General features: G+C 47.5%; 2 protein-coding genes across 3 annotated transcripts; one reads left to right on the forward strand and one right to left on the reverse strand.

Moving 5' to 3' along the window:
• Nucleotides 1–526: 526 nt before the first annotated feature.
• NEFH (neurofilament heavy chain) lies at nt 527–19,096 on the forward strand. The gene is made up of 4 exons (XM_056859864.1): nt 527–1,373; nt 12,794–12,993; nt 15,241–15,365; nt 17,491–19,096. Exons 1-4 carry the CDS (start codon nt 527–529, stop codon nt 19,094–19,096), a joined length of 2,778 nt encoding a protein of 925 aa, XP_056715842.1.
• Nucleotides 19,097–25,035: 5,939 nt separating this feature from the next.
• Nucleotides 25,036–55,053, reverse strand: THOC5 (THO complex subunit 5). Of its 2 annotated transcripts, none has more exons than XM_056859867.1 (19): nt 54,944–55,053; nt 53,282–53,425; nt 53,019–53,132; nt 52,676–52,773; nt 50,068–50,214; nt 48,275–48,389; nt 47,845–47,977; nt 41,261–41,338; nt 39,320–39,360; nt 38,201–38,300; nt 37,021–37,129; nt 30,753–30,854; nt 30,571–30,667; nt 29,619–29,730; nt 28,154–28,257; nt 27,567–27,654; nt 26,728–26,843; nt 25,812–26,002; nt 25,036–25,171 (listed from the first exon to the last, which is right to left on the reverse strand). In XM_056859867.1, exons 1-19 carry the CDS (start codon nt 55,037–55,039, stop codon nt 25,108–25,110), a joined length of 2,049 nt encoding a protein of 682 aa, XP_056715845.1. In that variant the 5' UTR covers nt 55,040–55,053; the 3' UTR covers nt 25,036–25,107. The 2 variants fall into 2 exon arrangements, with proteins under 2 accessions (XP_056715845.1, XP_056715844.1); XM_056859866.1 differs by having other exon boundaries at nt 29,619–29,733.
• Nucleotides 55,054–70,895: the final 15,842 nt, after the last annotated feature.

The raw sequence follows: 70,895 nt of genomic DNA on the forward strand, positions 1-70,895 counted from the left end.
GGAGGGGCTGTGGCTCAGTGGCAGAGCCTCTGCTCGGCATGCAGAAGGTCCCAGGTTCAATCCCCGGCCTCTCCCGTTAAAGGGACCAGGCAAGGAGGTGATGTGAAAGACCCCTGCCTGAGACCCTGGAGAGCCGCTGCCGGTCTGAGCAGGCAATACTGCCTTTGATGGACCGAGGGTCCGATCCAGTAGAAGCCAGCTTCATGTGTCCAACTCGGTTGAGGGTCGCGCTGCTGGCCTGGGACTGGCGAAGCCCTTGGCCCGGGGCAGCCTACATCAACGCCTTGCGACCCCCTTCGACCCGAGCCTCTTTCCTCCAGGCGTCCGCTCTGCCCCTTCGCCGGCTGCCGCGGGTGGGGGGGGGGCAGGCGCCGGGGGCTGGGGGGACGGGACCATCCGGAGCTCCTCCTCCCGCCCCTTTCCTGGCAGAAGGGGCGGCCCCGGCCGGCCAGCCGTCGGGCGGGCGGGCGTATAAGAGCCTCCCCCCGGCTCGCCTGCCGCAGTGCCCGCTCGCTCCGACGGCACCATGCTGAGCTACAGCGCGGACTCGTTCTTCGCCGGCTTCTCCCGCAAGGAGCCGGGCGGGCGCTCGGGGGGCTCGCTGGGCTCCAGCGGCTTCCACTCGCAGTCGTGGTCGCGCAGCTCGACGGCGGCGGCGGCGGCGGCGGGCTCCCGGCGCCTGGGGGCCGGGGCGGCGTCGGGGCCGCGGAGCCAGCTGGGCTCGTCGACGGAGAGCCTGGAGTCGTCGGCGAACGGCGAGCCGCGCCGCCGCAGCGAGAAGGAGGTGCTGCAGGCGCTCAACGACCGCTTCGCCGGCTACATCGACAGGGTGCGGCAGCTGGAGGCGCACAACGGGCAGCTGGCGGCCGAGGCGGCGGCGCTGCGCCAGCAGCAGGCGGGCCGCTCGGCCATGGGCGAGCTGTACGAGCGCGAGATCGGCGACATGCGCGGCGCGCTGGTGCGGCTGGGCGCCGAGAAGGGGCAGCTGCGGCTGGAGCGCGAGCGGCTGGACGACGCCGCCGCCCAGCTGCGCCAGCGCCTCGACGCCGAGGCCCGCGGCCGCCACGAGGCCGAGGCGGCCGCCCGCGCCCTCGACGCCTTCGCCCAGCAGGCGCGCCTGGCCCAGGGCGAGCTGGACAAGCGGCTGCAGGCGCTGCGCGACGAGGGGCTCTTCCTGCGCCGCGCCCACCACCACGACGTGGCCGAGCTGCTGCAGCAGGGCGCGGCCGGCGGCGGCGGCCAAGTCCAGGCGGCCTTCGAGGCCCGCGAGGCCGCCCACAAGGCCGACGTCACCTCGGCGCTCAAGGAGATCCGCGCCCAGCTGGAGGGGCACGCCGTCAAGAGCACCCTGCAGTCCGAGGAGTGGTTCCGAGGTGAGCCGGGGGGGGGGGCGTGCTGCCCGCCGGCCTCGGAAGCCGCCGGGGAGGGGCTGTGGCTCAGTGGGAGAGCATCTGCTTGGCGTGCAGGTTCGATCCCCGGCCTCTCCAGTTCAAGGGACCAGGCGAGTAGGGGATGTGAGAGACCCCCCGCATGAGACCCTGGAGAGCCGCTGCCGGTCTGAGTAGACAATACTGACTTGGATGGACCGAGGGTCTGATTCAGTAGAAGGCAGCTTCACAGGGTTCTTTTTGGGGGAGGGGCTGTGGCTCAGTGGCAGAGCCTCTGCTTGGCATGCAGAAGGTCCCAGGGTCAATCCCCGGCACCTCCAGTTAAAGGGACTAGGCAAGGAGGTGATGTGAAAGACCTCAGCCTGAGACCCTGGAGAGCCGCTGCCAGTCTGAGTAGATAAGACAGTGGCTCAGTGGGTAGAGCCTCTGCTTGGCGTGCCGAAGGTCCCAGGTTCAATCCCCGGCACCTCCAGTTAAAGGGACTAGGCAAGGAGGTGATGTGAAAGACCTCAGCCTGAGACCCTGGAGAGCTGCTGCCGGTCTGAGTAGACAATACTGACTTGGATGGACCAAGGGTCTGATTCAGTAGAAGGCAGCTTCACGGGTTCCTTTTTAAGGGAGGGGCTGTCGCTCAGTGGCAGAGCCTCTGCTTGGCATGCAGATGGTCCCAGGGTCAATCCCCGGCACCTCCAGTTAAAGGGACTAGGCAAGGAGGTGATGTGAAAGACCTCAGCCTGAGACCCTGGAGAGCCGCTGCCGGTCTGAGTAGACAATACTGACTTCGATGGACCAAGGGTCTGATTCAGTAGAAGGCAGCTTCACGGGTTCATGTGTTCATGAGGGTCGGGTCCCCGCCCGCCCCACTTTGGACTGGCCTCCAACAGGCAGCACCCGGCTTCTGGGAGTCTTTTTAAAGGACATTTATGCACGGGAGGTTTTGCCTTGGATCTGCCGCTCTCTAGCTGCACATTTTCCCCATCTGAATTCTCAAAACTTTGCATGGGGGGCTTATTGTTGATTTTTGAGAATTCGGATGGGTCAAATGTGCATCTAGAGAGTGGCAAATCCAAGGCAAATCCTCCCGTGCATATATGGCCTTAGACTATTAACCTCCCTGTGCAGAAAAGGTAACCACGACAAAGGGTTTAAAAAGCACTTCTCTTTCCTGTGCTACCCCCTCCCCCTCCCAAGACTGTATCCGAGAGCAGGCGGTTGGCTATTGCTGAGAATCCCCTGCCTCACCCGCCCCATGGCACTCCGGGCACCCAGTTCCAATGGGTGTGTGGGTAGATGCGTGTAGGGGGGCACTTCGAGTCGTATAGGGTCCGTAACGGGGTGCTGTTGCAGTGCGGGGGCGTGGCATCCCACTAAAAACCGGAGCCGCGACTCCGCCCCAAAAGAAGGAATCGCACCGAGGCGTAGGGCCCCTCCCACTCCCCCCCTGTGAACCACTGGCTTTAGTTCCCTGATATATAAGCTCTTGGCTCACCCCCCCACCATTGGTTCCATTTGGGGGACGGAATTTAAGCCCCAGCTCGTTGCAAAAAGTACTGGTGCTGGATCAAAAAGGGGTGGCTATATCTTGTGGGATGTAAGTCGACGCAATGCAGAGGAGAGAATGCCCGCCTGGGGAGGGGGAGATATTACCTTTTGAATAGGTGCGGTGGGGCAGTTGGCAACGGGCTATTTGAGGCCACACCCTCCAGCCTAGCTGAAAGAGGCGGCTGGGTAAAGTGAAGAAGAAGAGTTGGTTTTTATATGCCGACTTTCTCTACCACTTAAGGGAGACTCAAACCGGCTTACAATCACCTTCCCCTCCCCACAACAGCCACCCTGTGGGGTGGGTGGAGGTGAGAGAGCTCTAAGAGAGCTGTGACTAGCCCAAGGTCACCCAACTGACTTCGTGTGGAGCAGTGGGGAAACAAATCCAGTTCACCAGATCAGCCTCCGCCACTCATGTGGAGGAGAGGGGAATCGAACCCAGTTCTCCAGATTAGGGTCCATCGCTCCTAACCCTTACACCACGCTGGCTGAACAAAATAGGGTGGTGGGGGGAGCTATGTGTGTGAACCGAGAGTAGAGACCGCTGAAGGAATAAGGGGAGCCAGGCTGCCCCCACGGCAAGGACAGGGAATGATCTCTGGCCCACCAGCGCCCTCAGAGTACTTGGGTGGGAGCAGACGCAGCTTTGCCCAAGCGGGGAGGGAATGAAGATGTCTTCCTCCATGAACCCAGGGAGCAGAGGAGATGCTCCAAGGGTCAGGCGAAATGCATTAGGCAGCTGGTGGGGGAGAAGGTGAATGGCTCTGCGTCTTGCTGATTGGTGTGGGTGCAATCGGACACCGGCCCCAGTTGTCCTGCGGAGACGGCTAAGGGCAAATCCTAATTCATTTGTGGTTGGAGGGAGGCTGCGGGGAGAAGCGAGATCCGTCTGGAAGCCGGGCACGTATCTCCGCCCCGCAGTCCCTGCTGAGTCAGGGCTTCCGTCCTGCAGCAACTTGAGGCCGAAGTGAGAGCCCGCAGTGGTTTGGGAGCGCCGCCCGGGTGGCGCAGAGTGACGGGCTCCTCTCCTCTTCCCTTCCCTCCCATGTCCCGCATGGGGTTCATTCATTCACCGGCTGGCGCTGGACAGAGGCGGAGCAAGCGAGAGTAAGGAGGGGGCCCGGAAAGGTTGCGAAAGGCGCCAGGGAACCTGCCAAAGTGGGGAAGGGCCGTAGCTCAGTGGCAGAGCAGCTGCTGCAGAAGGTCCCAGATTCAATCCCCGGCATCTCCACTTAAAAGGACCACGCAAGTGGGTGATGGGAAAGACCTCCTCTGCCTGAGACCCTGGAGAGCCGCTGCCGGTCTGAGTAGACAATGCTTTGATGGACTGATTCGGTAAAAGGCAGCTTCATGTATTCAAGGGTGTAGTACATTTGGGGAGAGGCTGTGGCTCAGTGGTAGAGCATCAGCTTGGCATGCAGAAGGTCCCAGGTTCAATCCCCTGCATCTCCAGCTAAAGGGACCAGACAAATAGGTGATGTGAAAGACCTCTGCCTGAGAGCCGCTGCCGGTCTGAGTAGACAATACTGACTTTGATGGACCTTCATGGTCTGATTCAGTATAAGGCAGCTTCATGTGTTCAAGGTGAGCAGCTGCTAGAAGGGTAGCCGTGTCGGTCTGTTGTTGCCTTTAAGGTGCTACAAGATGCTTTTGTTATTTGAGTAACTCCAGCCGCACACACGCAATGCGTGTGTGCGTGTATGAGAGTGAATAGAAGGGGAGCGGCCCTCCTGAAACGCTGCCGTGCTCTCAGGAAGGGATTTTCCAGATTCGGGCGTGCTGCGCGCACACGGCAGCTCACGATCCGAGAGCAGGGGCCGAGGGAGTTGAAATGAAAAGAGCCCTTTATCCATCCCCACCCACCAAAAATGGACGCGTGCCAGGGACTGCAGCAAAAAAGTTCCCCGAATCCACCTGACGTCCCGACGAGTCGCGTCACAGGGACCATCGTCCCTGTCACTACTCGCTTCGGATCCGAATCCGCATTCTTGGCTGGTCGGTGGCTCGCCAGGGTCTCCGGCGGCGTCCGGAAGGACTAGCCGCTGTCCAGGGTGCTGATCCGTCTGCCTGCAGGCAGCGTCACTGAGGACGCAGCTTGTTCATTACCGGGGGACCTCCAAGGCACATATGCTCAATGTTTATATTTAGTCCCCCCTGTTATTCCATTCCTAACGGAGTCATACCAACTATGCCCTCTTCTTACTCCAAAGCCTCTTCTTACGGGGGCTGCAGTTTTTTAAATGTCAAGCTACCACAGATCCAAACTGGGACAACTAGAAAGTCTGGCTTTAACTCTGTGTGTGTGTGTGTGTGTGTGTGTGTGTGTGTGTGTGTAAAGTGCCTTCAAGTCACAGCCGACTTATGGCGACCCCTTTTGGGGTTTTCATGGCAAGAGACAAACAGAGGTGGTTTGCCAGTGCCTTCCTCTGCACAGCAACCCTGGTATCCCTTGGTGGTCTCCCATCCAAATACAAACCAGGGCTGACCCTAGTTTTAAATAGCATGCTTAAATGTGAAAACTAGGGTATCCTTTCACCTTGTTTGTCAGTACAACCCTGGTTTCCAGAATCATCTGGAATTATCTGTTAACGCTGCTCTGGTGTTATATTTTCCAGGTTTTGTATGCTGGAGGGTGGATTATTATGGTTTATTTCTTACTTACTTTTGTGTTTACTTTATTTATATCCTGCCTTTCTCCCCAAAGTGGTTTACATTGTTTCCCTCCCATTTTATCATCACAACAAACCTGTGAGGTAGGTCAGCTGAGAGTGTGTGACCAGCCCAAGGTCACCCAGTGAGCTTTCATGGCAGTATGAGGATTCAAACCTGGGTTTCCCAGATCCTAGTCAGACACTTTACTTATTTACTTTCTTTATACCCTGCCTTTCTCCCCAGTGGGGGTCCAGAGCAGCTTACATCATTGCTTTCTTCTTCTTCTCCTCTCCTATATCTTATCCTCACAACAATCTTGTGAGGTAGGTTATGCAGAGAGCATGTGACTGTCCCAAGGTCACCCAGGAAGCTTCCAAGGCAGAGTGTGGATTCAGAGCTGGATCTTGGAGACTATACAACACTGGTATGCTGTTTTAGAGTCTAGCATTCTGTTTCCAGTGCCCTGGCAGGCACCTCCAATTCTGAACATGAAGAAATACTGGAACAGGGAGATATATCCCTCCACACATCTCCTGTTAATCAATGGTTTGAGGTGAGATGGCCTTAAAAGTAGTAACTGCCTTCTAGATTACAGTGAGTCTCAACTGAATAGTGCAAGTTGTGTGTGTGTGTGGGAGGGGGTTGATTCCCCTCTCCTGCAGAACAGTCATTGATCAGGATCTCCTGGACTTTGCCAGACAGTGCATCTTCTTGCCTCCTTGGGCACTATCCATGGTTCTGAACCAGTGGTTCCAGGCAAGGTCAACTGGTCACCTTTGAGCGGTATAATTTTTAACATAGTAATCCAGAATAGCTGGTTCTTGGACCAAAATGACTGCAGTTTGATTTCTCATCTGTACACGCAAACATGCAGTGAAATAATGTTGCATTTGTTTCAAGGGTTTTGTATCACTTTAGGCAGGGGCTCCATATAGCCTGGATAGTATCAATTACATTCTGGAAGTTCTCAACCAGTATATTTGTAAATCTGATTCTCAGACCATCTCTAGCATGGTGTAGTGGTTAGAAGTAGGGGACTCTAATCTGGAGAACTGGGTTTGATTCCCCACTCCTCCACATGAGCTGAGGACTCTAATCTGAAGAACCTGGTTGGTTTCCCCACTCCCACACAGGAAGCCTGCTGGGTGACCTTGGGCTAGTCACAATTCTCTCTGAACTCTCTCAGCCCCACCTACCTCACAAGGTGCCTGTTGTGGGGAGAGGAAAGGAAGGTGATTGTAAATTCGTTTAAAACTCTTTTTGGTAGAGAAAATCAAGGTATAAAACCAGCTCTTCTTCTTTTACTTCTTCTTTCTCCACCTCTTTTCCCTGCTGGGGACTGGTGCAGATTTTCCTCAGCTGCAAGCTGCACATCATAATATCCAAGACAGGATCTGTCCGTCCTAAGTGGGAGGTTATTTAATGATAATTTATATGCACTTTTAAAATATGCAACATTCTTCATAACCTACATAGTATGAAGAAGGTCAGCAGCAGCCCCATTCTACAGATACTGTAAAACTGAAGGAGAGACACAGTTCAGATTCTATATACTGTCCTGTGAGATCTATTTTTATGGTGCTCCAGGAAAAGCTCATCCAGGTTGACTCCCATTGTTCAAAATTCATCCATTCACTTATGGCGATGAAGACCAATTCCCCCTCTCATCTCTGATTCCTCTTGAAATAACCTGTCATTTTCTGACTCTTCTGTAGTAGGTATCACATTTCCCTTTCTAAAATCATGCCTCCCTGACTCCTTTCTATGTCTCCTCACTGGATTAACCATTGGAACAGGTTCTTGCTGTAGGTTCACAACCCCCCCCCCAATCTAAATGGGTAGGTGGTTATTCTTGAACTGTCTTCTCAGCCATCCACTCAAATGTGCATCCTTTTCAAGTACGCACACTGGTTGTCTGTCATACAGGTTTAAGTATATTAAAGGGTAGATAATATGCATTAAGTGATCACAAAAATATAAGAAAAGCCCTGTTGGATCAAATCAATGACCCATGTAGACTAGTGTTTCCCATAGCAGTCACCCAGCTACCTCTAGGAAGCCCACAAGCAAGGCATAAAGTCAACAGCCTGCCTTTGCTGTTTGTCCTGAACACATGTTAGAGCCCGAACATCTCTCAATATCAAGGTTGCATTTACTATCAGAGTTATTAGATCTTGATAGATATATCCTGCTCTAGTAATGCGACCCATCTCCCTTTACAGCCAGTGGCCAGCCATCTCTACATTGTGGCAGTGAGTTCTACAAGTTAACCATGCATCCTTGTACTGTTGAGAATGGGCTCTTAGGTTTGGCCCCCCATTCCCTTTACTTTCATTTTGCTGCGGCAAGAGTCCCAGGAGAATCAGATTTACAAATATACTGGTTGAGAACTTTAAGAATGTAATTGATACTAACCAGGTTGTATGGAGCCCCTGCCTAATGCTACACAAAACCCTTGAAACAAATGCAACGTGAGCCGAGGGCAGGAATTAGAAATAAACAGACACTTATTCATTGTTTTCAACCAATTCATTTTTTAAAATTTAGGAATGCTTGTTTTTTAGCAGTTAATTAACAAGGCAATTAAAAGTAAATCCTGCATCATCTTTGTGCAGGCAGTTGGAAATCAAATACAGAGAAAAGCAATAGCAGCCTGTGAATTAATGCATGTGCATAGATTAAATGCAGCAATGCGTTAACACCAATCATCACCCTTCTGTAGGATGCCAGTTAAAGCCCATGGTTCCCCCACCTCCAACCTCAATTACACAATGAATTTATTAACTGGTGAATTATTTCGAATGAGATGCCTATCATTTATAGCTCAAGGCAGCTTTTCTACAGGCTGACATAAATGCAGGACAAGGTACGAGAGTAAAACACAAAATACATACAGGAGTAGAGAGAGAGGATGTAGAGAGGACTAATTTTGTAGCAGTATAACATGCAGGGGCAGATTAATGGTGCACGCACACACACTGAGTCACGCATACACACTTTCCCACTCACACACACAAAAGAGCAGCAGATTTAAAACATGGTAAAATGAAGCTCAGCCCAAGCCCTTTCATTAGGAAACCCTAATAGAAACCATGACACAGCTACCCCAGGAACTTGCCTCTGTGGTGTTCAGGTTGCTGAATCATCTTGCAGATACCAGAGGAGGAGCTGAGCATCTCAGGAAGTGACATCACAGAGGGGCAGGTCTTAGATTCCAAAAAGGAGCTGACCAAGCTGCTGCATCCTACACAGAGGGTTCCTTGTTGCTTCCCTTTTGTTCCTTGCTTCATTTATGCATTTTGCCATTTGCAAGCAGGGTGGTGTTTTTTTAAAAAATCTTGTTGTATGCAAATGGCCAGAACACTTTTAAGGGCTTCAGTCACCTATATGTTAAAGAACCTTTGGAGAGGGAATTCTCTCACTTCTTAACTTGTGCTGGGGCTGTACACAGGGGGGGCCACTTCCCTGGAGGGCCACTGGCAGGCAGGAGCAAGCGGGGCCAGACCCCAGTAGTTCTGCCAGTCCTGTGGGGGCTGACTTGGACTGCTGCAGTGGCCACTCAGCTTAGCTCTGTTCCTGGGCTATTTTAACTCCCCAGTCCCCAGGTGAAAGAGCTCATCTTGTTGTGAAGGACCCCCATTCAGTTTTATGGGACAAATGAAAAAGGCTCTAACTTTGGGCAGCTGAGAGTGGGTAAAAGCTTCCCTATGCACACCAGATTTACTGGGGGGAGGTTTACATATGCTCTCAGTGGTGCTCATGTGTACACCCCCTTCACTTTCTTCCATAGGAGTGAATGGCTACTGTTCAAATCCCCACTGTCCCATGAAGCTTGTTGGATGGCCTTGGGTCAGTCACTCTCCGCTTAACCTGCTTCACAAGGTTGTTGTGAGCATAAAATGGAGGAGGGGAGAATGATGTATACTGCCTTGAGTTCCTTGCAGGAAGGATGGGATACAAATATGCTAAATAATAAATAAATATGGGTGGCCTGATTCACCTTGAAGAAAACGAGATGGGCAAAGCCTCAAAGAAGTGCTCCAAACCAAATTTATTATATAGCCCAATGAGTTTCAGTGCAAAAGGATCTTTTTCAGGGACACTGGGGAGGGGCGTGGTTCAGTGGTAGAACATCTGCTTGGCATGCAGAAGGTCCCAGGTTCAATCTCCAGCATCTCCAGTTAAAGGGACTAAGCAAGCAGGTGATGTGAAAGACCTCCACCTGAGACCCTGGAGAGCCGCTGCCGGTCTGAGTAGACAATACTGATTTTGATGGACCTAGGGTCTGATTCAGTATAAGGCAGCTTCATGCGTTCAATGCTTAACAACATGGACTGCACAATCCTAAACAGAATTATATCCTTATAAATACATAGAAGTCAGTTCCCTTAGAAGGGACTAACTCTGTTTAGGATTGCACTATAGTCCTTCCCAAAAAAATGGTTCTTGTAGGTTATCCGGGCTGTGTGACCGTGGTCTTGGTATTTTCTTTCCTGACGTTTCGCCAGCAACTGTGGCAGGCATCTTCAGAGGAGTAACACTGTCCTTCAATGTTACTCCTCTGAAGATGCCTGCCACAGTTGCTGGCGAAATGTCAGGAAAGAAAATACCAAGACCACGGTCACACAGCCCGGATAACCTACAAGAACCAATGAACTCTGACCGTGAAAGCCTTCGACAATATCTTCCCAAAAAAGTTTTTAAAATTTGTTTTACTCTCCATCCACCAATGAAACTATTTCTCATAGAAAGCTGAGGGATACTAATATAATGCTGCTGTAGTATTAGCTCACTTTGGGCATGGAACTCACTCAAAAGAGTTCATGTAAGGCAGTGTGAGCCTCCAGAGAAGAGAAAGGACCCAGACTACTTTACTCTTAAGGTGCAAACCTTATGAAAGTATAAAAGACTAACAAGGGTATACTAACAAGTATAAAAGACTAACAAGGGTAACTCTCTATTGCAAGAGAGTTGTTTGCCAGAAGTGAATTAATATTCTCCTGCATTCAGTGAGAAATTGTTTCAGCTTATTTTTAAGTATCATTTAGATAGCTTGGAATCTGAAATAAGTTTGTTGGAAGATACGTTTGATTTCTGATTAGGCAGGTTTTTCCTTCCCCTCCCCACCTTTTCTATCTGCACATTATGGGTCATTTTTTGTTCCTTACTTGTTGCATTTGAATTTTATAAAATTTGGTTTTTAAAGACAGTTTTAAAATTATTTTTAAATAAAACATACATGCATAACATTTCTTCTCTTTTTTGTTGTATAGTACAATTTAATGCTGGTTTTGTTCTTGCTTGTGAAGTAAAAGATTGAAATGTGTTGGATTACTGTAAATGTTTTTGGAACACTTCTTGGTTGTGTTTGGCACTGTTTGGTGTATTTTTCTTTTCCTGTTGCTAGTGGTCCTATCCTATCTTAGGCAGCTGTTCAGATCAGATTAGAGCTTTACTTTTAGTGTCTCAGTAATGTCACTTAAGTAATTGAGAAAGCAGTTAAGTCACTGGGTCCATCACCACCTAAAGGATCTCCACACAGAAGTAATACTGTGTATAATTTGTTCTTGATTGTGAGAGCCTGCATACCCCCAGCTCACCAACAGCTCGCAGCCAGCGTGGTGTAGTGGTTATGAGTGCTGGTTTGGAGTGGTGGACTCTGATCTGGAGAACCAGGTTTGATTCCCCAGTCCTCCACATGAGTGGCAGAGGCTAATCTGGTGAACTGGATTTGTTTCCCCACTCCTACACATGAAGCCAGCTGGGTGACCTTGGGCCAGTTACACTCTCTCAGCCCCACCTACCTCCCAGGGTGTCTGTTGTGGGGAGGGGAAGGGAAGGTGATTGTAAGCCAGTTTGGTTCTTCCTTAAGTGGGAGAGAAAGTTGGCATATAAAAACCAACTGTTCTTCTTCTTCTTCTATTTGTGTTGACACTACGTGCTGTTTTTTATTTTAAAAAGTTCTAGACTGAGCTAGATAACTCAGCTGTCCCTCTGCATTGGGAAAGATTAATGAATTGGTCTCATTTGTTAAAAAGACACAACCAAACGACCCACCTCCAGCAGAATCTGATTAGAAGGAGGTAAGACCAGAGCAGGAATTCATGCAGAGATTAAGCAAGTGATGACGCAAAACATTCTTTAATTATTTCATTAGCTTGTTTTTCATGGCTCACCAGTAGTTCCCTCATAATGTAGTAATACACCTGGGCTCATTTCCCAGTAAGGATAAAGATTTGGCTGTCTTGACATTCCTGTTTTCTGTGTGCAGGGATTTTTCTTTTCATATGGCGGAACATTCAGTCACTTGACCTTTTATTTACTGTCTAAAATGGTACCAATCAGAGGCTTACCATATTTCCAGTTGTTTCTGAGAATTAAGCCTTTCAATCACTACAAACAGGAAATGTAGAATAGGCAAGTTAAACCCCCAATGTCTCTTCACACTGCCAGTTATTTCAATCACCACTTTTTACAAAAAGAGATTTTTGCAAAGAAAAGTGGTGATGTTGAAAACTCCCTGGATTTCATTGTTTCCTAACTGGAAACCTCTAGTTCCAGGTTAGGAAATATTATGCAGATGCTCAGAGACTCTCTTGTTGTTGTTATTAATGCCTTGGCTAATATTAAGCCCTGAATTAGATCATCTACGCTAGTGTTCTTGAGCTCCTTCAAAACATTCCAGTGGTAGCATTGTGTTAGGACCACATCACCTAAATAGGGTGATAAGAGGCCATATCTTAGTGGTAGATTGCACACTTTGTATGCCCAAGGTCCAGATATGATCCCCAGCACCTCCAGTTAAATGGCTCTCAGGTAGCAGGACTGGGAAAAGCTCTTGGCTACGATTCTGGAGAGCTGCTTCTAATACACAATACTGAGCTAGATGGATTAGGTGGGTTGACCCAATTTTAGACAGCTTCATACATTCATAGATAGATAAATACATTTTCTTAGAGGATAGCTCTCTGGAGGATTGTTAGGACAGCTAAACAATACCCCTGTTTTCAGAGGCAGAATACAAAATGTTGGAGGACGGAGGAGTACGGGTGCCTTCACGATCTTCTTTTGGCAGTCCAGGAAGCATCTGCTAAGCCAGTGTTAGAAACAACCATACTGTACTAGAGGAGCCTTTGGTCTGATCTTGAAGGCCTCTTATATTTGTCTTTCACTCTCTCTTTCTCCCCCCATTCCCCTACCCCTCACAACAGTGAGACTGGACAAGCTGTCAGAAGCGGCCAAGGTGAACACGGATGCCATCCGCACAGCCCAGGAAGAGATTTCCGAATACCGCCGACACCTGCAGTCCAAAACTACTGAGCTTGAAGCTCTGAAAGGGACAAAGGAATCTTTGGAGAGGCAGCAGGCTGACATGGAAGATCGCCATCATGTCGATGTCCTGTCTTACCAGGTAACATGCAGCAGGGCTTGGCCATAGACACGTGTGATGTACAGCTTGGTGTGAAGACTAGAAGACAACTCAAGGCAACATTTTTAACACAAGGGTTTATTCTTCAGACTACATGTATAAAGTAGAAACAAAATATAATGACCATGGTAGCAAATCTATACTTTCTCTAAAAGTTTACCAAATACCTAAAAATAAGTCCATACTTAATTGTTGTCTATATGCCATGCATTCAAATATTGATAAAGTTGTAGGGTCCTCAGTTCATTGATATACTGGAGGTGTCTCCAGTATATTTATCTCCAATATTGTAATACAAGTCTTTTAGCTGTAGTAAGGGTACAGAGGGCCAATTTTCATTGACCATCAGTTAGCCTCCAAGAGATGGGAAGATAGTTTAAAAGTACATAAGCATCCTCAAAAATCAATGAACATTCTAATACAAAGTTGATACAAGTAACAACTTCCTCCCAGAAAAAAAAAGAATGATGATACACCCAAAGCATATGTTTAAGGGGCGCATCCTGTGTGTTACAATGCCAACCATTAGACATTTTACTCAGTCCTTTACTAAAAATTCACTGTGGTGTCTTATATATCCTAAACAAAAATTTTTTGCTGAATAAGTCACAAGATCTATAGAGATTTCAGGTATAACCTTTAAGGCCATATCCCATTGCTTTCACAAAATAAGGCAATCTAGCTCCTTACTCCATTCATTCCCGAGACTCTGCATATCATATTTATTAAATAACACCAAATGTTTATAGACAAATATTGTAGGTTTCATTTTCTGCTTTGACAGAAACAGAAGGAAATTTAAAGTGTCTGTAGTGGAAAGATGAGAGCTTAGCAGAGGCCTACTGGAGAATTAAGTCATAGTGGATGAAATTTGTTGAAGGACATCTCACCTACCTTTCTCCTTGCAATGTGCAGATACAGGGGAGTATTGGGTGAATTGTAGATGGCACTCTCAGTTTCCACAGGTTGACGGGGAGGACAAACAGGCCTGATCACTGCCTGGCAGGAAAAGGCTTACTCGCTTTTGAAATGAAGACTTTGCTAGTTGGGTTGACCCTTTAAGGTAGAGACAAGGACACAGCCCAATGCATAAGCTTTCTGTTCACCTAAGGCATCCAGATAAAGAAACTAGCAAAAGCCAATTGCCTGGGTAGGGGGTGAGGGAAAATAGCCCGAACCATTGCTTTTCTGGCAATCAAAAACAAAGCAATTGGTGAAAATATGTTTTTCCCCCTCCCCAGGCTGATTGACAACCTAAGTGTGAACTAATCACGTTCTCTAGAATGCATCCCAGAATTCTTTGCAACCCACACAACCCATGGCAGACAAGCTGGATCATGTCTCTCCTTTCCAGATTGTAAGAACTAGAGAGTTCCCATGTTTTAAGTATCACATCTCTCCTTTGTATTTTGTATGTCACACACCCTCAATGCAGAAGGTTTGAAAGACACATCCAAGTGTAGCATAGCATGCTAAAATGTATATTTCTATACTACTTAACTGTTTCATACAAATTCCAAACGAGAGAAGTGTGGAACATCTCTGCTGTTTCATGTTTTGGATCCACTAGCAATTTCCATGGATGGAATGGATTTCTGTCTGCATAGCACGACCTTCTCACCCCTCCCCTGCTTCTGAGGGCAGGTGACTCCCAGGATCATCTTTAGGGGGTAGGTTTGTTGCAGGAGGGTCAATCAGCAGGAATCACCTCCATTTCCATCCACAGATCTCCTCCATGGGATCCAATCTTGAAAATGGTAGACATGATCCAGCTGCAGTTAAACCCCACTGACTTCCATGGAAGAAATGTAAGCACATGTTTCACCTTTCCAATGAAATGAACTTTAAAATGCTTCTTGTTGGACCAATTGTGCTTATTATTTGTTGGGTGGGGTCATGCCTGTTTGACTCACTTTTAAAGATAGCTTGGTTAAAGTTGGAAAGGACCACAAAAGGTCAAATTCTGGGGCCAGATCTGCCTGTGAGCAACCAACTGTTCAGCCTGGAACTAGGTGAAAGATGACCAGAACAATTCTAGATTCAGGTGCAGTAGCACCTTAGAGATCAACAAGATTTTTGTGGTATAAGCTTTCAAGTTTGACGAAGGAAGCTTTGCCTCTCTGATCTTGTTGGTCTCTAAGGAGCTACTGGACTCAAATCTAGCTTTTCTACAGCAGACCAACATGGCTAACCTCCTAAAACCAGAACAATTCTGCCTTTCTTCCATAGGAGACGATTGCACAGCTGGACAATGAGCTGAGAAATACCAAGTGGGAGATGGCAGCCCAGCTCCGGGAATACCAAGATCTGCTCAATGTCAAAATGGCCCTGGATATAGAGATTGCTGCGTACAGGTACCCTTCAACTAATCGGGGAAATTATCACAATCCATGCTAGGGCAGGATAACACATACCAGCAAAACCCCACCTCTTGACATTCCCATCTTCTCGCCCTGTTTAAATGTTGGCACAAATTGCACAAATTCATGCCCCATACCCCTTGTCCTTAGGATTCTTTGCTCCAAATTCAGATTTCTACTCTTTTGTTCCGGCAACCCTTGTTGGTCTATCAAAAAGAGAATTGTGGGAAGGTATCAAGGAAAAAATCTTTTAATTGCATTGGATGCAAGAACTGTCCGAGGGTCAAGTAATATTGCAAAGACTATCATTATTATGGATAACGCAAATCACCTAGACCAGGGGTGTCGAACTCATTTGTTAGGAGGGCCGGATATGACATAAATGTCACTTGGTCAGGCCGGGCCATGTGTAAATGAATAAATGGGGCGGTGCTTATCAAGGATGTGACCTCACATTGTGAGGGCACATCCTGTGATGTCACTTCCAGGTCAAAGGTCAAGTGACATCACTCTCAGGACAACCTCATCCCGCCACTTCCTGTGAGGTCACTTCCCCCCTCATTTAAATTTTAAAAACCCAGCGGTCAGATAGACTCTCATTCCATACAGATAGTAGGCTACAAATAGGCTCTTGCAGCCAAGCAGGCGGCTGGCTGATTCGAATCCGTATGGGAAGCACATCCCACTTGCCTACCTTTTTGGCCCTTGTAGCTTGCTTGGGGTTGCCAGGTCACAGTGCTACAGTGGCAGTACAAACCATAGCCAGTCGGATTATCTTGTCGGGGATTACCTTGCTACCCTATGGCTTGAATCCTGTGCTAAATCAGCACTTGTGGAAGGCATTTCCATCAATGGAACTGGATTTACACCTTCTCACTGTAGCCCAAAATGATCCCTGAAATGGTGCTCTGGGGGGAACAGGGGAAGTGTGAGGGTGGAGTGAGAAAGCTGCAGTGGGAGGGGCAAACAGCAAAAAATCACACCCTCTTACATTAGTGGGATTTTCTCATTGGGATCCAACCCTGTGCCCCCTTGGAGCATTGGCCCCAGACCTCCAGATCTATCTTAATTCCTCCTTTTTTACTTCCCAGGGTTGCCCCAGCCATGCTTTCTCCAATGTCACCTATCAACCACCCATTGGTTTTGGGCTGCTGCTTATGGAATCTCATATCCTTTAGTCCTGATCAGCCTTCCCAACACTGCTTGCTTTCTCCCTTCTTCCATCACATCCAGATTAAGCTCTCCAATTAGCCCCCTCTATGCCTTTTCCCTCAAGCCTCATTTCCCCTTCCCTAGAGATTCCTCCTTCTCAGCCCACTTCCTGCTCTTCACACCTTCTTTCATCCCCCTCATCTCTGTGTTTTGTGCCCCTTAGCTTCCTTTCATTATGGGTCCTCTTCCCATCCCTCGTTCTGCCTGTACATATAATACCAGCCAAACTGACAGTCTTCCCATCCCTCAAAGAAACTGGGTGACAAAGCATCTAGCGATCGTTTAGCTTAGCCAATCAGTGTCAGGCTTTACCGCTGCATGTATAATGCAATATAGATATTATACAATCTGTGTCTCTATTTTTGATATAAATACATTGTCATCCACATTGTGACAATTCAAAAAAATAAACTGTGGATTGCATTTAGACATAGATCTAACCATTGTATTGCTAATGTATCTTCTTAATAGGGCAGCTTTGGGGTCATCCCATTACTCTCTTAATCAAAGCCAGCATGGTGTAGTGATGTCAGACTAGGATCCGGGTGTCCCAAGTTTAAATCCCCACCTTGCCATGGAAGCTTGTTGGGTGACCTCGGGCTAGTCACATACTCTCAGCCGAACCTACCTCACAGGGTTGTTGTGAGGATAAAATCGAGAAAGGGAGAATAGGGAAGCCACTTAGAGTCCCCATTAGGGAGAAAAGTGAGTTATAAATTAAGCAGATGAATAATTAAAGTTGATTAAAGAACTTAATCATCAATCTTCATCAGGACTTAGTGTTTAGATCAGAAGTAATTTTTTTTAAAATGATAGGAATTTCCTGCCCATCTGTTTTGTGATTGCATGCCCCACATTATAAAGTAGCTCTGACTTCCTTTTTCTCTCCCACCCATCTTTGAAACAGGAAGCTTTTGGAAGGAGAGGAGTGCCGCATGGTAGCAGGATTGGGACCGTTCCCTTTCCCCGAAGTCCTCCCCAAAGCTCCCAGCATTTCCACTCATATCAAGGTCAAAAGCGAAGAGAAGATAAAAGTGGTGGAGAAGTCAGAGAAGGAGACAGTGATTGTGGAAGAGCAGACTGAGGAAGTCCAAGTAACTGAAGAGGTCACTGAGGAAGACGGAGGTGAGAAAAAGGAGGAAGAAGAGGAGGGGGAGGAAGGGGAGGAGGAAGAAGAAGATGAAGAGGAGGAGGCAAAAGAAGAGAAGGAAGAATCTGAAGGAGGAGAGGGTGAAGAGGAGGAGGAGGGGGCTGAATCTCCAGAGAAAGGCAAAGATTCTCCTTCAGCAGAAGCAGCTACATCCCCAAAACAAGAGCCTGCAAGTAAAGAAATAGCAGTCAAATCTCCAGAAAAAATTAAGTACCCAGAGAAGGAAGAAGCCAAATCTCCTGCAGCAAAGTCTCCAGCAAAAGCTGCCACTCCCACAAAAGAGGAGGCCAAATCCCCCGCCAAAGTGAAGTCCCCAACTAAGGAAGAGGCCAAGACTCCAGCAGTCAAGTCTCCTGAGGCGGTTCCATCCCCTACCAAAGAAGCAGCCAAGTCTCCATTAAAGGTTGCATCTCCTACCAAGGAAGGAGGCAAGTCTCTAGAGAAGGACAAGTCCCTGGCGGTGAAATCTCCAGAGAAAGCAGCATCCCCTACGAAGGAGGAGGCCAAGTCTCCAGGGAAGGTCAAGTCTCCATTAAAGGAAGAGGCCAAGCCTCCAGGGAAGGTCAAGTCACCCACAAAGGAAAAGGCCAAGTCACCAGAAAAGGAGGTAACCCCACAAAAGGAACCAGCCAAGCCACCTCAGAAGGATGCAAAGGCAGATGTGAAAGAAGAGAAAGAAAAAGAGAAAGCTCCAACAAAAGAAAAACCAGATGAGAAGAAAGCAAGCAAGAAAGAAGAGGAGCCCCAAAAGGAAACCACAGCCAAGGATGTGCAGAAGCCTGAAATCAAGACAGTTGAGGAGGAGAAGAAGGCCAAAACTGAGGGCAAAGATGACCACAAGAAAGACACCAAGCCTGAAAAACCTGCCCCTGAGGAGAAGGAGGAGGAGGCAGCTGCTAAAGCTGAAGAGCCCAAAGTGAAGGAAAAGGAACCCACCAAACCAGCAGCAAAACCCAAAGAAGAGCCTAAGAAAGAAGAGAAAGCAGCAAAGAAAGAGCCTGAGCCAAAACCTCAAGAGAAAGATACAAAAACCAAGGAACCAAGCAAGCCATCTGAGAAGGAACCTGAGAAACCAAAGGCAGAAGACAAGAAAGAAGAACCTAAGAAAGAGCCCAAGAAGGAGCAGGAGGAGAAACCCAAAGCAGAAGCCAAGTCTAAAGAAGAGGCCAAAAAGGAACCAAGCAAAGAAGAGGCCAAGAAGGAACCCAGCAAAGACTCCAAGGAGACACCCAAACCAGAGCCTGTGAAAGAAGCTCCCAAGGCAGCCAAGCCCAAGACAGAGAAAGTGGAAAAGTCCTCCAGCACAGACCCCAAAGACAGCAAAGCCACAGAGAAAGTGGCGTCGGCAAAGAGTGAGAAGTGAAAAGAGGCCTCAGAGATGCATGATGGCCCCCCCTTGATGTGCTGCAGAAGGCCTTCCTGCCCCAGGGCTGGCTCCTCTTGCCCTCCAAAGACCAGACTTTGCTTAGGTGAGCAGCCATCCCTCTCTCACCGAGGCATGTTAGCAATATGTTTATGTGAAAGAAAAAAAAGAAAAAACCCTAACCAAGCAATGAAACGAATCTCCTCAGTAAAGGGGGGTTCGGTTATGTTATGATAGCTTCCGTAGCAGAATGTGATATACGCAGAATGCCACATTTAAACACTTGAATTATTTACCCGGGGGGGGGGGGAGGGTTCCCGAGCAAAACTTGACTGCCCTTTTCAAATAAGTGCATTTATTTACCTAATGGGCAACCAAGGGTCAAATGCAATAAATGAATGTAGAGCTGGAAAAAAGTTACGCTTTGGAAGATGTACAGTAGGCTAGAGAATTCCAAAACGATCTGAAATGCCTTGTCTTCATCACATACACACAATCCTGTGTCGTCATCACTTGAGAGCTTCATCCCTAGCTAGTCTCAGGAGGAAGAATGTTCAGGGCATCCCTATGCTGCAAGCTGAGATGGGTTTGGAAAAGGTTTCATGGTCTTGGCTCCTCCACCCCCCATCTCAAGGGACTCTGGGAAATCTAGCTGGGAAAGTGTGCCGAAACGTTGGCTCACCAGAGAGCATTTTGCTTTTTGGTTCAGGAATGACCGTTCTCAGAATTCTCTGGGGGGGAGACAGACCAGGTAAACCAGTTTGAAACTGGTTTCAGTTTGTAGATAAACATGCCCTCTGTATACAATCAGGTACTCACTTGTACACACCAATGGCGAAGAAGTGCACTATGGCAACTCACTCAAAAGTTCACTTCCAGTTGCTTTTGTGCAATACGAGCAAATAAAAATGCTTACAAAGAGCTGCTTGTCTCATTCATGTTGTGGTCTTCATTTCAGGGCACGATTTGCCAAAAATACCCAAGCAACAAAGGGGAGAGGGGTTGAGAGAGGGAGGTGAGATCCCAGATCTTCGTACCTCTCAGCCCTTCTCTTTTCAAGCCACCTAGTTTCCCATGGCCCTGCTGCCTTCTCATCCCCCCTCTCTTCCTTTCCCAGTTCTTGTTTCTCCTGCCTCTCCTTCCCTAAACCCTTTGAAGAAGTAGTAATGAAACTGGAATTTGCTGCCATTTAATATAGTCAGGGTCATTAACATGGACAGCTCTAAAAGGGGATTAGACAGATTCATGGGTCATCAGTGACTAATAGCTATGATGACCAACAGGAGCTTCTGAATACCATTGCTGGGAGACAACAATAGGGGGAGGCCTTGGCCTCTATGCCCCTGTTGGTTGACCCTCCAAGGTGGTTGCTTGGCCACTGTGTAAAACAGGATGCTGGGCTTCAGACTGGTGGGCCATTGGTCTGATGCAGTTCTTCTTACGTTCTTATAAACCCACCTGGTGTAGGCTCAGAGAATCACACTCAGTGGCAGGCCAAAAATATTTCAGCTGCCCCACCTGTCTGTGGCATTGCTGAAGGCTTCATCCTAACACACAATGCCTTTGTGCATTATGTCATCGATAATACACACTGCTCCAGATGATCTTGGGATTCCTTTTAAGCAATCCCACTCTGGGAATGTGCAAAGGCCTTCATTCACTTTGCATTTTTGCAAAGGCCTTTGTGGGCATGTCTCCATTCACTTTGCATATTCACCAAGACCTCAGGAGTATGCGGTGTCATGCAGCTCACACATCATTTTGCTCCTCACTCGATCACCACCAGTGGTCACCTCTAGGTCTAGACTTGAACTTCAGGACTGAAGCAGTAATTCTAATTGTCCCCTCCCCTTCTTTGCACCCCTGGGTAGTACCTGCAATGATGTACCTAAATCAGCGGTGAGAAAGGGCAGGCGAGAATAAATTGAAGATCATAACTGTAGTGCTATTGAGGACTAAAGAGCAACTACCTTGGGATAGAATCATAGAGTTGGAAGAGACCACCAGGGTCAAAAGCAACCAAACTGCTTGGTAGTGAGAATGCCACAACTGTGGATCTACATACCAGTTTAGACATCAGTCTCCTGCCCCCTTCCTCCCCTATGCCGATCTCTGCAGTCCACCAAAGACAGCCTCCTGCTCCTCCCCTCTGTGCCTCAGCTGGAATCACTCACTCTCCTCGGCTTCTTTCTTGAGTCATCTGGCATTTTTGTTAAGCAGGTTGCCTTTCCAGTATTGCAGGGACATGCAAAGGGAGGCCTTGGCTGATGGCTCTGCTTTTGAAGTAGCTATAAGTGGTCTTGTTTCCAGCTTCATCCTGGGCTTAAGAACATAAGAAAAGCCATGCTGGATCAGCCCAAGGTTCATTAGTCTGTTCACACATTATCCAGCCTGTGTTCCACAGCACCTAATATAATAGACATGCTCATCTGATCCTGAAAAGAATAGTATTCATGACTAGTATTCATTTTGACTAGTAGCCAAGGATAGCCCTAACCTCCAAGAACATGTCCCCTCCCCTCTTAAAGCCTCCCAAGTTGGCAGCCATCACATCATCCTGGGGCAGGGAGCTCCGCAATTTAACTATGCTTCCCTCCCTCAAGGAGGCATCCCTCAAGAAGGCTTCCCTCCCTCAAGGTTTCAAAACTGTCAAGGTGATTAATCTGAACCAGGTACCCAAGATCTGATACACAGGTAGTCCAAGGCTATCAGACACATCCAGAAAGGGGACATTTGTAAATCTATTCCTCAGAATGGGAGGCATGAAGTGTCTTCCCCCCCATTCCCTCAAAAAATATTTCAGCTACCCTTACACATGCAGCAGAGTTGAAATTTGCTACCCATGTAATCCAAGACTCCTGGAATCCTAGGAAAGGCGGCATTTAAGAGATGAAGGTTACTACTTCAGAGGGAAGATGCCAACACAGAGCAAGCAAAACTCACTGGGACAGCATGTTGGGCTATGGCAGTTTCACTGGCCCACTGCACATGAGGCTACATGAATTTTGACAAGTCATTTGGGAGGCACATCTACATTTCCATATCGCAAGGTGGAAGAGAAACCTAAAGTACCACACAATTCTTGATGACTTCACCCACAACACCCACATTCTCTGAGAAGAACATTAAAATGAAACTGTGTGTGTTGGGTGGGGGGAAGAGGTCCAAGTTCAATGGCCCCACTTTCATGAGGAGGAAAGACCACATGACTGATTAATGCTATTTCAAACCGCAACAGCTACAGGTGTGCATTTAATAGGAGTGGAGGATACCATGTTCTCATGCAAGGAGCATCACCTCCAGCCAGTCAATGCAGCACAAAGCTTGTTGCTGCCTCTCCGCCCCAGTCCTTCTGGTTGCCTGGTGCTCCCCACCTCTCAAGCTTTCAAGGGGGCAGCTGCCCCATCTCCCCCTCTGCTCTCTTGCCCCTTTGTAAGTGGGCTTAAAGAAACCTTAACAGTCTTCCTCCAGGACAGGCGGAAGCGACGCCTTGGTGGCCGTTGGGCTGCCAATGTCCCTCTTCCCCCAGTTTCTGATTTGGAGATACGATTAGATTGTTGTAAGAATTATACGTAACAGACGGGAAACGCTTCAAGTGCTGAACAAAATCATGGCACAAATGCTCGCACAGCCCCACTGATGAGAGTCTCTGGCTGAACTCCTTCCCCAGGAGGGAGACGTGGAAGGCACAGGCCCCTTGGGGAGGGGCCGTGGCTCAGTGGTAGAGCATCTGCTTGGCATGCAGAAGGTCCCAGGTTCAATCCCCAGCATCTCCAGTTAAAGAGACTAGGCAAGGAGGTGATGTGAAAGACCCCTGCCTGAGACCCTGGAGAGCCGCTGCCAGTCTGAGTAGACAATGCTGACTTTGATGGACCAAAGGTCTGGTTCAGTATAAGGCAACTTCATGTGTTCATTTGTGAGGGGCTGTGGCTCAGTGGTAGAGCATCTGCTTGGCATGCAGAAGGTCCCAGGTTCAATCCCCGGCATCTCCAGTTAAAGGGGCTAGGCAAGGAGGTGATGTGAAAGACCCCTGCCTGAGACCCTGGAGAGCCACTGCCAGACAATACTGACTTTGATGGACCAAGGGTCTGATTCAGTATAAGGCAGGTGCATGTCTTCACAGCAAGGTTTCAGACTTTTAAAACAGCAAGGTGGTGGTCAGGCTTTTGCTGGCTTCTCGCGAAGCACCCTGGATCCCCCCCCCCGGCATTCTCATCTGATTTCTATTGTCTCCCCCGTCCCCCGTAGAGCCGCCTGCAGTCCAGCCTCCTCTGCCTGCTGCATGTACTGAAATAAGTCAGACACGGGGCTAAAAATAGGTGCCTAATGGAAGCTGCAATGCAGACTTCCCTTCTCAGCTTCTTTGATGGCAGCAGGCCAGCTGACTTGACAGAAAAGGAAGCCGGGAAGCACATTTTTGAAGGTGGGAAAGGAGACAGTCTGCCCTGCCCACTTCCTTGTTCTCGATCCCAACTTTCCTACAGCAGCATCTGTCCATGACCCCGCCACCCACCACAATCCTATTCAGGTCTCCCATTTTTATTCCTTTGCAACTGCCTTCAGCTTGCTTCCGCTGTGCACATGCCAGGCATATCTAAGAAGGCCCCCAGCCACCCTGCCCAAATAGCAACGCTTCAAGAATCCCAGCATTTATTCAGTCAACCAAGCCTTCCCCCAAGACTACTATCTCTGGGATGTTTTGAAACAAAGATAAGAGAGCAGTGTGGGGCTAGGGCTCCGGTCTGCTTCATACAAGGCATTTCTATTACACACCTGCACGAAATAGGCTACTGCTGTTTCTAAAACACTTGCAGTTTTCATACATTGCTTTTTACACTTCGGGGCTAAGACAGACTAATGAACTGACCGTCGGAAACCATTGGCAGGCCGGGCAGAGCGCTCAGTGCTCACTTAGGCAAGGCTTTGACACTTGTGCACCGATATGGACCCCTGGCCTTTTTGTCTCAACCTTAAGGCTGTTTCTCCCCCAAACTGCCTCCTGTCCACTTCTGAGGGGGCTGAGAGCCCCACTTTCAGGAAGCTTTACGCCACGGGGCCAAAGTGGAATGACCCGAGCCCTGGCCAGGGGAGTTCCTCCTGCAAATCTGACAGCAAAAGTACCTAGGGGAAATTCACAGCAACTAGATCTCAATCTCTCTGTGCTGGCATATAAGAATCCCCAAAGGCTTGACGGAGATGCCCAAAACAGACTGGAAGGGGTGTAGTGGATATACAGCACCCCTCCACTGGAGAGACCTGCCTGCTAGCTTCCCCACAAATCACTCTTGCAAGGAAAAAAATCCACTTTTCAGTAGTTTGGAAGGGCCCTTGCTTTGCATGAGTACGCTGCATATTTAATCTGAGGAATCTCTAGTTAATAGCATCTCAGGCAGCACAGCTGGGAGAGAGCCAGCGTGGTGTAGTGATTATGAGCGGTGGTTCGGAGCATTGGACTCTAATCTGGAGAATAGGGTTTGATTCCCCACTCCTCCACACGAGCGTTGGAGGCTAATCTGGTGAACTGGATTTGTTTCCTCACTCTTCCACATGAAGTCAGCTGGGTGACCTTGGGCTAGTCACAGTTCTATTAAGAGCTCTCTCAGCCCCAACTACCTCACAGGGTATCTGTTGTGGGAAGGGAAGGGAAGGTGGCTGTAAGCCGGTTTGATTCTTCCTTATGTGGTAGAGAAAGTCGGTATATAAAAACCAACTTTTCTTCTTCCATGCCTGAGGCATGACATGTCTGAGCGACTACTCACCACAACTGAGCACAAAACCAGAATTACACATGGGATTTGGGAGTTTCTCTCTTTCAACTTTAATACTTGAAATATACCCCTCCACATATACACACACACACAGCAGAGAAATGACATTGGAATGACTGCGGCAGAGTGGCCGATGAGCAGGATTCTCTGGTGTGGCCTGAACAGCCATAATGAAGAATTCCAGACAAGAGACACTCTCCTTGGAGGCAGCTGTCCGGAGGAAGAGGATCCCAGCACCAAGGGTCAACGGTGGCTGAAGAACCCCTGAGGATAGTTGAACTTGAAAGGTTTCATCCGGCTGGGTCCCCTGAGAGACAAAGGGAGGGAGAGACCATGCTGAGTTACAAAGGCTACCAGGGAAAGTCGTTCAAACAGCGGCTGCCTTATTAGTAATACACTTGGTCTTTTGTACAAAATGCCATAGAAGCAGAGCAAAAGTTTTGCGCTGCTGATGAACCAAAGCACTTTAAGAGGCTGGAACCAAGCTACCACTGTGCCTTGTGCATTGCAAGAAAAAGGAAAGGTCCCTGCCCCAAGCTGCTTACAACTGAAAGGGCTCTAGTGTGAAGGGGAGGAGAGAAGACGTGCTCCCTTTGGGAGGCAAAAGTAGCAGCTGCACTCACTGCAACCCACAGTCGCTCCAGGAGGAGCAGGACAATGGAGGACAGCAGCGGCAGGAGTAACACGTGCCAAGAGGGGAAAGGGAAAGGAAAAGAAAGAAGGTCGATCTAGGTCACAGCCAGTTCAAAAATCACAGCCACCAATCTGTGGCTGATGTAAACGGGTATATTCCCGTCTCAGCATGAAGTGTGAGAGTAAGGAGACTTGTGCTAAATCATCTCTGGTTAGAAAAACTCCCCCCCCCCCCCCCGTTCACAGAGAAGGAGCCAGGGTCTCACCGCAGGCTCCTCCCAACACGTTAGGTAGCAGCTCTTGTAACTCCCTACCTCACCAGGCGCAGACACATCTTCTCCTGCGGGAACTCCTTGGGCCCCTCCACACTGTTGTCGTGGGTCTCCGTCTCCAGATAGACGTCCAAGACGACGCACAAGTGCTGCAGCTGGTTGGTCAGGAGCTGGTAGCCTGGCTTGGGGCCGCACAGCTCCTGGTAGTAGACGTTGACCTCACCCTCCATGGCCTGGGAAAAAAACACCACAGGAGGCACAGAGAGAAATCAGCCTCTCAGATGCCCACCTACGTTACCAAAGCTTTAGCCTCCCATTTTATAATTAAGAAGTGCATACATCTTTGTAAAAGATTAGAAAGAGAGACTGCTGAATTACAGCTAGTAATGAAGCTCAAGACAATGCATTCTCCTGGACTGAATAGAGCCCTAGGATTCCTGCCTCATTACCAATGCTGATTTCTCCATGCTTACTATCCCTCTGCCCTGACCTGGATGGCCCAGGCTAGCCTGATCTCATCAGATCTCAGAAGCTAAGTAGGGTCAGCCCTGGTTAGTATTTGGATGAGAGACCACCAAGGAAATCCAGGGTTGCTGTGCAGAGGAAGGAACTGGCAAACCACTTCTGTTAGTGTCTAATTCACTCTTCCCTACTTAAGGATAGATGGAATCCTATTCTAGCTGTATCTGAAGTGAGCTGTGGACTCTTGCTTTTTTCTACTGCTATTGGCAGACTAACACGGCTACCCATTGTGATACATCTTTGGACAGCACATGTATTCTGAATGACGCAGGGCAGATATTTCAGTTAAATAGTTATTTGTACAACAGGGACAGTCAGACTTGAAGCAGTAAGAGATCTGGGCCGGAACAGCGGAGTAAAATAAGTCAGCTACCAAGCCCAGCGCATCTAAGTGCCCCTGCCTAGACCCTCTCCTGGCTTATGTCTCCTGCCTTACCCGGATGTTGTCATCATTGCTGTTGGTTTTTTCTCCCTTCCAGTTCAGGCACAGGCTGAAGACAGGCGGCACGGAAGAGTACCCTGGGTTCAGCACCACGGCGGCTTGGAGTTTGGCTGCAACACAAAGGGAGATGAATCAGCAGAGCAGCATGTGAGGAGAGAGATATCTGGTGCAGGAGCCAACAGGCTGGAACTCTCAGATTTGATCATTGATCAGTGCACATACAAGCAAGTCTAGCCCCTTCTGGTTCAGGGGCTGAGCTTGCAAAAGTCTCTCCCCCTCCCCCCTATTTTGCATACAAAAAAAGCTGTACATGATTTGACAACCTATGTCAAGTAAGCAGAATTATGCAAAGCGGAAAAAACTTGCATTTTGAGAATTGAGATCGGGGGGGGGGGGGGTGAAGAGAAGAAATGGGTCTTGAACACATCGAGACCTGCTCAGAAAGGAGCCTCATCTCCAAAGAGTACAGGCTGTAGGTTTCCTCCTGTTTGCCCATTCCACGGGCTGTTCAGGACACAAGTGTGGCTTCAGAATGGCCCACTAGAACTGCAGTTGTTAACAGGAGACACCCTGGCTGTCCAAAGCTTTCATCCCCCAGTGATCTCGGTCCCTCCCCCAGTGCCACAGCCGCTCTGCCCCTTTCCCTGGACTGCAATGCATCTAAGCTCCAGCCCTCTGTGACCAAAATCCAATGCACTTCAGCTGTATTAGTTAACCCCTGTCACGGAACTTGGGGCATTTGTGTGGAGCGTTTGAACTTTTTCCCCTATGAGGGCATTGTATTGTTCCAGAGGCCACTAGACGGAAGCCAAGGACAAGGGCGACCAACAGACCTGTTCCTCTTTCAATCAGCGCCAGGTAATACAGGTGAGTATCCTCAGCCAGACCAGCTTCCACGACGTCTTTGGTGTAGGACAGCTCCTGCAAGGGTCAGGGCAGAGAAGAAGAGTTGGTTTTTATATGCCAACTTTCTCTACCACTTAAGGGAGAATCAAACTGGCTTACAATCACCTTCCCTTCCCCTCCCCACAACAGACACCCTGTGAGGTACGTGGGGCTGAGAGAGCGTGACTAGCCCAAGGTCACCCAGCTGGTTTCGTGTGTAGGAGTGGGGAAACCAACCTGGTTCACCAGATTAGAGTCCACTGCTCATGTGGAGGAGTGGGGAATCAAACCCAGTTCTCCAGATCAGACTCCACCGCTCCAAACCACCGTTCTTAACCACTACACCACGCTAGCTGCGAGCTGTTGGTGAGCTGGGGGTGTGCAGGCAGGCTTTCTCAAAGCCAGTGCCATAGTTGCCCTCCACCCCAGCCCATCTTTCACAAGACAACTATGGAGCGGCTGGGAAACTTCAAGACCCTGTGAACAGCAGGGAGCTGGGGGGGCTGCTCCTCCCAAGCCTCCCTTCCCCACCTACCAGGTAATCCTCATAGGTGAGAGCGATCCACTTCACCAAACGCGACACAATCTTTGCGGGAAAGAGGTGCTGGCATTCACTGGAGACTGGCAGGATGCCATGCTCTGAAAACCAGAACCAAGAAGAAGAGCATTGATCAAGGATATCGGAGGAAAGGATGAGCAGGGGAGCAGCTCTGGGTCCCCCACTGGGCAGAGAGACGGGGTATAAAAGATGCAGATAAATACACAAATGTAACGAATGAGCGCAGCCTTGATTCACATCCTTCCTGAAAGGCCCTCGCAGATGTGGAATTGGCTCCTCGGTAATCTCACCTTTACACTCAAAATAGGTTTCTATCATATGTAATTGGGGAGAATTGTTCTGAATGCATTTGCCATATTTTGAAAAACGTAAGTCAGAATAAAGATAAAGACAAAACAGGTGGTGAAAGAAGGGTATTACAATAAAAGGCGAGGTCTAATTTTCACAGCAGTGGAAAACTTGTGCCTGAGCTGTTTCAGTTCCTACTAACTGCTGCGTACAGAAACTAGATGGCAAAGAGAAGGGTTCTATGGTGTAGCCTTTTCCCTGACATGCTGGCTTTCTGTGTGCAGGGAATTCCTTTTGTGCAGAGTAGCATTCCATCACGCCTGCCGTCTGAAGTGGTACAGCCCAGACAGGTTTTTACCCCCTCACACAGAATTCTGCTGAACCCCATTAACATCCTCCCATGCCATACACCAACTAGGGTTCAGCTGAATGCTGCCCAGCACCCCCCATACCTCCCTGGCCACACAGTTGGTAAGTGGCTGGCTTAGGAAAACTGCCTCCATCAATAAACGAATCTCCAAGTTTTTTGGCTCATCTTGATTTTTCAAAAATTCTATTTATTTTCAAACCTTTAAAAAAAAGCAATCAAGAAGAAGAGTTGGTTTTTATATGCCGACTTTCTTTACCACTTAAGGAAGAATCAAACCGGCTTACAATCACCTTCCCTTCCCCTCCCCACAACAGACACCCTGTGAAGTAGGTGGTGCTGAGAGAGTGACTAGCCCAAGGTCACCCAGCTGGCTTCATCAGAGTCCACCGCTCCAAACCACCGCTCTTAACCACTACAGCACGCTGGCTCTCAAGCGTACAAGTTTTTTACTTATTTATTTTCAAATAAACAATCCTAACGCTGGTGTGAGTTACTGCTAGTAAATGGCTTACCATAACCTGGGGCGCGTCTACCCTAGCTCCAAGCTTGGCTGGCGCACGCTAATGCTGGCTTCAACATGTCCCCTCAGTTAGGACTTTATCAGTCTACACCAATCCGAGACAGATTTTACCACTGTGGGGCTTACAATGAACTCCCATGTTGCACAGGCTGTGGTTAAAGGTGGGATTTGGGGTCTGCAGAGGGCTGCTGAAAAATGTGGCTGCTTACACCAAGGTAAGCATCAGCTCTGGGGAAAGAGGGGGAGGGGCTGTTGGGACGTACCAAGGGAAGCAAATTGCTTTTGCAGAGCCAGGCGGGACTCCAGCCTCATCTTGAGCAACTTCATGGTCCTCTCCATGTGGCTGGCGCTCAGAGAGCTATCGGCGATCACCGGCTGCTGGGAACAAGAGAAGTTGAGGAAGAAAGAGCAACTTCTGCGGCCTGGTCAACCAGGCAGGCCTGACCAGGTCAGATTCTCTTCACTACAGAGCTGAAGAGTTGCAAAGCACGCTAGGAAAAGAAACCAGGCAACACTTTCAGGGATTCGTCCCAAGTGTCAAGCCCTTTGCGCTCGTCTGTGCCACTCAGCAGCAGGCTACAGCCATAAACTTTGGTCTGCCGCAACATCAACCATACTCAAGGGCATCACTTGTTGTTTCACTTTATTCATTTCACTTTCGGGAGATTTTTGGTGAGTTGATGCAACTGTTATTAGAACAGATGCAGTTGGATCCTTCTAGCCCTTCCGCTGCCTTGTGAATCTATGCACCGTTTGTAGCCATCCATACACTTTGTAATGCAGCCCCCTCTCCCCTTTTATAGCCAGTCTTACACCTGTATAGCCCCACTGCAACCCCTCAGTTCAGGCTTCCACATGCAAACATTTATTGCCTTAGAAACTGTAGACCCATGATTGGGAAGCCTGCCCTTCCGCAGCAGCAGCAATGGAGCCTGCTGGAGACGTCCCTTCTAGAATCATAGAATCACAGAGTTGGAAGGGACCACCAGGGTCATCTAGTCCAACCCCCTGCACAATGCAGGAAATTCCAAATTACCTCCCCTCACACACCCCCAGTGACCCCTACTTCATGCCCAGATGGCCAAGATGCCCTCCCTCTCAACATCTGCTTAAGGTCATAGAATCAGCATTGCTGACAGATGGCCATCTAACCTCTTCTTAAAAACCTCCAGGGAAGGAGAGCACACCACCTCTGTGTTCTGTATTCAAGCTCACCTGGGGCTGATCCTTGGGGAAGTGCAGACCCCCCAACTTCTGCACCCACACGTAAGGGTGGCCCAGCTCCGTCACATAGTCGCTCAGGGTCAGGATACTGGAAAGACAGACAGAGAGAGATGTAGCGATGGACAGAAAGCATAAGTTCCCCAGGGCCACCCCTCTGCCTGCTCCCTGCTTACCCAACTTTATCAAACTGGAATTGGTTGGCAGGATTGGGAGTTCGCTTCCCATGATCTCCGGGATACAAGCAGCTCAAAAGGGAATCAAGTGACAGCAGCTCTCTGGGGGGAAAAAAGGGAAGAATGATCTGAACCCTCAATTTTTCAGAGTTATCCCTTTCGGATGCCATAACCCAAGAACCTCTCTTCTTCTGCTCTGCAGCTTGCAAATCCTCCTACCAGAGGAAAAACTATTTTTCTGCAGTAGGATACGGCTTACCCAATACCATCGGCGCACCTATGGCTTATAGAGTTTCATGGGAAAAACAGAAAGGCTGCAGCCCCAAGGACCTTACAGCCTTAACTGCAACAGAGGGAACAATTCAAATATAGGTAAATAAGCATTTCACACAATTTTAAGCAGTTCATGGTGGGAAGATAATCATTCAAAGTTCAGCATCCGAGATTATGCAACGGTAATACATCTGCACGCACTGCAGTGCATTACTTGTCTTTTCTCCTAAATTTTCCCTTCCTTGATGGCTCCCCATATCTATTGGCAGCATCACCATGTACCAAGCTCTGCAGGAACACTGTCTTGGCTTTAACTTCTATTCCTCTCTCGACTTTGTATCGTCTGCTGCCAAGTTATGTTGTTTCTCCATCCACACACAGCAAGGATCCAGCCCTTCTCTCTCCCCCTTTGGTTCCTGCCCTAGTCACCTCCCGCCTGGAACAGGGCAACCTCCTCCTCTCTGGCCTTCCCCCACTGCATCTCAATCCTATGATTTCCATCCAAAATGTCACTGCCAAAACCATTCCTTCCTTTGCTGTGAGGGCCCACGTGACTCCCCTCTTCAAATCCCAGCGCAAACTCTTTGGTCCTTCGCTTTAAAACTAGACATCCTTGCATTTGACATTAAGGGTCTTTCTAGGGACATCTGCACCTTTTGCTCCTCTGGCCCCAGTGCCTTCAGGTCTCTTGCCCTCTAATGTGGCTCCACCCAACTCCTGCTGCTCCTTCAAGCGGTACTCCCTTCAGAATGTGGTGCTTCCCCCCCCTCTCCCCTCCAGGTCACTGCCTTCCCCTTCGTCCTCATTGCCCACTGTAAACAAGTTCAGGCATACACAACTCCATTGGCTTGCGTTCCTTGCTACGCTTTTGTTTCTCTGTTGACTTCCCTATTGCCTACTAGAAGAAGAAGAGTCGGTTTTTATATGCCGACTTTCTCTACCACTTAAGGGAGAACCAAAGCAGCTTACAATCACCTTCCCTTCCCCTCCCCACAACAGACACCCTGTGAGGTACGTGGGGCTGAGAGCATGACTAGCCCAAGGTCACCCAGCTGACATCATGTGGAGGAGTGGGGAAACAAATCCAGTTCACCAGATTAGCCTCTGCTGCTCATGTGGCGGAGTGGGGAATGAAACCCGGTTCTCCAGATTAGAGTCCCACCACTCCAAACCACCGCTCTTAGCCTCTATACCACGCTGGCTCTGTAGAGTGTAACTCTGTAAAACACTGATGATCCAGTGCAATTAAAAATATACTTTTCCAGGTACCGAATCGAGGGTTTGCAGAAGTAACAACTTTGCCAGACTAGGTATTCCTTGCATGCTCATTTTCCAACTGCCCAGAGTTTGCCCGGCTTCTCCAGATTCCCCCTTGGCTGGCCACACTAATTACCAAAACTCCTGAAACCAGAGATAAGCCCATCTGCTCCCCCCTCCAGCACCACCCCAGCTCAGCCAGAGCTGACAATGGGCTTCATGCTTAACCAGTGACCCTATTTGATTTAGCTCTCTTCATATTAACCTTCTGCTCATCACAGAAGTTCTTTCTTCCTCTCTGCGGTATGAGAGATGACAATCTGTAGCCCATTTAAAAGGGGAACAGCAGAGACGACGGAATATGAAATTACATTTCAGAAGATCAGAGAGTGAAGGGAAGAACATTCAAGCTGGCAAGGGGGGGGGGGAAATTCCAACAACCCTCTCCTTAAGTTGCGGTAGCATTCCCATGGCAACACTGCAGAAACAAACTCCCATTTCCCAAAGAATCTAGAAGAAGAAGAGTTGGTTTTTATATGATGACTTTCTCTGCCACTTAAGGGAGGATCAAACCGGCTTACAATCCCCTTCCCTGTGAGGTAGGTAGGTCTGAGAGAACTGTGAGTAGCCCAAGGTCACCCAGCTGGCTTCATGTGGAGGAGTAGGGAAACAAATCCAGTTCACCAGATTAGCCTCCGCTACTCATGTGGAGGAGGAGTGGGGAATCAAACCCGGTTCTCCAGATCAGACCCCACCACTCCAAACCACCACTCTTAACCACTACACCACACTGGCTCTAATGGCTGCTATTTCCCAGGCACAAGTTCCATGTCGGGGGGAAACAGGGACAACGTGACGCAATATTGGTGGAAGAAAACTATCATACATGAAACGGCGAGAACTGAGTAAAGCAGCAGCGTTCTACATGGTCTTCCAAACATAGAATCACAGAGTTGGAAGGGGCAGTACAGGCCATCTAGTCCAACCCCCTGCTCAATGCAGGATCAGCCCAGAGCATCCCTGTCAAGCGCTTGTCCAGCCTCTGCTTAAAGACTGCCAGTGAAGGGGAGAGCACTCCCTAGGAAGTTGATTCCACTGTTGAACAACCCTTACTGTAAAAAATGTTTCCCTAATATCTAGCCGGTACCTTTCCACCCACGATTTAAACCTATTATCAGGGGCCCTATCCTCTGCTGCCAACAGGAACAGCTCCCTGCCCTCCTCTAAGTGACAGCCCTTCGAATAACAAACAAGTAACTATGAGAGCACAAATGAGCCTCCTGCTCCCAAGCAGGATTAACAGTGCTTGCGCATCATATCCTGGGACACCCTCTCTTGCTTCCCCTCCAATGCAATCTCTGCCACTGTTAATATTTAGACTGTACTCTCCCGGGAGTCTTGTCAAGTTTTTGTTTCTTGCTTCCTTACATAACTTAGGAAAGTGGCAGGTACACTGAAGGTGTTATATAAACAACAATAAAAAACAAAATAAAACAAAAAAAACCGATAGGATATGCCGGTGTCCTTACCCTTGAGGCTCAGGGCCAAAAGGCATGTTATTTTTGGGATCTGTGACTAAATACTCCAATCCATAGTTGAGCCTAAAAAAGCAGCTAGAGGATTGGAGCGGTAGTAGTTTTCTGCGTGGAAGGATTTTTCCTTTTGTTTGGGGGGAAGCGTTTCATCTTTTGAGCCTTCCACCCCCATCCCTCTCCTGTAGTCTGAAGTGGCTTACCCAGAGGCAGGTTTTTCAATTGACAACAGTCCCCCCAACAATACTCATTCAGTGCACTTTTCACCCTCCTCTAAAGGTGGGATGAAATACTATATGGTTCTCCCCTCCCCCATCTAATCCTCACAATTACCCTGTGAAGTAGGTGAGGTTGATGGTGAATAGCAGAAGGTCACTCAGTGAGCTTCCACGGCAGATTGGGGATTCGAACCTGGGTCTTCCAGATTCTACTCTGGCACTCTAACAGCTACACAATGCTGGCCAACCAACTCTTGAGTGAGGACACTCCTGCGCTTGGCACCTCTCCCAATGCTCTTTTGACTCTCCGCAGAGATTGTTAGGGGAGGGGCTGTAGCTCAGGGAGGAGCTGTAGCTCAGTGGTAGAGCCTCTGCTTGGCATGCAGAAGGTCCCAGATTCAATCCCTGGCAACTTCAGTTAAAGGGACTAGGCAAGGAGGTGATGTGAAAGACCCCTACCTGAGACCCTGGAGAGCCGCTGCTGATCTGAGTAGCCAATACTGACTTTGATGGACCAAGGGTCTGATTCAGTATAAGGCAGCTTCATGGGTTCCAAAAAAGTAGAAGGGGGCATAGTACCACACTGACCTCCAGGCGTGAGGTGACCCCCCCCCGCACGCACACACACAAACACACACTGCACAACAGAGATGCAGCTGGAGTGCTGCTTCTTCTGAGCTCATTTCAGTGGTTGTGGCTCCAGCCAGCTTTCCCAGTCAAACCAAGCCCAGGCTCCCAAAGGAGAAACGCCGGTCCTTGAGACAAGGTGACCCACGGAGCAGGAGAGGAGGGAAGGGACAGGGATGTGCAGACAAGGGAGAAGGAGGCGGGCAAAAGCCCACACTGCACAGCCGAGGAAAGGGAAGCGATTTGTCCGCAAGAGAGTAATTAAAGGCGACGGGAGAATGAGATGCCATCGGCAGGAGCCGCAACGAGAGCGGCCTCGGCAGTGCAGGCAGCCTTCTCCCCCGGCAATCAAACCTAAAGCTCTACGAGGCTTGCATGCGTCTCCTCCTTGTCTGGCAGCCGAGATATAGAGATCAGAGGCCTATTCTGTCACTTCCACTAAAATATCCTCTCAATGGGTACTAAGAGGGATGCCTGCAGCACCAACAAAGCGGGGGGGGGGTTTGAAGGGGGGAGGCATGATTGCCCAGCTGAAGAGAAGGACACCCCAAAAGGGGCACTGAATAGCCACAGCTCCCCCTGTTGCTAGTTGATGGGAGTACTGTCTCTTGCGTTCCAAGATTTTGCTAAAATAATTTGCAGAAATCAAAACAGCAAATCTGGGAGCCGAGAAATCCAGATTCTACATATTAGACCGTTTTCATATACAGGTTGAGTATCCTTTTTCCGGACATCTGATAACCGGACTGATCCGAAAACTAGACCTTTTGAGCCAGCATACAGGCATTATTACGCACAGGCCCTCAGCAGTGCCACTGATAGTTCAATGTACACAAAATTATTTAAAATATTGTTTCAAATTACTCAGGCGATGTGTATAAAGTATACATAAAACATATATAAAACATAAATCGATTTCATGTTTAGACTTGGGTGACATCCCCAAGATATCTCATTATACATATACAAAAAATTCCAAGATACGGAAAGATCCGAAATATGGACCACTTCTGGTCCCAAGCAGTCTGGATAAGGGATACTCAACCTGTATTTCCTTTAGTTTGCATTCTACTTATAAAAATTACAGGCCAATTTTGGTCCCGTTTTTAGTAATGGACTGGGGTGGGGGGTGTTGTTTGTTTTTAATGAACACGCTGGACAGCCCTGCTTGCGCTGTTGGTAAAAGTGATGTCATGTTATGATGGGAGGTGAACAAAGTAAGGAATCCAGAGTCACACCATCTTGGCGGCACTCCTGCAGACCCACTCAAGATCTACCCGCAGAAGAGTTGGTGCCAGGATCCACCGATCTCCACAGAACTGATTTGGGCCAAACTCTCATCCAACAGAGAGAGCCACTGGCCAGCTGAACTGTGCAAGTGGAAGCGAGTGGGGGGCCACACAGCAGCAAGACCACGCGATATCCAGCACGGGTTCACAGTGCCATAAGAACATAAAAAAAGTCCTGCTGGATCAGACCAAGGCCCATCAAGTCCAGCAGCCTGTTCACACAGTGGCCAAACAGGTGCCTCCAGGAAGCCCACCAACAAGACTGCAGCAGCATTATCCTGCCTGTGTTCCACAGCACCTTAATAGGTGTGCTCCTCTGAACCTGGAGAGAATAGGTATGCATCATGACTAGTATTCATTTTGACTAGTAGTCCACTCCCCTCTTAAAGCCTTCCAAGTTGGCAGCCATCACCACATCCTGGGGCAGGGAGTTCCACAATTTAACTATGTGTTGTGAGAATAAATACTTCCTTTTATCTGTTTTGAATCTCTCACCCTCCAGCTTCAGCAGATGACCCCCGCATTCTAGTATTATGTGAGAGGGAGAAAAGCTTTTCCCTGTCCACTCTCTCCATACCATGCATCATTTTATAGACCTCTTTACAGGGTTGCTTGAAGGATTACAAGACAATGTCTACAAAGCACTCTGACTATCTGTAAGCAACACAAAAATGTTAAAACACTGTGAATACCACTACACCTGAGTGTCAGTGCATATTTTACATGTGCATCTACATTTGTAAGGATTTCAAGTACTGGGACTGGGAAAGGCCCCAAACTACAGGGGCCCCTGCTGGTCAAAGACAGTCTTGGGCAAGGAGGGCCTACAGTCTGACTCAGCAGAAGGCAGATTCACAGATGGCCGATGCATTAACATTAGCTGCTAATTCACAGATGCTTCTGTTGGACGAGATCTTAAAGCAGTAACGATCTGGCCACAGTGATCAATTGCATTAGTATACCTTCCCTTCCTTCGAGAAAGAATCTGATGCTAATGTTGATCTTGTGGGCAACCCCGACACCAGAAGAGTTCATTCTAAGGCTTATCTGCTCCCCACTATTCAAAGCTTACCCAGCACTGATCGGCATGGTCATCTCAGCTGCCGCAGTCACCTTTGTTTTAACTGTCATGACATTGAGGTTCATCAAATAGTAGAAGGTCAAGTGGAGCACGCTGCCGTCTGCAACAACATGGCCAAGAAGGGGAGAGATTTAAGAAAGGAAATCAAATTTATCAGGTTGCGGGGAGGGGGGGGGAACAAGGTACAGCAAAAACTGCACTGCGGGTTGCAGCCCTTGGGGGAACAATACCCCCTTCTTGTTCACTCCAAAGGGAAAACGTTAAGTGGCAAGTAAGAAAAACAGTAGTGGCAGAGAGGGAGGGGTGAGCTTCATCCACAACTCTGCTGTGCTGGAAAGCACAAATGCAGGCAGGAACTGAAAGGTAAAAATGCTGCAGCAGGCAGGGCAACACAAACCAAGTTCTAATTCAGAATCTGCCACTGGTAAATGCTCTGTCTCATTTTGCAGCCCTGCTCTACATGTTCTTTAAGGCACACAGTGGAGGGAGGGGGCTTCTATCTGTGCTAATATGTGATCGAGGGCCCCCCTCCGGACCTTTTGAAGCAGGATCAATTATAAGAATCGAGGCATTACACATTAGGGCTTCCTATCATCGTTTTGGGCAGAGGATAGTGGGGAGCTGTTTGTTTGCTCCTCCTCCTTGAACCACTGACAGCAAGTATGAACTGGGGTGTTTGCGGCACAGTTTTGATCGCATCACAATATGGTCGGTATCCAATGAGAATAATTCACAGTGGGTAGCCGTGTTAGTCTGTTTGCAGTAGTCATTGGTATCCAATGAATCCATCTGGATTACACAGCCAAAGGCAGTGCCTTCAAAATGTCAAAGAGTCAAGTGGGGCCCAGAGGGGGCTTCCAGGGACAAAGAGGGGATTACACTCCCTAGTAGCTATAACCGATCCTTTCCCTGCTAGCCCCGTTGCCCTGCGCTGCCACACAAATCGCAGTCCTCTTTTCCCCATATCACACTTTCTTGGAATCCTCAGCCCTTGAGGTGCTAGAAGCATGCACCTTCCTTGCACAGTCCATCTGCTCTGAGCAAAGATTGCTGTTTGCTTTGCAACTTGCAATGAGCTACGGGCAAGTACCCATTTGTTAGGATTTGTGTCCACGTGCTAGTCATAAAACCCAAGTGACCAGGAACACATTTGCCTGGCGCTCTCTCATACCTTTGCATTTCAAGTCAATGGTGACTGACAGAGGGTGCCTCTTTAACATCTCCTTGCGCTTGTCGTCCAGCTGTACCCCCAGTGTTGGGCGGCGACGTTTCTATGATGGGAAAGGCAAAGTCTCAGGAAATGCTGCCACTCTCCTGCATCACCCCTCCCCACAACTGGCCCTTGTTCAATGTGAATTCACACTAGAGATGGTGTACCCTGTTATGTCACTGCCTGTCTTCTCCATATACTTTCACAAGCAGGTGTGATTTGTGGCAAAAAGGACGAAACTGCAGCCCCGTACTTCAGCTTCTGGAAACCCCTGGCCTGTATTCATCCACATTCCAAAGACTTAAGGGCACCTCAGTCTTCTCGATGGGGCAGTCACTTCTACCAAGTTTTCCTTCCCACTGCGGACTTTCCAGTATGATATTCCCAAGGTTCAATGACATTCCCCTGAACAAAACTAGGAGGGAAGCTCAGTGGGAATCAGCAGAAATGATCACCACTTCTTTAAATTCTAGGGGCCCTTAAATCTTTGGAAATTTATTACTGGATATGGCCCCTGTTGTGAAACCGCAGTCCCCTACCATATGGGTAGGGAATCACCATCACTCCCTCCCAACAGAGTGGGCATAAGCCCAAAGGGGACGATAAAGCAAAGGGACTCCCAGAAGTTGATCTGTTTACAAGTGGGTTTTTTACCTCTCTCCCCTTTAAGCCCACCCCACAGTAACTGAGCCGTAATGCTTGACCTGATTTTGCTATATTTGCATGTTAAGATTTTGCGGGATTTTTTAATGGATTTTACTCTATTGATTGACTGGTTGACTGGAAGCTGCCTTGGTTCTGGGTTGGCAGAAAAGCAGCACAGACATTTGCAAAATAAAGAGATCTCAGGATGCCTGACTTTCTTCCTCTTCATTGCATTGCTAAGGACATGAAGGGAAGCAAGAATCATTTGCTTCTGCTTTTACTGATTGCAACGGCACATCTTTCACCTGAAAGCATGGGTACATGCTTTGCCATAACCCCTGGGCAGAAAGAGCTATTGACTCCCAGCCCAACCACGCTTCCTCCCCCTCCCACTGCTTGCAAACCTACTGTACAGTGGCAGGGCCAGTGTCTTACCGTGGTCTGCTCCTCCTCAGCATCTGAATCGCTCTCATCATCTGTGAATCAAAATCAATACACATAAGGGGGTCTCTATTTGCGCAAACGCAGCCTTAATCCCCAAAGCAGCCATTTACAGAAAGAAGCAGGCTGCTAGCCATAGGGGTGGCACAAACCCATGAACTGATGCTGCAGAAAAGACTTATTTCACAATGCATTTGCTGTTAAAACTTTGGTTTATTGGGTTCAAGATCTCACTTTAAGACTCAGCTCTAAGAAGCTTCTCTTCTCTGTTTGAAATCTCTCTGCTGGCATGTGAATTCCAAATGGGTGGTTGTGTTAATCTGCAGTGGCAACATAACAACAGGAGTTCAGTGGCACAATAAAGACTAACAACATTTGTTCTGTACACTCAGTCCTACCTCATGAAAGCTTATGCTACAATAAACGCTGTTAGTCTCTAATGTGCCACAGGAGTCTCATTTGGTTTTGATATGTAACCTCCTCCAGTCTCAAACTCTCAGAGGTGTCTGGGGGGGTGGGGGCTTTAACCTGTTTTAATTAATGGTCCCAAATAACTTCTAGCCCATCAATCCGGCTTTCAGCATAAAAGCACAACACTTAAGCTAGGAGAGGAGTTCAAAGGAGAGTGACAGCATAAAAGGAGCCGGATGTAAAACCTCAGTCAGCTCAAATTAAAATACCGAAAGGCCCTGGGAAAAAACAGACATGTTTTCGCTGCTTGGCAGAATGCCAGCCGAAATTAGGCCAAATGAGCCTTTTGACACCAAGTTTTCCAGAGCTCCAGGACAAATACGGCAATGGCCAGCCCACCCTTCCTGCAAGACGGAGCCTTCAGCAGGGCCTCCCTAGATACGCTCAGGACACAGGAGAACGGGGGGGCAGGCGGGTCTGTATGGGAGCAGCAAGCTTTGGAACTTGCCTGGAGAAGCATCTGGCAAACAATGCAGAAGTGTTTGCACTGTTGTTCTAATTTTATCCTTTCTGCCCTTCTTATATGTTTTCAGCTTGCTCTTTTAAAATTCACAATTTGCCTTTTATAAGTTTTTTTTCCTTTGAAGATCAAAGAGTGCCTTTCACTCTCGCCCTACTTGCGCTATGCTGTGATTATGCTTCCCATCTTGTTTGTCTTGGAATACTGTTTCTTTAATACATTTTATATTTTTCAAACAAACATTACAAAACATACAAACATGCACAACAGAGTCTTACACGATAATGGCACCCACTCTATAACTTCTATTCTATTATACCTTCACTGAATAGTGTATCTGTGTATCCTTTTGACTTGGAATACTGAAGCCTTTCAACTTTCTTTTTTAAAATAAAAGTACTGAAGAGGCACGTTCAGCCACCTTTAATAGCCAGAACGTTTTACAGTGCAATCCTATGCAGAGTCACTCCAGTCTAAGCCCACTGAATGAATGAGCTTGCAGTAACTCTGCACAGGACAGCACTGTTAGTCTTTTTCTCCATGCAAAAGTACAGTGATGTTAAGGGGTGACTCTATTCCTTGCATTCCTTCTAGTTTTGCAGCTGCTGAAGGCACTGTCGCCCCCCATGAGGAACAGCTAGCCCCTTTCAAAAAAGGCCTGTTGTGCATTCAGCCTGCAGAGAAACGGAAGCCGCCCCGCCACTTCTTTGAGTCATTTCCCTGAGTCATGCTTGGCTACTGAGTCATTCTTGGCTACTGGAGCATCCCTCCACGCCTGCAGTTTTAAAAAAGATGGACAGAAGGCTCACGTGGGGGGGGGGTGTCCGTCGTTTGCTCACTTCCGGTCTACTCCGACTGGGGGCAGCTATCCAAGGTACTGCACAGCGCAGGTACCCAAGGTGATGGCGATTTGACCTGGGACCTTATACATGCAAAGGACATTATCTATTTCTGAGTCACTGACAGCAAGCAGAGGCACATTACCGACTTCCTCAGGGCCTCACCTTGAGAGTCCTCCGGGGGTTTGCAGAGAGCTTTGGCTTCCTCCACGTTTCCTTCTATAGCAACAGCCAGCTTCTTATCTGTGGAGGAAACGGTACCGTTAAGCACAACTCCCCCAGCATTAGAGGCATTTCTTTTCTTTTTAAACAAAAAAATGTAGTTTACTCTGAGATTCCACATTCATGGACAAGAAGTCAGTGATATGACAACAGCCTTTGCTCAGTGCAGACATGACCGAGGGCTACAGAGTCACACTACTAGGTGTGCAAAATGGGTACACTCTCAGCATTGATAGGTGCTACTGTTTCGAAGAGCTGGCCTGACCCAGGAAGGTTTACCACTCAACAAACATTAAACACTTCAAAATAGTTGACACGTTACGGCCTGTTCAGTCACTGAATTTCCCTTCTTGTATCCAAATGCCCTCAAATTAGCATCTTTGCACAATGGATATGTATTGAACACAGGAAGCTGCCTTATACTGAATCAGACCCTCGGTCCATCAAAGTCAGTACTGTCTACTCAGACCAGCAGCAGTTCTCCAGGGTCTCAGGCAGGGGTCTTTCACATCACCTACCTGCCTAGTCCCTTTAACTGGAGATGCCGGGGATTGAACCTGGGACCTTCTGCATGCCAAGCAGATGCTCTACCACTGAGCCACAGCCCCTCCCCAGTCAGTTGGATTTCATGAACCTGGTCCACTAGCAGTTCAGCTTTCCTCTCAGGCACAAGGCATCTTCCCAATCCAAGGGACTCTTCTACTAGAGGAAGAGGTGTTTTTTTGCGTCAGGCATCCCGTGCTGGCAATAGGTGCTACAGTTAGGAAACAGATCTGCGGGATTCGATCCAGTGTCACACATGAAGCTGCTTTATACTGAATCAGACCATCAAGGTCATTATTGTCTACTCAGACTGGCAGCAGCTCTCCAGGGTCTCAGGCAGGGGTCTTTCACATCACCTCCAGCATTAGAGGCATTTCTGTGGCATTCAGCAATGCACACTAACCTTCTAAGGAAAGGGACAGCTTTATAAAAATCCAGACTAGGACCTTTCCAGTGTGGTCAGAACGTCGCTCACGCGCCTTCTCTGGTCTCAAGCAGAAATTATCCTTTCCCAAGGGGATGCCTGAGAGCACTTGCCAGGGCTGAAAATGTAGCACCCCTCACCACAAGAGCAAGACTTTTCTACCGCTAAGCTAGAAAGCTGCACCACCACAGCTTGACAAAGGCAGCTCGGCGGCTGCCACAGCATCTTGGTCAAGCCCAAGCCTCTTGGGTTATGAAGGGAAGGAGGAGGGAGGGAGAGGATCTAAAGGAGCTCGCCTTTGCTAGAAACTTAAGGAGGAGAAAGATCTGGGGAGGGTCATCCAGGTGCCGCTCTTTCGCTTCTGCCACTGTAATATTCCAAGCCCCAACCCTCCTCCCTCAGCCTCTACCCCACAAAAGATAGGGTAAAGATTCTATGACCTTAGGCAGTTCATGAGAGGGAGGGCATCTTCTGGGCATGGAGTAGGGGGTGTGGGGGGAGGTAGCTGTGAATTCCCTTCATTGTGCAGGGGGTTGGACTAGATGACCCTGTTGGTCCCTTCCAACTGTATGATTCTATGAAAAGGAATAAGCATATTGTGCAAAAAACAATGAAACACAAAACACGAAAACAAAACATGCAAGTCAACCTAAGTTTCCAATTGACATCTGAGGTTTCTCCTAATACAATTCTGGCCATTCCACAGCACCTACCCTTGCTCAGCTAGCTTGCAAAAAACCCCATGAAGAACCTGGCACCTGTAAACCATCCACTCTTTAATCCAATGTGAGTTTCTACAGTTAACTTGGCAAAGAAAACCCTTTATCTAGTAGGAACCTGAGACTGGGCCCTTTGGGGCCCAGTACAACAGAGCTACCGTATATACTTGCGTATAAGCCGAGTTTTTCAGCCCAAAAAAAGGGCTGAAAAAGCCGGCCTCGGCTTATACGTGGGTTAATACGGTAGAGGAGGGAGGGAGGGGGGAACTTACCACTGCTGCCGCCATCGCCGCCGGGCACACCCGGCTCCCCCCAGCCAGGAGCGCCCTGGAAGGGCCTCCTGTGGCCACGGGAAGGCCGCGCCTCTGCCGCCGCCGGGCGCACCTGGCTCCTCTTGGCCAGGAGCGCCCGCCGCCACCTGCCTGCGCACCTGGAAAAGGTAAGCCTGCGGGGGGAGGAAGGGGTTATAAGCCGACCCTCGGCTTATACGCGGGTGCCTAATTTTTCCCCATTTTTGGGGAGAAATTAGGCACCTTGACTTATACGCGGGTCGGCTTATACACGGGTATATACGGTAAAACTACTACATAAAGGATGGATGGCTGAGGTAGTCCCACAGCGCCCAATACACAGAACTGATATTGCAAGTCAGCAGCTTAGCAAACAAACACTGACCAAGGTCCAGAAGCATACATGCATGCATAATCACCGAGGCTAGAAGAAGAGTTGGTTTTTATATGCCAACTTTCTCTGCCATTTAAGGGAGAATCAAACCGGCTTACAACCACCTTCCCTTCCCCTCCCCATGACAGACACCCTGTGAGGTAGATGAGGCTGAGAGAGTGTGACTAGCCCAAGGTCATCCAGCTGGCTTCGTGTGTAGGAGTGGGGAAACAAATCCAGTTCACCAGATTAGCCTCCGCCGCTCATGTGGAGGAGTGGGGAATTAAACCCGGTTCTCCAGATCAGAGCCCACTGCTCCAAACTCTTAACCACTACACCATGCTGGCTAGCTGGGTAAGTGTAGAATGCTAAAGGGAGAGGCACTCTGTACATGCCCAGAGACACTGCCCTCCCCAACCTCTGCACAACTACAGAGGAAAAGCAATTTGACTAGTGCTTAACACGAATAGCTTACAGCCCAGGATTCCATACAGCCTACACTGGAGCAGGTCCAAGGCTTCTCTTCTGTCCACAGCAGTTCAAATTAAACAGTCTAGGACCGTGTTGGCGAACCTATGGCACGCGTGCCACAAGCGGCACGCCGAGCCCTTTCTATGGGCACGAGTGGAGCCGCCGCCCCCCCCGCCCGTCCCCCGCCCCCTCCTTGCGGCCTCGATACCATCTGCCTCCGTTGCCCAGCTCCGCCTTAGCAGCAGCAGCAGCGCCGCCGCCCCACCCAGGCGCCGCTCCAGATCCGCCACCGCCCGCTCATGCTCAGCCCCGAGGGCTGCCCTGCCGGCCGCACCGCTATGCCCACCGAGTCGCCCCCGCCCCCTCCTCCGCCCCCTTGGCTGCCCGTCCCTATCCTCCGCCCCTCCTTGCGGCCTCGGCGCACGTTTCCGCCGCGCCACAGCCAACTTTGTCGAGGGGCGGGGCGACTCGGTGGGCGTAGCGGTGTGGCCGGCAGGGCAGCCCTCGGGGCCGAGCATGAGCGGCCGGTGGCGGCGGCGGGTCCAGAGCGGCGCCTGGGTGGGGCGGCGGCGCTGCTGCTGAGGCGGAGCGGGGCGGCGGGAGGCTGGCGGGAGGCTGGCGGCGGGCGGCTCTTTCGCTTGGACTTGCCACTGAGATGCACATTTACCCCATCCAGAGTCTCAAAACTGCATGGGGGGTTTTGTTGTCTATTTGTGAAAGAGAGGTTTTGCCTTGGACTTGCCACTGAGATGCACATTTACCCCATCCAGAGTCTCAAAACTGCATGGGGGGGGGGGGTTTGTTGTCTATTTGTGAAAGAGAGGTTTTGCCTTGGACTTGCCACTGAGATGCACATTTACCCCATCCAGATTCTCAAAACTGCATGGGGGGGTTGTTGTCTATTTGTGAAAGAGAGGTTTTGCCTTGGACTTGCCACTGAGATGCACATTTACCCCATCCATCCAGATTCTCAAAACTGCATGGGGGGTTGTCTATTTGTGAAAGAGAGGTTTTGCCTTGGACTTGCCACTCAGATGCACATTTACCCCATCCAGATTCTCAAAACTGCATGGGGGGGGGTTGTTGTCCATTTGTGAATGGGAGGTTTTGCCTTGGACTTGCCACTCAGATGCACAACTCAACAATAAGCCCCCCTGCAGAGTTTTGAGAATGCAGATGGGGGAAATGGTGTTTGTCAGTCATTGCCATGATTTAATTTTATGGATGACAAAGGATAGTACAGTTAGTTCTGAAAATGAAATCCTTAAAGTGTGGAATTCTCTGCCAAATAATTTTAAATCAATGAAAGCACTTGGGATTGCTTTCCTTACTTTGTTTGGATCATTTTATGCTTGTGAGCATAAGATGTTAACGTATGAGTTGTTTTTTCTAAACTAAAACCTCAGTATTCAGGTTAAATTGCCGTGCTGGCACTTTACGATGAATAAGTGGGTTTTGGATTGCAGTTTGGGCACTCGGTCTCTAAAAGGTTCGCCATCACTGGTCTAGGAACTTCCAGAAAAAATTCCTAGGGCTCCCCAACATGCTGGAAGATCTAACTATACAAAGTTGGTCACGTAGTGGAGAAAACCCCAACACCTTGTGCTTTCCTAACATACATGTGTTCTGTTTGTGGAGAAGATAGTATTTTTAAAAACTATGAAAGGAAGTGTATTTTTTTTAACAGCTGTTAGGTAAGAAAGAATAAAAAGATACCCTACCTAAGTAAGGAGGGTTTTGTGTGAGCTAAGACAGTAGGCCAGAAATGAGAGGGGAGACGAGAGAGGGCAGACAAAGGAAGAAAGCAAAAGAAAAGTAGAAGAAACACATTGTGGTGTGTGTTCAAGGAGGAAGACATCTACAGCAGCTATTCTCAGGATGGTGTGTATGCCACAATCCTGTGGCAGTGCAGAAAAGCCAGAAAAACACAGTGTTCTGTTTTTAACACAAAACTAACCTTCCCCACAGCACACTCACATTTTCTAGTTCTCATAGCCTCAGTGGCCAGGTACAGGAGTTCAATGTCTTTAACTGGCCCTTTTCTGCCCCCACAAGCCAGAAGCAGAATACATTATTCAAAAGACGAGAAACTCATGCAAACGCGCTCTTTGAAAAAAACAATTTTCAAAGAGAAGTGAGGGGGGAAAGGAAACTAACAGGTCTTTCAACCTCCAACCTCTGAATGAAAAAGGCTCTCAAATGCAGCTGCTTCACCAGATGGCTCCACTGCAGTCCCCCACAGACTCCGGGGAACTTGGAAGCACACTACAGAGCTTACAGCTGATCAGATTTTAAAACACACACACAATTCATAAGAACATAAGAAAAGCCATGCTGGATCAGACCAAGGCCCATCAAGTCCAGCAGTCTGTTCACACAGTGGCCAACCAGGTGCCTCTAGGAAGCCCACAAACAAGACGACTGCCGCAGCATTGTCTTGCCTGTGTTCCACAGCACCTAATATAACAGGCACGCTCCTCTGATCCTGGAGAGAATAGGTATGCATCATGACTAGTATTCATTTTGAATAGTAGCCATAGATAGCTCTATCCTCCATGAATATTATCTGCTGGCCTCCCTATTCTCCTCCCTCCTGTTATATTATTGATGCTGAGGGGGAACCCGCTGCATATATTCGGCAATGTGAGTAGTGTTTACCGTATATACCCATGTATAAGCCGACCCGCGTATAAGCCGAGGTGCCTAATTTCTCCCCAAAAATGAGGAAAAATTAGGCACCCGCGTATAAGCTGAGGGTAGGCTTATAACCCCTCCCCCCCCCGCAGGCTTACCTTCTGGGCTCCTGGTGGCGGGAAGCTGCGGTTCCGGCGGGAGCGGCCTTCCTGCAGCTGCAGGAGGCCCCCCCAGGCTGCTCCTGGCGGCAGGAAGTGGCGCGGGCCCAGCGGGGGCGGAGGCGCGGCCTCCCTGCGGCTGCAGGGGGCCTTTGAAGGCCGCTCCTGGCCAGGAAAAGGTGGCGGGGGCGGCGGAGCGGCCTCCCTGCGGCCGCAGGGGGCCTTTGGAGGCCGCTCCCGGCCGGGAAAAGGCGGCGGGGGCGGCGGAGCAGCCTCCCTGTGGCAGCAGGGGGCCTTTGGAATCGGCAGATCCGGTGGGGGCGGCCTTCCTGCAGCTGCAGGAGGCCCCCCCAGGCCGCTCCCGGCCGGGAAAAGGCGTCGGCGCTAAGTTCCCCCCTCCCTCCTCCCTCTATCGTATTGACCCGCGTATAAGCCGAGTTCGGCTTTTTCAGCCCTTTTTTTGGGCTGAAAAACTTGGCTTATACGCGAGTATATACGGTAGGCGCCACCTTTAGTTCTGTAGTTTTTAAGTTTAAGTTTCAAATTGGGAATTTTATTGTTTTAAATTTAGATTTTGTGGTTAATTTTATTATTGATGTATTAATGTATCCTGTATGACGTTACCCGCCCTGAGCCGGCTTCGTCTGGGGAGATCAGGCTATAAATCACAAAATAAATAAATAAATAAATAAACATGTCCACTCCCCTCTTAAAGCCTTCCAAGTTGGCAGCCATCACCACATCCTGGGGCAGGGAGTTCCACAATTTAACCCCCAAAACAACCAAACTGCCTTAGAATAAGTATAGAGAAGTATAGATAGGTATTTTCTGCAAGCAGTTGTGAAATATGAACATGCCGGGGTGGGGGAGGGGGAGAGGAAGGATTACACTCCCCCAGCAATTTAAAAGACTCACCACAGGCCTGGCCGTAGGAACTGGCTTGGACGAAGAGAACGTAGAGAGGTGGTGGGAGGTGCCTAGCTGTCTCGTATTGCTTGTGCACCTGATCAAAAGGCATTGCGAGGTACTCTTGGACAGGGAGAGAAGCCTGGTGGGGAAGAGGTCAGGTGCAAAATTATGCCACAGCAAGGGCTAAGAAACCTGGATGACACAATCTGATCAAGAAGCTTTTTTCTGTGCTGCTGACATATTAATGTTGACTTGTTTTACCACCTTATGTATTTCTATGATCGGGGGGGGATCTGTAAAAGGAAGATAATTTAAAACAAAATAACCTTGTTTATAGCTACCCAAGATAGGAACCAACACCTGTATCTTATCAGAAATTAATTAGGCCCCCCCACAGGTCTTTAAAAAGGAAAACTCAGCCAGGCTCACAATCTACCTGCATGATGCTATTGAGTCGAGGCTGGAGGTTGCTCAGATATTCCTTCTTCACTTCTATTTCTTTCAGAATCTTCTCTTTGTTGGCTAGACATTCTTTATACTTCTCCGCCAACCTGACAAGGAAGATTCACAGTTAGCAACAGGGAGTTACAAAGGGCAGAAATGTTGATTCAGAAGCGGGGGGGGGGGGGACCAGCACCACTCCCAATGCCTCTCTCCTATGAATTTAAGCCTCGGGCTATTTCCGAGTGATTCAGGCTACTGTCCTGTAACCAACAACTTCCTCTGCGCAAAGAATTTCATGGTCTTTTAGTCACACACCATGTCTAACCATTTCAAGGGGTTTGTTTAAACAGGTAAAACCACCTGCCTGCCATTTCTCCCTGATCCAAATGCTTTTTTCCCCCCTACAATAATGCCATCAGGTCGCAGCCATGAGGTTTTTAAGGTATGAGATGGACAGCAATGGTTTGCCATCACCTGCCTCTGCGTAGAAACCCTGGACTTCCTTGCTGGTCTCCCATCCAAATACTAACCATGGCCGACCCCTGCTTAGCTTCCAAGCTCTGATGGGTTTCGGCTAGTCAGGGCTATTCAGCCTGCTACTTTTTCCTATGGCCTTGTATATTTTAGATATTTATACCCCACGTTTCTCTCCAATGGGAATCCAAGGCAGCTTATAACATCAGTTTCCCCTCCTTGATTTTATGCTAACAACTGCCCTGTGAGATAGGTAGGCTAGGCTGAGAAAGTGACTCACCCAAGGTCACCCAGTGAGCTTCTAAGGTGGAGTGGGGATTTAAACCTGGGTCTCCCAGATCCCTGAGCCGACATTCTATCCACAACACCGTGCTGCCTTACATTATTCCCCAAGCCATTTAACTCCTTAAACTAATCAGGATGCCCGCCCCCTTGAGGGCAAAAAGGTGCACTTGACGCAAATGGGCAAAGGCCCTGTATGGCTCCCCACAAGCCCATAAGGCGAGGAAGGAGATCAAACTATGTTGAGACCATGAATTCGTATGGGATTCGCCTTTTCTGGCTGAGGTTTTTCAGGCAACCATGCAGATTTCTGACTTTCTTTGGCACAGAAAGAACAAACACTATCATTAAAGAAAGCACTGTGTTTTTTTTGGGGGGGGGGGAACCATCCTTTTACTACAGCCTCCAATCACTCGACTGGCAAACTTAACTCTTGGAACTGTACCCTGCTGGCTCTTAGGGAATGCTAGAACTGGAATACCTTTTGCCAACCAGTGAGGAGCAGCCTGTGGTGGTGAGGGAAAAGCCTGCCTTGACCTCCTTGCCACATTTGGCTTGTTCCAAGCTGCAAGCTATAAAAATTACCCTGGCAAGGAAACAGGCAAGAAATTCCCAGTACCAGGTCATAAGAGCAACACTAAGCATCTCCAGGGAGCAGTTAAAATTATTTCATTTATCCCATTGGGACGATTTGAGAGAAGCAGTCTTATTATTTGATTTACATAGAAGCATCGGCCCACGTGGCACTTTACTGAGTATGACACTAGTCTCTGCCTCAAGGATGTTACAGTCTAAGATTTGATATGAGAGACATAAGAAGGGTAGGGAGATGGAGGCAGGATAAAACATGCATTCATTGCCTTACATTTGCTTCAGCTTACTTTTGATATGGAAGGGAGATTCAGGATTTGTAACAAGGACTTCATTACATTGTGGGCTGGGGCAAGGAGACAGAGATAAGAATGCTGGCACACCTAAGGCCACCTTAGTGAAGGATCTGAACAACAAGTGCGGCATTAGCATCCTCACCGTTTGCGCTGCTCCAGCTCCCAATCGAGACGGGAAAGAGTCTGCTGGTGAGGGTCACTGGTTGTGATCTCCGGCTTGCTGATTTCTGCAGGAGCTTCTTTGTAGAACTCCTTAATGCTCACCAACTCAATTTCCTCGTGCTTGGATCTGAAGAAAGAAACCAGAAGCTGCATACGTAGCTCAGGGACGATACCTGGGAGCTCAGGGAATATGTAGCTCAGGGAAAACATTTACTGGGAGGACCACAGGGCTCAACGGCTGCAGGTTGGTGAAGGAAGACTTGAAAGCTGTGCATTTAAACAGGGATGCTGCATGTTTCTGCCTGCTAAGAGGATATGCGGGACCAGCAGGAGACTCACCAAGCTGTCTAAGAGGATAGCAGCAGGGGAAGTGGGGTGGGTGCCGGACTTGGGAAATCATATTGTCAGAATCCGGTTTTCTCTATTAATGGGGGAACATTTCTGGTTTGTAAGGAAAGGTCTATCATAATAACATGCATTTTGCTAGGGCTTCTTATGAAAGCTGCAAAGGGGCAGCCATGTTAGTTTGCTATAGCAAAAATAAAATAAAAGCCTAACATTTATATCCTAAATTTAAAAAAATCAGTATGAGCTTTTTTTATATATATAAGTTTTTATTGTATTTTCATGGGGTACAGAAGGAAAAAAAGGGAGGGAGGAAAGTTTTACATCCGTTTGCAGTAGACAGTATTATCTCAATCTTAATATACATGCATAAAATAGAAATTATGCTTGCTACAACTGATTCAGTACATTGGTTTCTATCCTGTTAATTAAGAAGTAATCAGATATATTCTTAAACATATTAGACAGCCACTAACATGGGGAAAAGAAAGAATAAAAATGAAATAGTGTTATAGATATAGGTTAATCATTATTATGGTGGTGTTATAAATATACCATAGTTTCAATTTCTCTAAAAGTTGATCATTAGTAAGTTAAACCAAATGCATTTATATATGAAAACATCTACTCACATATATAAAAAAGGAATTGGGCTAAATCTAAATAGTTAAGGATATATGAATGTACCATGGTAGCCATTTCTCATTAAATTGCTCGACATTTTGTGTGTTGTCTGAATTCATCAAGTAAGTCATTTTAGCCATGTTTGCATATTCTAACATCTTTTCTTTCCATTCAACTTCTGGTAAAGTCGTTTGTTTCCATCTCCTTGCAAGGATAACTCTCGCTGCCGTTGTGGCATATTTAAGCAAGTCTTTATATTTTGCTGGTAAATCTGGTGGAACTATGCTCAATAAAAAAAAATTTGGATCCAAAGTTTTAAATTGAGCATGGCCTGTATCTCACCACGGATCTTTTTCCAATATGTTTGTAATTTCGGGCATGTCCACCAAACATGAAAGAAAGAACCGTCTGTTTCTCAACATTTCCAACATCCCCCTTCCTGCTTATTCATATGAGAGATCATACTGGGGGTGATGTACCATCTATAATACATCTTATACCAGTTTTCTTTTACTTCTTGACTTGCAGTGTATTTTAGTTCTTGTGTACACTGTTTTTCCCATGTTTCCATAATTATAATTTTGCCAAAATTCTGCATCCATTTTATTATATTGATTTTGACCTGTTCGGTTTCTGAATCATGTTTCAGTAACAACTTATAGATTTTCCCTAAAAAGTGTTGATTGTTCTTGGTTATAGTTGTTTCAAACTCTGTCAAGTCTCTCATAACTCCAGTTTTTAAACTGTCCTGTTTTAAACAAGATTTTAATTGAAGATATGTCAACCAGTTGATGCTCTTATGTTCCTTGTGAAGGACTTAAACTTCTGAACTCCCCATCAGGATTCCTCAATTCTTGGTAGGTTATATAAGGCGCATTTAGAACAGCCTCGTCTAAATAAGCTTCCGTTGGGAACATGATTGATGGCGGGAAACAACTTATTCTTTTTTTATAGTTATTCCAAACTTTCAGGAGTGCTGGTTTAATATCGCAATCTTCTAATTGTTTTCCTGATTGAAAATATGATTTCGAGCTCCATAACACCTTGTGGAAGCCTTGTTGTAAGTCAGCTCTTTCTAATATAACATTTCTGTTCTTTGGTTGTTTGATTCAATCTGTTATCCATGTTAAACACACTGCATGGTAGTACAATTTAAGATTTGGTAATGCTAGTCCGCCTCTTTTCTTGTCATCCTGCAATACTTTAAATCTTACTCTTGGTTTTTTCCCATTCCAGACAAAATGATTTAATTGTCTTTGCCAACCCTCTATCAATTTGTCTGTAAGACTTATTGGTAAGAATTGAAATAGAAAGTTGAATCTTGGAAGTACATTCATCCAGTATGAGCTTTTGTGAGTCACAGCTCACTTCCTCAGATACCCAGGAAACTGAGCTGTGACTGGTAGAAGCTCTTACTTAATTTTTTTTACTTAGGCTATAAATGTTGTTAGGTTTTAAGGTGTCACTTGACTTTTTATTCTTATAAAAGCCCTTCAATGAACTCACACATTCTTCTTCATTGCAAAGGAGACCCTCTCTCTCTCAAAGCCTCATTACTACTGCAGCTTCCCAAACTTCTGCCTTTCCACCCTCAAGCCACATTCCTTTGCTACGCTTACTTGAACTCCAGGCATTTTGTGATCTCCTTCTGCAGGTGCATGACTTCATACAGCAAGTTCTGGAGCTGTAAGTGATACGCATCCACTTTCTGTTTGGCCTACATCAAAATACACAATGGAAACATTAAGATGCAGGTTAGCTTAAAAAAAAAGATTTCAAATCCAAAATGCACTCAAGCGACAAGACCTTAAAAGACGGATAAGCTGGTGTGAATTGTTCTGTATAGACATAAATGAATAAGCATGGTTTTGCTTTTTTTGCTAGACCTAAATGAAGGCACAGAGGATTTGCACACATCAATCATACAAACCACCCTTCTCGATTCTCTGCCTTCAGCCTTACCTCATGAGTTTGGTCCCTTCCCTTCTTTAAGCGAATGTGAGCTAAACGATTCAGTTTCTTCAGGGTCATGAAGTGCACACAGCTCTGAATGCGACGTTCCTCTATCTCAGCAGCCTGAACAGCAGAAGAGGACAAACAGTTAAGCTGATGTGCATCTAAGTCTTCCCCCTGGTCAGAAATTCTCTTCTCTTTCAAACATCCCTCAATTCTGCCCAGGGTTTCCTACCATCCACACACATTCTTTCCCCCTGCTTATGTCTTACGCTGTCTTTGTTGCCTTTGCTTTTCAGCTCCTGGATCTCTGCCATGAGCTTCTGAAGGTCCTGGCAGGTCTGTTTGTAAAGTTCGTAATCTTTACTGGGGCCTCGCAGATCAACTTCTGCCTCTTCACTGTAGTACCTGGCATCCTGCAAACAGAAACAGAGAGGAAAGCTTAGCACATTTTTTAAAATTCACGTTCCACTTTTCCCGTGGCTCAGGGTAGTTTACAATATCAAAAATTTAAAACATACAAAATGCAGCAAAACCCCATTTACCACCCCCACAAAGTAACGCCTGCAGCTTTAAGCCTATTAAAAGCCCTCATGAATAAGATAGCCTAACAGTGCCTTCTAAAAACCCCTAAAAGTTGTACCTCCCCCATCTCCTCAGGGAGCCCATTCTGCAAGGTGGGAGCCATTACTGAACAGGAGCAGGCTCTAGCAGATGCCAAGCAGGCTACCTTAAGTGGGTGAACAACTAAAAGTGGCAGCTAGGAAACCATATTTGAAGATATGTCATGGACTGCCTTGGTGTAGCATGGGGAGGATGAATTTTCGTTGGAAGAGGACAACCTTCCCTCAAGCCCCACCTTGGCAGATGCTTCCTGTGAGGATGGTGTTTCAGGGCCTCCCTGAAAGGACCTTGAGCCAGCAGGGCCCTCAAGCCAGGAGGCTCTTGCACAGACCCGCCACAATCTCCCAAAGGACCCCAGGAGCAGAGAAGGCAAAGGGTGAGTACTTGGTAACCCAAGGCATCCCATCTGCTGAGAGAATGCCAGGAGAAACCAATAAGACATTGCAGGATCTGGGCCCCAATACTCATGAGCTGACTCAGCTTGTGGACAGGAGCTTAACATGGGATCAGCATGACTTACAGGGAAAATCCCTATAAAAGGTGGCAGTGAGGGGTACAGCCAGTTTGGGTCAGCTTGTCGGCAGTCTTATTGACTACCCCACCAGTTGCCTGACCCGCTAGGTATCAATTCTTGGAACCTTGTTACTGGACCATTGAACTCTGCCTCTAGGGAATATGTGACCTGACCCTGGACTGAGGCCTTGGATTGTCTTCTAACTTCACCTTTGGATTGTGTTATCTGACCCTGGACTTTGACTTTGGACCTGTAGGTGCCAGGACTTGTCTCCCAACTGGTGGCCAGGACCAAATATTCCCCTCATGTCTTCTTCTGAAATGAAGCATGGTTGTCACAGCAGGCTTTCTACTACATTCACTCCAGGAGCAGGCTTGTTCTACACACTGGAAAGAGGTCCAGCTCAAAGCTGGTGCTGTGAACACCACCCACAGTTCTTGAATTAAATAACCAGCTTATTCTGTAACTAGAACTCAAACAGGAACTGCATTTGATATACTCTACAAGACACATTCTACAAGGGGTGATCAAACTATTTTCAGCCTTGTTCCAAGACTGCTTTTAGCAGTAACTTTTTCTCTGGCCCTACTATGCTGAATGGTCAAACTCCCATTTAGCTCAATAGAGACCAAACAAACCTGCATAGTACTCTAAATCCTACTACAAAGATAGAGTTGCCCTGTATGCTGAAGACTGCTTTTTAGACACAGGCAAATGCCTCTGCTTTCCAGCTACCTTTACAAACAACACCTAATGGATTCTGTGCTTCATCAGCATCCCAACCTTGTGAAGGTACCTGGTCAGCATCTGGCCTGCTTCTCTTGCCTTCCTGTGGTCCTCCATCTGTGCGGATAACCTTGGGCTTCCGTTTCTTGCTTGAGTCAGATGACATTTTTTTCCTTTCAAATCCTGCATGTGTGAGAGGAAAAAATCTAAGGATTCAACAATTATTTTACTGAATAGAGTGGGAAGAATATGTGTATGTGTTTTTGCGGAGGAAGAGCTATTATCTACTAATTCCTGTTACAAAAGCCTCTCAACTTACCCTGGGCTCAATTAAATTACCATTATTTGCCAGATACTAAAGAGTATCTGTTTCAACTTCCCCCTTTGCTGCTGGAATCCAGCGCCAATTGGATATTCATGTGCCAGAACAGGAATCCAAAAGGAAGCCAATGGCATACCAGTCAATTCAATACAAAGCAGGCCTCCTCATCCACCTCTTGGTACCATTAGCTATTCTTATGGTCTTGAGTCTAAACACGGTCTAAACTCCTGCTCACTTGTGGTGTTTAATTCCTAAAGTAAGAGGAGGCTCCTGTAAAAAATAAGAAGCCTTTCCCCCTGTTATCTGTGACAGGAGACCTAATTATGGTGCAGTTATTATTGAAGAGGAACAGGTCTCTACACACACATAGAATCATAGAGTTGGAAGGGACCACCAGGGTCATCAAGTCCAACCCCCTGCACAATGCAGGAAATTCACAACTACCTCCCCCCGCACACACCCCCAGTGACCCATACTTCATTCCCACAAGATGGCCAAGGTGCCCTCCCTCTCGTGATCTGCCTAAGATCATGGAATCAGCATTGCTGGCAGATGGCCATCTACCCTCTTCTTAGAAACCTCCAGGGAAGGAGAGCTCACCGCCTCCCGAGGAAGCCTGTTCCACTGAGGAACTGGTCTAACTATTAGAAAAGCTGCTCTGTTAGAAAAGTTTAGACTTCTCCTTTTAGTTTTAAAAGGGGTGTCCTCCTTTTAGTTTGCACCACATGTTCCAGAGTAAGGACTGGGCGGTGCAAACTAGGGCTAGAGCTTGGCAGGTTTCACCTCACGCCATGTCTCTCCCCGGCTCCTCTACCGTCATTCCACCTATGTTGCCAACGAAAGGTTGAAAAATCCCTGGAAATTTGGAGGTGGAACCTGGGGAGGGCTTGGGAAGCGGAGGAACCTCCGTGGGGTCTAACGCCATAGACGCCACCTTCCAAAGCAGCCATTCCTCCCCCCCCCCCCCACAAGCAAACGGATCTCCGTAGTCTGGAGACCGGTTATAATTCCGGGAGATCTCCAGACCCCACCTGGAGATGGGCAACGCTATTCAGCGGAGGGGAGAGGTGACAGTTCGAGGGCAGTGGGTGGGAAACCGCCTCCCCTTCAGCCCCCTCTTACCGTGGTCGCCTGCGAGCCCGCTGAGACAATAACTCGCGGGTACTCCTAACCGGAAGTTCCGGAACCGGGGAGAAAACGAGTTTCAGGCGCTAGAGGGTCCACGCCAGTCCTCTCGCGCCCCCTTATGGAGCGTCTCGGGAAAGCGTCTTTCGTCTGTGGGTTGGGAGTGTGTTGTTTAGAACTGGTAGCCATGGAGATAATTCACAGTGGGTCGCCGTGTTAGTCTGTCTGCAGCTGTAGAAAAGGGCAAGAGTCCAGTAGCACCTTCAAGACTAAGAAAAATATTTTCTGGTTCTATACGGCTAAATGTGGTGCCTTCCATGAAGATAGTGGGTAGCCGTGCTAGTCTGTCTGCAGTAGTAGAAAAGGGCAAGAGTCCAGTAGCACCTTAAAGACTAACAAAAATATTTTCTGGCAGGGTATGAGCTTTCGTGAGCCGTGGCTCACGAAAGCTCATACCCTACCAGAAAATATTTTTGTTAGTCTTTAAGGTGCTACTGGACTCGAAGCGAGCTGTGGCTCACGAAAGCTCATACCCTACCAGAAAATATTGTTGTTAGTCTTTAAGGTGCTACTGGACTCTTGCCCTTTTCTACTACTGGTAGCCGTACAGACAGGAGCGTCGTCTGCAGCGCTTTAACCGACGAACGGGTGCACACAGGGGAGCTGTCCTATTGGGCTGGATCCCCCTTTTCGTAGAATAGAATCATAAGAGTTGGAAGAGGCCACCAGGGTCATCTAGTCCAACCCGCTGCACAATGCAGGAATTGCACAGCTACCTCCCCGCCCCACACCCCCAGTGACCAGAAGATGGCCAAGATGCCCTCCCGCTCATCATCTGCCTAAGGTCATAGAATCAGCATTGCTGACAGATGGCCATTTCTGTGTGTGTGTGTATTAAGTGCCGTCAAGTCGCTTCCGACTCATGGCGACCCTGTGAAAGCCCTCCAAAATGTCCTATCTTTGACAGCCTTGCTCAGATCTTGCAAACTGAAGGCTGTGGCTTCCTTTATTGACTCAATCCATCTCTTGTTGGGTCTTCCTCTTTTCCTGCTGCCCTCAATTTTTCCTAGCATGACTGTCTTTTCCAGTAACTCTTGTCGTCTCATGACGTGACCAAAATACGATAGCCTCAGTTTAGTCATTTTAGCTTCTAGGGTCAGTTCAGGCTTGATTTGATCTATAACCCACTGATTTGTTTTTTTGGCGGTCCACGGTATCTGTAACACTCCCCTCCAACACCACATTTCAAAGGAATCTATTTTCTTCCTATCAGCTTTCTTCATTGTCCAGCTTTCACATCCATACATAGTAATAGGGAATACGATGGCATGAATTAATCTAGTCTTGGTGGCCAGTAACATATCCTTACACTTCAAAATATTTTCTAGCTCCTTCATGGCTGCCCTTCCCAGTCTCAATCTCCTTCTGATTTCTTGGCTGCAGTCTCACTTTTGGTTGATGGTGGAGCCAAGGAATAGAAAGTCTTGAACATTGTCAACCTTAAAGTTGTGTAATTCTCCTGTAGTCATTACTTTTGTTTTCTTGATGTTCAGCTGTAGTCCTGCTTTGGCACTATCTAGCCAATGCTTTAAAACCTCCAGGGAAGGAGAGCTCGCCACCTCCCAAGGAAGCCTGTTCCACCGAGGAACCGCTTTGTTAGAAAATTCTTCCTAATGTCTTGATGAAAACTCTTTTGATTTAATTTTAACCCGTTGGTTCTGGTCCGACGTTCTGGGGCAACAGAAAACAATTCTATGTGACAGCCCTTCAAGTACTTTTAGATGCTTCATCAGCAGACACAGCCGAAGAATCCATGATGCTTGAACTAGAACAGTATCAGTGAACACACGAAGCTGCCTTATACTGAACCAGACCCTTGGTCCATCAAAGTCAGTATTGTCTATTCAGACTGGCAGCAGCGCTCTCCAGGGTCTCAGGCAGAGGTCTTTCACATCACCTACCTGCCTAGTCCCTTTAACTGGAGATGCCGGGAATTGAACCTGGGACCTTCTGCATGCCAAGCAGATGCTCTACCACTGAGCCACAGCCCCTCAGTGTCTCATGTGGGTACGCTCTCCTTCTCCTGGCTTTGCACTCCTCTTTTTATTGGAAGCAAATGTGTGGACGCAGCTTGAGCAATCTGCTTTAGGTCATTAACTGAGGACCAAAACTCTCTCAACAAGGTTGAGAGCCGGCAGGCCTTTCTGGAATTTTATAAAAGGGTAGTGAACGCCCCCACCAAATAGCTGCCGTTGGTGGGGGGAAGCATTACAAAAGGTTGCAAGTCAAGCATACTCCTATGAAGGGGGTAACTATTTCTGAATGGGCACTCCCCACCCCCTGCTCCAAAGAATAGCTAGGACTAGCTTTCTGCTTTGGGGGGAAAGTAAGTAAGCACCTGGAAACACATTGGTGGGCATCATGACACCCACTGCTCTTAATTAATGTTCCTCTTGCCCTCACTCTCCACTCCTAACATTAGCCCAAATAGATAATTCCAGAAGGATAGCCCTGTTTGTTATAACAGGCTAAAACAAACAGAAGGCATATTCAAGACTAATTTAAAGAGTTAATTCACAAGTTCAGAACAATGGACACCTCCCCCCCACACCTGGGGCTGAATAGGGACATAGGATTCTTATCTCGCCCTGACCTGAATGCCCCGGGCTAGCCTGATGTCCTTAGATCTCAGAAGCTAAGCAGGGTCAGCCCTGGTTAGTATTTGGATGGGAGACCACCAAGGAATAAAAGGGTTGCTGTGCAGAGGAAGGCTCTGGCAAACCACCTCTGTTAGTCTCTTGCCATGAAACCCCCCCCCAAAAAAATAGGGGGCGCCATAAGTCGGCTGCGACTTGACGGCACTTCACACACTCACATTCTTATCTCACTGTAGATGTTATTTCCTGGTGAAGGGAAAGAGGAAATTGTGCGGGAGGGGAAAGGAGATGCACCCCACATGTCTTTGCGAGTCTTCCACTTGTACTCATTATTGCACCTCAAAAAAAAAAAATACCCTAAACCAGTACAGCACTTTGAAATGCCGTTCAACCACAACGAGTCTTTCCCAGAAAGGATCTGTCAGTCATTTTCTCTTGTTTTTCTAAACAGAGGCACAGTCTGCACACAGATAAGGATCACGCACTGAGCTTTCATTTGCTTAGCATCTTTTCGTACACAAAGTGATATTTTAGGGGGGCCCGTAGGGTTTTCCGTATCCTGTGGGTCTTCTTTTTCGTCTCTGGTCTTGGGCAATACAGGAGTGTTGGAAACCAGAGTGCTGCTGGAGGAGCTGGACACTTCAGTGCGGCTTTTGGTAGGAATCCTAGGACAACAAAAAAAAAAAGAGTTGTCCCCATTGAGGCTATGGAGGTGCCTCAAGAGGGCAGGAGAGTACCACAAGCTTTACAATCGACCTAAACAATAATTTCTTTCCACAGAATTATATAATGTGTGTGAAGGAAGGAGATACGCTGAATGAATTATTACCACTTGTTGAGTGGGGAGTAGCCAGTGGGGACTCAGGATGAAAGGCAACTTGACTGCATGATTTCGGTTAGAGAAGGAAGGGGGAAAGATGGGATTCTGTGAAGGGACGGTTGGGGAGGAAGAAGGCACAAGGGTGATACTGGATCGATGGCCAAAGATGACTAAGTTGAAGGGAAAACCTGAAAAAAGATTCAACTGGGAAGTATCAAGAAAGAAGAAGAAGAGTTGGGTTTTATATGCCGACTTTCTCTACCACTTAAGGAAGAATCAAACCGGCTTACAATCGCCTTCCCCTCCCAATGACAGACACCCTGTGAGGTAGGTGGGGTTGAGAGAGTGTGACTAGCCCAAGGTCACCCAGCTGGCTTCACGTGTAGGAGTGGGAAAACAAGTCCAGTTCACCAGATTAGCCTCCGCTGCTCATGTGGAGGAGTGGGGAATCAAACCCGGTTCTCCAAGTTAGAGTCCACCGCTCCAAACCACCGCTCTTAACCTCTACACCATGCTGGTGGCTTCACTTTCTGTATTGAAAAATTTGCAGAACCCAAGTAAAACAAGTGATGGATCTCTGGGAGGATGGCACCAAGAAGGCCAGTGGGATGTTGAGGTCAGAGTGTTGCGACAGAGTGTCCACATGGGAGTTCTGGGTGTGCCCCTTCTCCCATCAGCCACCATTTTCCTGCATGTTCCTCTGCCAGAGGGCTTTTTGAAGGGTTTTAATAAAAATCCTGAATTGCTGAAGCACAATAGCATTATTATAATCTATTACCATGTTCTACTAACTCATGACAATAGGTTATTATAACATGATTGCTCTATATAGCACAACAATTACCTTTTTTTTTTAATGTATCTATTTAAAATATTTATATGCCTGCCCCTCTCCTGAGCATCTTGGTACCCAGGCCTGAAAAAGCTCTTCAGTGGCACAGCAGTAAAAATGGAGGCTATGAGGGGTTGGTGGAAGGGAGATGCCACTGATGTGAGCAGGACTTTAAAAAAATGTGCACCTTCGTATTCAAATAGCTTGCTAACATGCTTGGCCTGTGTTCGTTCCGGAAAGAAAGTCTCAAACCAGGCTTGAGAAAGAACATCCAGAGGATGGAAAAGCCTGGAAAGTGGAAGCTTAGAAGATGATGTTGTCAAGTCGCAACTATGGGTGAATTTTTAACTTGGCATGAGCGGAGCCATCTTTATTGTCTGCTAGGTTTCTGTGGTTGAAAATGGGCCTTTGTACCCTGACAAGTTTTTATGCTGGCTTTGCTATTCTAAAAGGGATATTGGCAAAGAAAACAAGGGCTCTGTCCTTGGGTTCTGATAAGATGGTACAGAGTAGAATTTTGAGTTACCCTCCCTGAAGCTACAAGAAGCTAGATACAATTTCTAAGCCGCATGAATGCGTCAATACCTGCTTATGTCTAACTGGATGGGATAATTCTACTTTTGCTGTGCTTCCTTAGTAACACTGTGATGTCATTAAAACTATAAAAGTTGTATGCATGATGAGCTCATTAGAACTTCCCTGTCTTCAAGTGACTTAGACTAGGTGAACTTCTCAGCTCGAGCTCTTAATAAAGGATTACTTTAACGGCTCTGTTTTGTTTGGAGTGCATCATTGGGCAACCCTCCTTGGAACCTTCAATAAATTCCCCATCACAACCAACTCATGGGGCATTCCTAGGGTTGCCAACTGCCAGGTAGTAGCAGGAGATCTCCTGCTAATTCAACTGATCTCCAGCCGATAGAGATCAGATCACCTGGAGAAAAATGACACAGCAGATTAGGAATGTTTCAAGTCTGTGCTGGAATCCACCGACCTCTCCACCTGTTGAGAAGTACAGTAACATTACACACTGCAAACAACAGTCCTTCCATCACTGCTTAGCCCCCCTCTGTATCTTATTTGTCAGGAAGATGCTGTGATTTGGATGCGAGGAAGCTAGGTTTTCCTGCTCATTTAGTCAATCAAAAAATGGTGTACTTTCTGAAACGGAGCAAAGGCAGAATTATGGGAAGGGGCCCACTGCTCAGGCAGAAGAGGAGGATCAGGAGGAGGAGGAGAAGAGTTGGTTTTTACGTGCTGACTTTCTCTACCACTTAAGGAAAAATCAAACTGGCTTAAAATCACCTTCCCTCCTGATAGAGACCAGTTTCCCTGGAGAAAATGGCTGCTTTGGCCATTGGACTCTATGGTATTGAAGTCCCTCCCCTCTCCAAACCCTGCCTTTCTCAGACTCCACCCCCAAAATCACCAGGGAATTCCCAACCCTGAGCTGGCAACGCTGTTAATGGGAGCCCTATGGCCCTCTCAGGGAATGATGTATAAATCTTGGGGTCATACAGGATTTTAGGAAGTCCTTTCTCCCCATTTGGGATGGCTGCTGACAGGCAGCAGAGGGGAGTCATTTTATAATGCTCACCCCACCCAAGAATAATGTCCCAGATTTTTCCCTTAAATCCTTAAAAGTGGCACACAGCAAATAGGAATGAAATCTAAAGTGAAGGAGTTGTCTGATGTCCTTTAGGCACAACAGTCTCACTACATATATGCCTAAAATCTGTGTATTGTACACATATTAGTATATAGCTACTTATATAAAGGGTTGTTTTTTTAGGCATTTTTTAAAATTTGTTTACAAATAAACATGAAAAGAACAATACATAGATTAACATAGACCAAAGGGGGGGGGAACATGATAACAAGACTACATAGACCAAAGAAAAAAGCCATGCATGAACTTCATTTGCTAACCCCAATGGGGGCATCACTACATTCCAATAAATTCTCTGCTCATTGAAACACAAAATATTGGTTTACTTAATTAAATTACTTATATTACAGTCAGAGGTTTTCCAGAAATGAAGTAACAAATTACCCCACACCTTACTAAATTCTTCCTTCACCTTACATCCTTGACTTACTCTGATATTAGAAGTAATTTTTTCCAAAATCATCAACATCTTTATTTTCTGTTGCCACCTTATATAAAGTTTTTTTTGGGGGGGTTTGGTAAAATCTGGAGTGCTGTTTTTATGTCCTGATTTTTTCACTTGTGACTGGTGGGGGACATTTGATGATCATGTTGCACACTTGGGGAGTGGTGAACACGAACACATGAAACTGCCTTGTACTGAATCAGACCTTTGGTCCATCAAAGTCAGTATTGTCTGCTTAGACCAGCAGCAGCTCTCCAGGGTCTCAGGCAGAGAGGTCTTTCCTATCACCTACTTGCCTAGTCCCTTTAATGGGAGATGCTGGGGATTGAACCTGGGACCACCTGCGTGCCAAGCTGATGCTCTACCGCTGAGCCACGGCCCCTCCCCGAAGGATTAAAGGTCAAGAATCAGTGCAACAGAGAGATAGGACACTGCTACTTCAATGGAACAGACTTCTGCTTGCCATTCATGACCTAGAGAGACTGGCGGGGAGGGTGTCAGTGGAGGGCATTAGAAGCCCATACCGGCATTGGGTAAGGACCAAAGATCTTGGGCATGGCTGGAACAGCTGAGTCTAGAAGGTTGGGCTGGCTGGGGCTGAACCTTTCCAGCAGAACGTTTTCCCTAGCCCTCCTCTCCAACGGCCACTGCGATGCTGTCTTGGCGGCTGAAAAGGAAAAGAGTCAATGAAGCAATTTCGTACAAAGCCAGGACTTGCCAATGACTGCAGCTGAGGATCCTAACCCATCTTGGTTCACAGGACAAGTGCACCGGCGTCGCACATCAGCAGACATGTTTGCCACATTTACACATTACATTTGTAAGAAAGACATGCATTTTATCTGAAAAAGCCTGCCACTGACCATCTGTAAAGATGTTTGACATGCTAAAAGCTTTTAATGGCCAAGGTAAATTAAATTTCTCTCTTCTGTTATTATTATTATTTTATTTTATTTTTGAGAAAAAAGACTTGGAACACAGCCTAAGTGTCACCATGGGGTTACTATTATGAAAAGCAGGACTTACCAAGAGCATAGCTGTCGGCCCTTCGCATCTCACACTTCAAATGCTCCACCTCCTCTCGTATCTCCTCCTCTTTGAATGAGCTGCCATGGTTAAACATGGAAAAGAACTTGGCCTGGAAAACAGCAATGGGAGATGGGAGACCTGTCTATGGGAAGTCTGGCCTGATCTCAGGGATGAAAGTAAGCTGGCAGGGGCCAGTACAGAGTAGCAGTAGAAGCAGAAGAGTTGGTTTTTATATTGCTGACTTTCTCTGCCACCTAAGGCAGAATCAAACCGGCTTACAATCACCTTCCCTTCCCCTCCCCACAACAGACACCTTGTGAGGTAGGTGAGGCTGAGAGAGCGTGACTAGCCCAAGGTCAGCCAGCTGGCTTCGTGTGTAGGAGTGGGGAAATAAATCCAGTTCACCAGATTAGCCTCCGTGGCTCATGCGGAGGAGTGGGGAATCAAACCCAGTTTTCCAGATCAGACTCCACCGCTCCAAACCACCGCTCTTAACCACTACACCACGCTGCCTCTCCTCAGTGGTGGTAAGGAAGCAGCTGAAGAGATGCCTGCTGTCTTCTACTTCTCAGCTCCCCGTAGGGAAGCCGACCGACACATCTTAGGTCAACTGAAACAAGGACTATACTGCCCTCACTAATCCTCCTTGCATAAATACACATTTTGTGTGTGTGTGTGTGGGGGGGCTGACACAGGCTCTCTTCAGAAAGCAGCTCCTTTATCAGCCTTGAGCTGTTTAGGATTGCATGTAGATCTTATATGTACTAATTGTCTTACAGCTTTCTGCTTTTAAATCGGGTCTTCATTGGCAGACCAGGTGCCAGGCCAGATTATTCAAGTCCGCCAGCCAGAGTGGCGGAGAGGATAAAATACTGAGTTTATCCAGGCAACCCCTGGATCCATCCCTGTATATTAAACATAAAGGTCATCCCCTGTGCAAGCACCGGGTCATTCCTGACCCATGGAGTGACGTCACATCCCGACGTTTACAAGGCAGACTTTGTTTTCGGGGTGGTTTGCCATTGCCTTCCCCAGTCATCTTCCCTTTACCCCCAGCAAGCTGGGTCCTCATTTCACCAACATCGGAAGGATGGAAGGCTGAGTCGACTGTGAGCTGGCTGCCTGAAACCAACTTCCGTCGGGATCAAACTCAGGCCATGAGCAGAGCTTGGACTGCAGTACTGAAGCTTACCGCTCTGTGCCCCGGGGCTATTGTTAAAGGCTGGGATACAAGGATGAGGAGAAAGATAATCCACTTTCACTCACATTGGATAATGTGCTTTAGCAATAATTTGCCACTGGATTTTGCAAACGATTGCTAATGGGTATTTGAAGTGCATCATCCAACATTAGAGAATGCACTATGATTGCTAACTGTTTCTTTATACTATCTTCTGCTTCTGTGTCTTTCACAGTAACTTAATGTGCTGGGGATGTTTTGCAATGGAATGCTTCACCTATGCCGATTCCTGAAGATTGAGCCGCAGCAAAAAGCAGACACAGGCCGGTTTTCTTCTGATCAGTCAACCCTATGGGAGAAGCCCCAAGACATACCTTCAGATAAGATGCCAACCCGCCTTCTTCATTCCCCAGCTGCTTTCTCTTCTGGACGAGCCTCTCACAAATACTGGGATTCAGTTCCATTTGGGTGTAAAGCTCCTCCAGGGATTTTTGAGTGTAAATCAAGGATTGTCTCTCAAAGTCCTCTGGGGATATCCTCTTGCAGAAAGACACATAGAGCGGAGACTCATTGTCAAATTCACCCAGGATCTCCATCTTATGCCTGGTCAGGAGGGAGCAGGGTGGAGTGAGGCAGAATATCATGACACCTCTGGAGGATTATATTGCAAACTAATATTATGTTTTCAAGGAGTTTCTGGACTTCAGAGCATGAAGCAATGGGTTCTAAACTCTACTTGGATTCCTGGTAGGGTTGTCAGGTCCCTCTTCGCCACCGGTGGGAGGTTTTGGGGGCGGAGCCTGAGGAGGGTTTGGGCAGGGGAGGGACTTCAATGCCATAGAGTCCAATTACCAAAACAGCCATTTTCTCCAGGTGAACTGATTTATATCGGCAGGCGATCAGTTGAAATAGCAGATCTCCTGCTACTACCTGGAGGTTGGAAACCCTAATTCCAGGTTGCATGACTTCTATATCAAATTTAGCATTCAGCAAGGAAATCAGCCTCCCCCTGGAATACAAGACCAGATCCTGGGATCTAAAGGGCAAGGAATGCAGTGCTTTGCAAATATCAGCAATGGTACTCTTCCTATTGTGATTGATCCATAGGGTTGCCTGCTCTGGATTGGGAAATACCTGGAGAATTTTGGGGTTGAACCTGAGGATGGTGGGGTTTGGGGAGGAGAGGGACTTCAATGCCATAGAGTCCAGTGGCCAAAGCGGCCATTTTCTCCAGGTGAACTGATCTCTATCAGCTGGAGATCAGTTGTAATAGCAGATCTCCAGCTAGTACCTGGACGTTGGAAACCCTATTGACCCACCTGCTCTCTTTCATATTGTGTGCCTTTGACTGATCCGCTCACTTTAGACATATACTCACTGTGTGACAGAAATGGCAAGTAAATAAGCAAATAATAGATAAACATGTAGTCTTGATTCTAAAAGCACGGGGAGGGGGGCGGGTTGTTGTTGCACAAACAGCTCAAAGTAGAATTGAAAATGGGGGTCCACATAACACGTGATAAAGCACAATATTCCACATAAAAATAAAGTATAGTGTACCCCTCAAGTTCACCATCCTACTTTTCTCAGAAATGATGCATTCAACAAAGGTTCCACTTTCCTCTGGTTTTCCTTTTGTTCCTTAATTTTGCTTAGATGTGGGGGGTGGGGGTGGGATGGAGATAATGTGTGTTGCTCTTTTCACTTGAAAACTAAAATTACTTTACCAAAGCAATCACAACAAATAAAATAAAAGCAGTACCGAACCTTCTCCCCATCAAGAAAGAGTTGATAATTAACCACTGATTCATTCATGCCATGGCAGGCTACTGGGGAGAGATCAGGAAGTAATTAAGCTAGAAGAAGAATGGAAGGAGGAACATGTAAAAGGGTTGTAAGGCTGAGAACAGCACTTCCATTAAGGACCAACTGGCTCGGCAAAGGCATATAAAAGAAATCATCAGTGCTGGAAAAAGACAGCAGGACTATGTGGAAAATATGGTAATGCATAGGGGTTGCCAAATGATGTGGTCTGGATGCTCCACTAAAATTGCTTGGCCCTCCGCCATGCGGATTGGAAAGACCCACATTCTTATTCTCTGTGCATCCCCCCCTCCCTTATAGGGTTTCCAGGTCCCTCTTCATAACCGGCAGGAGGTTTTGGGGGCATAGCCTGAGGAGGGCGGGGTTTGGGGAGGAGAGTCCAATTGCCAACGCAGCCATTTTCTCCAGGGGAACGGATCTCAATCGGCTGGAGATCAGTTGTAAGAGCAGGAGATCTCCAGCTAGTACCAGGTGGTTGGCAACCCTACTCCCTTAGGTATGGGACTCTACCTCTGAAGACAAGCGGCACTTACTCTAGAAAATCTTTCTTATGTTCTATATGTGTCAAGCGGCCAATGTCTTGGGCCAGCCAGGCACAAAAGGCGTATTGGCTCTGACATGGATGATACAAGGCAGCTCTAAAAGGCACCTCATTCTGCTTTGGTATCCCATATCTGCAGGTTCCAAGAGGAATTATGACATCAGAGGCAGATGAACCAATCCCTTGCTTTTCCATTGATGCACTGGAATTATGTCATCATAATTAAAAACAACAACAGCTGGATACCATTCCCAGCCTTCCAGCTGTGCATCAGCTCATAATTCTTTTGAGAGGTAACCATGATGGGTCCAAGCTGGGGGGAATGCAAGGAAATAAGGAAACACCTTGGGAGGAACAACCCAAGCTGAAAGGGATGCCCTCATAAGGGTTACAACCATTCTGATCTTGTAGGGCTCCTGTGTCTTTTAAGAGTGGTCTGACAGGCAGAAATTTAACAGTTTCTTCTGTGCATCCATGCCTGGACGTCAGCACCTGTTGTATTTCTGCCTATCATCTATGGGCCAAGACGGCCTGCAAGGACGAAGGTGGCAGTTCCAATACCATCCTCATCCCCACTCCATTAGGCCCCATATTCATTCTCCTGCCTTTCCTAATTATAACCACATTTGGAATAATATGGGTATGCAAATCATTAATTGAACAGATTGCAAACGTGTCAGTTTGACTGGGGGGGGGGGCAGGGAATGCTTCTGCAAGGGAAAAAGCACCCTGCCCTATCCCATCAGCAAAGGTGGGGTAATTAATGTCTTGAGTCCAAGGAGATAAGGTGGGAGAGAAACATTTTAAATAAAATAATAAATACATGTCCCATGCATTAACAAGGATCCTCAAGGATATGAGCTAAAGCTCTCCTAGAATCTCCAGGTTACAGAGATTAGTTCACCTGGAGGAAATGGCAAATTTGGAGCGTTGACTCTATAGCATTAAATGACTGCTGAATTTCTTCTCCAGACCCTGCCCTTCCAGGCATCAATCCCACATATCCAGGAATTTCCCATGCTGAAGTAGGTAACCCTAGTTGGAGAGCACCTAGAAAATCCATCAGATATAGGTACAGCCAGTACCCATATTAATAGGGTTCCCAGCTCTGGGTTGGGAAATACATGAAGATTTTGGAGGAGGAGCCTGAGGAGGTGGGGTTTTGGGGACGGGAGGGACTTCAGTGGAGTAGAACACTATAGAGCCTACCTTCCGAAGCGGCCGTTTTCTTGGATATGTGGGATTGATGCCTGGAAGGGCAGAGTCTGGAGAAGAAACTCTGCAGTCATATAATGCCGTAGAGTCTACCCTCCAAATCTGATCTCTGTTGCGTGTTGCCTGGAGATCAGTTGTAATAGCAGGAGATCTCCTACCACCACCTTGAAGCTGGCAACCCTACATAGAAAAGATCTCCAGGGAGCCCCACAGATGCCACCGTGGGTTCAGTGGTTCAAACACGGCCTATTCAATATTATTCTTTATTACATTTTTCCTTCCCTTCCTCTGAGAAGCCCACAGTACTATAAAGGTCTCCCCTCACACACCCGTTTATCCTAATAATGTCCTTTCTTGGACGTTGAGTTAGCTCGATCTGAAACTGACAAACTAACTGTCAAGCCTTATAAGAAAGCTACTGACCGAGGTGGAGGACTTCACTTTCATTCTCACCACCCGGCGCATCTACTCATGAACTTACCATATAGCCAATTCTTGCTCCTGAAACGCAATGCCACTCAGTCTGAGGACTTTATTATAGCTGCACAGTCTTTGGCACGAAACTTAAAGTCCAGGCAATATCCAGATTTAGTTCTAAATCAAGCCTTTGAAAAAGCATCCCAAATCTTCACAACCATCTTGTCCCAGACTGGTGGCCTCGTTCAATTTCACTCATTTGTCTTATGACATCAAAAGAATTATCCAATGACACTGGCACATCATCAAGCACATTCCTGGCTGTGTTGATCCTCCAATATTAAGATTTAGAAGAACCTCTGCCCTTAAAGGTCATCTTATCAAGACAGATATGTATGCACCTATGGAATGTTCTCTAGCTCATGGCCATTTTAAATGCAATGGATGTGCTGCCTGTCCGTTCAGCCTTCCAGTCAAACAGGTAACCTCTACCAATGGCAAATTTACATATACTTTGAGGCAGTTCTCAAATTGTGCCTCATCCCAGGTCATGTATGCCCTTATTTGTTCTTGTCCCGATCCTAAAATGTACATAGGATGTACCATTAGACAGATTAAGAATTGGTGAGCACCGTGCCAGGATCAGGGCCAAAACAAAAGATGCCCAGTTGTAGAGTGCACTTCACAAGCCAGGGCCACACGGATCGGGATCTCAAGTTCTTTGTACTGTGGCAATATCACCCTAAACCATTTCAGGCACAAGATGTCAAAAAATGTTTGAATAGACAAGAACGAAGGTATATATTTCTTTTTAAAACACTAGCAGAAGGTGGCTTGAACACTGAGTTCGATCTCTCGTGCTTCCTCTAAACAGTGTCAGAAACGCCAATCAATAATCAATAATCAACACTCTTATCCCCTTTACCCAACCTTAATTGGGGATAGAGAAGACCAGACACAGAGAGATCTGTTGAAAGCATTTATTGGCCAATAAATGGGAGTCAGTCTTGGCATTTTGCAATGCCCTTACTGCTCAAAGACAATGGTCCACTGCTCGCTCTTTTATAGCCCTTCAGAGCCCCCTACTGATGCCCGAACGCCGGCCCTTTTGGCTTCCCATGATTGGATAAAGCCAAATTACAGTCTTTCTCGGCCGCCCTAAAAATCCATACATGGCAACATTGACATCATAGAAAGACCCATTTCTAAAATGGTTAATTTGCTGATCATTGAAGTTTCAGACCCCATGTCCTTTGAGTTGTTTACTTGTCGTGTGCTTATCTCACAAAATTCTTGCTGACAGTGTAAGTTATTTCTGATGTTTTAGACCCTATGACTGTCTGGGTTTTCGCTGCTCACTTCCCTATTTCATGTTCCTTTGGTAAATTTCTAGGCTCCCTAGACACCCCCTCCCATCTCTGACTATTTATTTGAACTCTTGTTTGAACTTTTAACCTTTTCTTTAATTCTATATGGGAATCTAAAATCCTCCAATACTTTATTGCTAAATCCAAAAATTAATAGTTGAGAGTTCTTGGATTTGCCTTCTCATCTTAATCATGAAGCAATTAGCCTGTGTGCAAAGTATCTCCTCACTATTCCAAACCATCAGACCTCTACACAAACATTCTTAATTTCACCAGCATATTGCTGGAGCCTGTTTGCTTTTAATTGTTTTACTGTGTTGTAGCCTGTCTTTAGAAAGAAACTATTTAATTTATTTCATGGTATAAATCCTGTTTCCTATAGAAATCTCCTTTAATTCTTCCTTTAATTCTTATCACTCTGCATATTTAGTTCCCCCCCTTTTTACAGGAGTACTATTCTAACCCTAATTAAAGTTGTTCTAATTCTCTCTCCTGTAAATCTAATATTTTAATCTATCTATTGGAAAACTCCTTTCAGTTAAAATCATTCTGTGTCTTTCCCCTGCATGTCTATTTTCA

Source organism: Euleptes europaea, chromosome 13 (genome assembly GCF_029931775.1).
Source record: "Euleptes europaea isolate rEulEur1 chromosome 13, rEulEur1.hap1, whole genome shotgun sequence".
In the NCBI taxonomy this organism is placed as follows: Eukaryota; Metazoa; Chordata; class Lepidosauria; order Squamata; family Sphaerodactylidae; genus Euleptes; species Euleptes europaea.

Coding starts and splice junctions, on each gene's coding strand:
- THOC5 (XM_056859866.1), bottom strand. CDS start 55,039: ATGTCATCTGACTCAAGCAAGAAACGGAAGCCCAAGGTTATCCGCACA. Junction 39,361..41,260: donor ACCCCCGGAGGACTCTCAAG/GTGAGGCCCTGA, acceptor TTTGATTCACAG/ATGATGAGAGCGATTCAGAT. Junction 30,668..30,752: donor TTCCAGTTTGATAAAGTTGG/GTAAGCAGGGAG, acceptor CTGTCTTTCCAG/TATCCTGACCCTGAGCGACT.
- NEFH (XM_056859864.1), top strand. CDS start 527: ATGCTGAGCTACAGCGCGGACTCGTTCTTCGCCGGCTTCTCCCGCAAG. Junction 12,994..15,240: donor TCGATGTCCTGTCTTACCAG/GTAACATGCAGC, acceptor TTTCTTCCATAG/GAGACGATTGCACAGCTGGA. Junction 15,366..17,490: donor ATAGAGATTGCTGCGTACAG/GTACCCTTCAAC, acceptor TCTTTGAAACAG/GAAGCTTTTGGAAGGAGAGG.